The sequence below is a fragment of the Urocitellus parryii genome, chromosome 2, assembly GCF_045843805.1.
Source record: "Urocitellus parryii isolate mUroPar1 chromosome 2, mUroPar1.hap1, whole genome shotgun sequence".
In the NCBI taxonomy this organism is placed as follows: domain Eukaryota; kingdom Metazoa; phylum Chordata; class Mammalia; order Rodentia; family Sciuridae; genus Urocitellus; species Urocitellus parryii.
Genome location: NC_135532.1, coordinates 110567688 through 110639776, shown reverse-complemented (window position 1 = coordinate 110639776; position 72089 = coordinate 110567688). Strand labels below are relative to the sequence as shown.

Below are 72089 nucleotides of genomic sequence, written 5' to 3'. Positions count from 1 at the left end.
TCCAGGAAAACTGTTCTCTGGAGGATTCCTGTAAAATACTGTACTTAGTTCTACTTAAAGGGAAGGTAACCCAAGCAAAAATAACAGACCATTAGAATGAGCAGGGTGAAATCCAAAATCGTAGCAGAGGAAACCCGTTCAGACTGTAAACTGTGCTGTGTTAGTAAGTTTGGAGGGAAAATAAGGTGGAGTTTAAAAAAAAAATTCAAAAAGGGGAGGAGTTTAGACTATGTGTGGCCTGATTCATACCTAATTAGGGGCAGGCCTCTGTAAGAACACAAAACTATGAATGCAAAGAATTCATGTCCATAGATCTATGATAAGAAAAGAAGGAAGGGGTATAGTGTGATTCAAATAAGTGTCTCCACAGGCCCATGTGTCAAGGCTTGGTGAGATAAGGAGGTGGTGGAACCTTCAGGAGGTAGATGTAGTGGGAGGAAGTTAAGTCATTGGAATGTGACCCCCAGGGGGCTATTGGGACCCAGCCCCTCCTCTTCCTCTCTCTTTGCTTCCTCAACCATGTGCTGCCCCCACAATGAGCTGCCTCACAACAGGCTCAAAAGGAACAGGACCAACCAACCATGGAATGAAATAAAATTTCCTCCTTCTGCATTTATTTAATCTCCATTATTTTCTTATAGAAATAGATGACTGACTAACACAGGGATCCATATCCCTTTGCCCCTTGAATAACATTTCAGCTACCAACATTTAATTACAAATATTTTTCTAAGCAAATTTTCTCCATTCTCAGATACATTTTTTTTTAAATTCTAACTTATGAATCATGTTTAAGCACAATGTCCTTGTGCATGTTCAAATGTCCTCGAGTTTCTTCTTACTTCATTTTTTGTAACTTCCCTGTGACCTATGCCCTTCCCCTCCTATGTTCCTAACACTCTCTACAAACTCCTGACTACTGTTGTTTCTGGCTCTTTCTGACTCAAACACCCTCAGGAGGCTGCACCTACATTCAGCACAACATCTCTTGCTGAGTTCTATGGAAGTACAACAGTTGCCCTAAGATCAAAAGAAGTCCTGTCTTTCCTAACTCTGCAGCCCATCTTGTTCATTTGAGGTTCTCTCTTCTGCCAAAGCACTTTTCTCTAGTCTTTGTTGGTGCCGCACTTTGCTTACCTTTCTCTTACTTCTTTGTCTTCTCCTTTTCATTCTTTTTTTCTGAGGTTTTTGGTTCTAATCAATATTACACAGTGGAAGTTTTCAAGGCTCAGCTTTAATTTTCTTTTCCTTCTAATTCTATTGTCTTGCACTAAGAAATCTCATTTAGGTCCATGGTTTCAATTGATATCTTACTAGGAAATGGCTCACAGATTTATATCTCCAGACCAGAACTGCCTTTTGGACACCTGTGGTTGGTACTCAGAGTCCTCAGACTGTTCTGTGTTGTTGGCATCTTCATCTTCAGACCGCACCAGAGGGCACCACCATCCATTCAGTTTTCAAAGTGAGGACTCCTTGTATCAACACGATGCTTTCCTCTCTCACACCCAAGTCTAATCCATCACCAAATCCTGTCAGGTAGGCCTGTGAACCATCTCCGCCACTCATCCACGGCTCTTCATATAAACTGATGTATAATTAACTAGAATTAAAGCAGCCTCACAGCCTACTGAGGAACTTCCTATAACCTCTCTTTCTTCCAGTTTTTCTTGGGGGATCTCCAGAGAAAGTCAATCAAGAGTATAGTGATTGACAAAGATATAGATAATAAATAGATTTTTTTTTTTAATTTTGAGACAGGGTCTTCCTTTGTGAGCTTAGGGCTTCACAAAGTAATAGAGGGTGGCCTCAAATTTGCAGTCCTCCTGCCTCAGTCTCCTGAGTTGCTGGGATTACGGGCATGCACTACCACACCCAGCTGATAAACAGATATTTACCCATTTATACTTATGTAAGAGATTCACTTTTAAAAAGTGGTTCACATGATAATGGAGACTAAGAAGTCCAATGTCTGTGATTGACAAGTTGGAAACCCAAAGGAGTGGATGTTATGGCTTCAGGCCTGAGAAAATGGGGTAACGGACGGTCTACGTTCCAGTGGGAGCACTGGGATGGACATGGCAGCACCGAGATGGCCAGGCAGAGCAGGGATTTCTCCCTGGGCCTTCTGTCAAGCCTTCACTGGAAGAGGTAACATCACAGTAGGGAGGAGATCTGCTTTACAGGCTGTGGATTTAAACATTAGCCTCGTGGAAAACACACCTTCCACACACCCAGAATCACATTTAAGTATCTGGGTATGCCTTGCTTTGTCAAGGAGGAAATTAACCATCATAACAGACTACCATCCAATCACCACAGTTATCAAAAGAGTACTCTTAAACTGAAGGTGTGATCATTTACTGTCTGCTTAATACTTCCAGTGATTACCTGTTAAGCTTAGAATACAGACCCAGAGCCTTTGGAGGGCGCATTAGATCCTGAAGGACTGGTCTCTGCTTACTCCACCATCTCCCAGATCTGCTCCCCTGGATCCTCTTACTGGCCATGGTTCACTCGGTTTCCTTTCCACCCTCTGTTTGGAATGCCACTGGCTCTCACTCACTCATGGAATCTCATGAAAAAAGAGAGGAAAAAAAAGTCCCTTCCTGGAGTACTCCAGCATCACCCACCTCCCCCACATCACAGTCTCTGTGTTTATTTTTCTGTACTAGGGTTGGAACCCAGGGTCTCACACAGGCTGGGCAAGCATTTCACCACTGAGCTACATGCCCATCCTCCTAGCCCCCTTCTCTTACTCTCTATTAGACTAAGGTATTAATATATGCTAATGAGGAAATGTTTTAGTGGAAAGGGAACTTCCGAAGTAGCATTGTTTTGAAGTGAGCAGGTATTTCAGCATCCTTCATTTCATACATTCCTTCTTTTACCTGTGTTGAGACTTGATTTTCTTTAGCTACCTCAGGTAGCTCATATAATAGGTGAACACTCTCCAAGAGTTAATGTCAGTTCTAAAAGCTTCTCCCAGAAGAGAGCATACTACCCAATTGAACTCATTAAAGGTCATAGTGGTCTGCGTACTGCATAGAAAATAAATAGAACACAGAATTGGCATGAGGGAACTTGTTTCTTCTATTAGGGAAGCCTACTTAACTATGGGGAAATAGACAATGGCTTCTTCATGGTAATATTTCAGTGACAAATCTGCACATAAAGTGTAAAGTTTCCTAGGTAATTGATGACAGCCCTCAAAAAAGTATTGGGAAAAATGTTATCACTTCATTGATGCTAATGGAACTGAATCAATAAAATAATTTAAATAGACCTTCTAGGAAAACAACTACTTTTGTCTTATTAGTCATTGTAAATAGCTGTTATGTAATAACACTTTTTGAAGTAGCAAAAAAATTTTTTTTGGTGATTACTTATTCACCAGACTATCTACCATAAATAATAATATAGTAAAAGCTTCTGTTTGGGTCCTTGTGTCAGATTTAGTGCTGGGGACTTGAAATGTATTAGCTTTTATCTCTGTAAAGTGACATTTTACTAGATGACAATAGTATTCTGAGTATTCTAAGACTCAGAATGGTTAAGCAACCTGCTCAAGTTTACTTAGTGACTAGTGAGTGGCAAAGCTGTTTGGCTAGTGACTCTCAATTGAGGACCATCTTGGCAAAGTCTGGAAGTATTTCCATTTTCACTATGTAGATAATACACTAGCATGTTGTAACTAGTTTTACCTTAAGCTGAACTTAAGGGGAAACATGCAATATGAGAGCTGAAGGAAGAAAGCAGAGGGTTGTCTTATTTGACTCTAGAAGGTAACCTGCCATTGATGTCAAGGTAACAAATATATTTTAGTGAGTAGGTAAATTCACTGGTGTGAAATCAGTGAATAATGAGGATCAAATGACTAATATCCTCACTAATCATAATTTTTTATGCTCAAGGAAACACTAGTTTAACATATTATGAAATATTTCATTTGATTTTTAAAATATTTTTCATAGTCTTGATGATTTATCCAAAGATACTAGTTGACTATAGTATCAATAGCATTATTGGTCATAATTTCAGTAATTATCTAAATGTAGACTTGACTAGAATCTTGTATCCTTAATCTGAATCTATTTTTAAAGCTAGATTCTTGGTTCTCAGTTGAAGATACAACTTATTACCCACAGAGTTATATAAAAATACAGATGTCTAATTCTTACTCCTTACCTAATACATTCACTTACTTCATATTCTAGATACATTTTTTGGTATATTGTGCATATAACTTCTCAGAATTGTTCTATATAAAAAGTAGACTCATCTAGTTTTATAAATCAAGTATAATGTTCACTGAATTTTTAAAAATGGGCTAATGAGTTACTCCTAGAGAAAGTTTATCTAATATTATTTTTGGAGGGCTGGGATAATAGTTCAGGGATAGAGCACTTGCCTAGCATGCATGAGCTCCTGAGTTTGATCCCCAACACAAACAAAATAAATTGTTTTTAGAATTATTTTTTTTTGCATGCCATGGAAACAATAATTTTTTGTTATTATTATGAAGCCTCATTCTTCTATATCATTATTATGAACTATCATTATTGTTCTTTGAGATTTGAAATTTCTCAGTAATAGATTAACAACAGCTATTAAGTGTCTACTATCTACCATAGTCTTTATTTTACTCTTCTACTTGTCTCACAAATCTGCTAAAGGCTATTGAAGTTTTCTACTTCAACAAAGGTAGATTTTTACATGGATGGACATGGAAAGCTCAGTTAACCAGATGTGACAGTCACTTTTATGAAACTGTGACTTTCCCAATGAAGCCTATACCTACAGAATTCTCTGCAGGAAATGGCCCTGGTATCTGAATGTAGAGTCGAAGCCTTATTGGTGGTAACAAAGCTCACTTGCTGACAGGTCAAGAAAACTACAGATGCACAGGAGATTTGAAAAAGAAAAAAAAATCATCCAACATTCATGAAATTGAAATTGATGAAATTGATTAAAGAGTTTTGTTGTTGTTGTTGTTGTTTAGATTTGGTTTTCTGACTTCAGGATAGTAAGTAATAAAGTTCTTTAAAGTTAAAATCCAGTCTGAGATTTCTCCCTATGATCTCTATGAAGTTAATTTTATGATTGCTCAATACCATTGGGTTCTGCGTTTTACTCTTGCTGCATTTATGCAAATAATCAGGCCAAATCTAATGAATCCCTCCTTAGCTTGTGACCATGAATAATTTCTCCTCCTCTTTTTCCTCCTCCTCCTTCTTCTTCTTTTTCCTCTCCCTCTCCCTCTCCTTCTCCTTCCCTTTTTTCATTTATTATAATCACAATGGTGGAATAAATTACAGACAACTTTAAATTGGAGAAGAGAAACTACTGTATGTCTTATCTATGGAAGATCACAGTTTCTGTGAATTAACTGACCCTACAAATCTATGCACTTTATTTTGTCTTTGATTATTCCATTTTTTCAACTCTGTAGAAATAAACGTTAACTTATCTAATAGGATTGCAAATAATTTTTCTGCAAATACATAAGCTTGACTGGTAGAATACATTTCACCAGTATATTTTGACCTGTGCATGTTGACCATTTTTTTATACATTGGTTAACACATTATTTTAGTATTTCTTACCTGGCTAAACATTTGGGGCATCTTGAATTTTCTTTAAACCAGTTTTGTAATTTTATTAATTAATAAGTTAATTTTAATATTTATTTCCTTACAAAATTATTTTTTAATATTTCCTACTAAGACAAAAGATTGATTCATTTTTTTTTTTTGGAAATAATAAACAGTCTGTTTCTGAAAGCAAAATAGCGAAAAAAGGATGTATTTGAGTTAAGGATACCAGCCCCATGATATTCTCACAATTCTGAAATTAATACTTTTACTATTCATATGACTGTGACATGTTTCCATAATTTTGAGAGCTCACCACCATGCATACAAAGAAGGTTTACAAGATTCAATTGATAGCAAGAATGCAGATATTCTTAAAAATCTGTAATATAAAAAAAAGGGGGGCAAAGGGGTTGGACATTAGCTCAGAATCCCTGGGTTCAATTCCCAATACAGAAAAAAAATCCATCAATAAGACTTCAGAATTTAATTAAAGAGAATATTTTGTGAGTCATTGAGGAAAAATATAATGATAAACATACTTAATCTGCCAGGTACAGTGGTGCACACCTGTAATCTCAGGGGCTTGAGAAGCTGAGAAGGAGAATCCCAAGTTTAAAGCCAGCCTCAACAACTTATGGAGGCCCTCAGCAATTTAGTGAGACCCTGTCTCAAAATAAAAATAGTTAATAAAGAGGAGCTTGAGATGTGGCTGATTGGTTCAAGCACCCCTGGGTTCAATTCCTGGTATCATAAACAAAACATGCTTAATCAATAGAAAATGCATATTAGAATAAAAAGTCCATATTTCAAATGAAGCCATGAACATATACTCTCAGCTATACATGATTATGATAGCACCGATATATTTTTTAGCATAAATGTAAACTAAATCCTCCTGGTCTATTCCATCTATTCTGTGAATAGAAAACAAAGCATGACAGTCCTGGAAATTACCAATAATTACAACAACTGGTGTGTGATTGACTAGAAGTGATTAAGAGCCCAATTTGAGTTCATGTCCATACAGTGGAGACCCTTCAAAGCAGAAGTGCAGCTGAGCTCAAGGTCAACTTTGAAGGTATTTTCCCTGGGTCTTTCCCTGGTTATTGAAACATTGTGCTTCCCCATGGACATTTTTGCTATTCACCTGTCCTTTATGTCATTCATTAATGATCAAAAGCCAAGAATCGCAGCAGCAGAAACTTGCATGCATGATTAGCTGCAGCTGGTGAGAAAGACAAGGTGGAACTTGCAATATTTTAACCACTGATACTGAACTGTGCTATATACCTATGCTACCCATTTGCATTGGGACAAATATTCCAGATAAATAGTTTTATTAACCACTGTCTTCTGCCTCTATATTGAGAGTCTTCATTAAGCAGAATCACTGCCACATATTCCCATGGGCTGGGGCAGTTTTAGGGGACCAAGAGGATGGGTGATTTGTTTCTGCCAGGAGATGACAAACTGAGCTAAAACAGAAAAAAAGAAGTACTTGGCATGATTGCAGAGGGGAAATGGCCTGTTACAAGCCAGGCTTCTAATTGAAGAAATAAGGTTTTCTTCTAGAGATGATCATCCAGAAAAGCTCCACTGGCCCAAGTTCAATTATATAGATGAAATTATTAAACTGGAGAAAAACAAAAGTCTAATTAATACAGGGTAAGATACATATCACGAATATTTCTTTGAGTCCTTTGCTAAAGTTCCAAGGGGAAAAAGAATCACTGCTAACAAGACACGTTGAGTCTTTTCAACTTTCCCAGGACTGAAAGACATTGCTTGGAAAATACTTCCAACACCATCAGAAGTGACTAATGAGCCAGAGGAATTTTTAATTAGGCCCCCTTGTCTCTTAGTTAAATTTAGCACAATTTACATATAAAGATGGATGAGGAGCTAGTGAGCTAGAGAGTAAGAGGACTCAAGGTGTTGATGGCTGAGAACATGCTTTAGTACAATGATAAAAAGTTTATAACCTGCCTTAAGGGGCCGTTTTCTAGAGATGAAGATATGGACAAGTGGGAAGGCAGAAAACTTAAAGCATCTTGCTGAGTCTCTGGGATCAGGTGGATAAACTGCAAAATTCTAATTGGAAAAATAAAAGAGAGCACTGCTAGGCCTAGACCACCGTCTGAGGTTTATAGAGTGGTGCTCATCCCATGTAACTTTTGACAGGATTTCTGCTAAAACAAGGCAGTACAGCATGAACTCTGAGAATAACATCAAAAGACCTGGCTTTTTCTAAATACCTCATCGTTCAATTCTCCAAGTAATGGACACAAAATAAGGAAGCTTGAAGAATGTCATGCAAAATAATACAAAGTCATTCCCCACACCCCCCCAGAGCCCAGAATGTATTGTGCCTCAAGTGTCAGGGCTTGGATTTGAGGTGTCCTCAACAGCTCACGTGTGAGACAATGCAGGAATGCTCAGAGTTAAGATGATTACATTATGAGAACTGTCACCTAATCAATGGATTAACCCATCTGGTGGATTAGTAATTAAAATGGATTAATGGGTGGTAACTATAGGAAGGGGGGGCATGGCTGAAGGAAGAAGCTCACTAGGGGCATGCCCTTGGGAAGTATATTATCCTGGCTCCTTGCACTCAATCTCTTTCTGTTACGAACTGAGCAGTTTCTCTCCTCTATGCCCTTCCACCATGATGTTCTGCTTTATCTTGGAACTAGAACAACGGACGATGTCAAACAGAGACTGAACCTCTAAACCCATGAGACAAAGTAAACTCTTCCTCTTCCACATTGTTTTTTGCCAATTCTTTTGGTCACAGCAACAAAAACCTGACTCATACACACAAAGTGTTGGCATTTTAGGAATTGTTTTCAAAATTGAGAGTCCTGCTTTATCAGGATCAGGACATTCTGAAATAAGATTATTTTCTCTCATAATGACTATTTCATCAAAACAGGACAAAATTCACAAAATAACTGGTAGTGCTTCAAACTGAATCAATTTGGTTGTAAGAAAAGGCACTATCGTGTTCTTATTATTTTTTTTTTCGTTCTTTATTTGGTTCTTGATGCACCAAAGATTCATTGAAAGAATTTCACTAATTTGAGAATCACCAGTTTGGACACATAGAAGGAGTTTGTAGTGTTACATGTCTTATTTTTTTCAAAATGAAGACTATGTCGAATCCCTGAGCAGACAGGGGAGAGAAGGGAACACAGACACAGACACACCTGCATATCATCTACCAGCAAGATAAGTAAGGGTAATGCAAACTAATTTTTAAATGCAGCAAACTTCCTGGTGGTTTCCTTTCCACATTTAATATCTACCTGTGAATTTTTAATCAAATAAGCCTGTAACATCTTGATAAGATCTGATGTACTGGTGGAATTTACATTTTCATTGGGGAAGAAGGAAAGGTTACTCTGGATTCCTTGGGTAGCACGTGATGGAAGCCTGAACCTCAGGGCTTGAGGACCTGAGGGCAGCTTGTGGGGAAGCCACTGGAAGCAGGTCCTGAGGAGTAGAAATGAGCCAAGGTTGAGGGGATTACTGGGAGAGATCCAAGATAAACTCATGACTTCTGACTGATTTGGCTTTTCTTCTAAAGATGATGCTTCCACATTTAAAAAGTAACTACCCTTTTTGTGATGAGACCTTAAACAGATAAGTAAAATATAATGATAAAAATTAACTGGATCTGGTTAAAAGGGAAATAAAAGACCCAGTGTGCTGAGGAGCTACTCCCCGGCAGTCATGCCTATCTCTCTTAAAAACCAATAGTGTGGAGAGAAAAATAACCAAAAACTAAAGACTGCAATAGGCTGAAACTCAGAAAGTGCATGGAGTTATTTGCATTCTAAAAACTTTCAGTTTTGTAAGTGTTCACGCTTAGCCCATACTGTCCTTCAAAGCTAACAGAAACATTCTAAGGTGGCAGAAGGAGTGGATGCAGTTAGATAAAGACAATGTAGGGGGGCCATATACACTCCCCTGCCAGAAAATCCAAGGAGACTGTATTTTATTTCTTCACAAACAGATACAGGACATTGAGCAGGGAAAGACGGGTTAAAATTACTTTTGAGGAAGAAGTTCTGAAAAGAGACAAACCCATAGTTTAAAAAAAAATGCCTACACTAGATACTTGGTGGAGGTTTTGACAAAACATCCTCAACAGGACCCTGAACAGTAATCAGCTCTAGTGGAATCTCGGAAAATTAATTGGAAATAATTAATTGGAATTTAGAGTAGATAAGCTGCTTGATTCTACCCACCTATGTATAGATGTGTTCCATAAGGAATGTTAGAGAGAAGATGGAGAGGAAATAAACAAAGAAGTAAAACTAATTTTTTGTTGCCAAATAAGCAAAAGTTGAGATAGTCCAGGTACTAAAATTATTTTTTAAAAAATAATTTAAAAATCTTGATTAGATGTTTTACCCCAGACTATCAAGTACAAATCTGCTTGTTGCTATGAGCCAAAAGACAGATTGTGAAAGGAAAAAGTCTCTCTTTACTTCTCCAACCCAATACTGTCACCTGCATTAATTAGTGTTCAACTGAAGTGTTTTCTTCCTTGCTTTATGCTCACTTTTAACAAATTTCCACACAACCTTCCCAGGTAGAGTGATTTTTTAAAAATATTTTTAAAGCAAGAATTGGATCACACTATACTATACTTACGTGTGACTTTTCTTTCTAATATAATTTGTGAATTCCTCTGTATCTCTCAATAGGGCTGTAAGGAAAATGTTCATTCTGCCTGAAATATTCCTTTTCTGTTATCTTTGCAAGACTATCTTTCTGTCTTTTCAGATCCCAGCCTATCCTGCCATCTATCATTGTTTGTCATATCCCCATTTTATTTTATTCTTGGTAAATAATCATTGTCTGAAATAATCTTGTTTTGTTTACTTATTTATTTCTCATCCTCATTACAAGGCAAGAGTTATCAAAAGATGTGTTTTCCCTTCTGACTCGCTTTAATGTCTGCACTTAAAACAGGACCTGAGCATTGTAGGTGCATATTCAATGTTTGTTGAATGAATAATGAATAAGCTCTTTCCTTTTTTATAATTGCATAGCATTTCACAGCATGAATGTACCTTAATTTATTCAACCTGTCTCCTATTAATTGACAATATCATTTGCTGATTTATTTTTTGCCACTTATATAATGCTATATAAATGTACTTATACATATTTCCTTATATATTTGTAGGTTTTTTTTATTTGATAAGTTTCCCAGACACTGAAATTACCTGGTTAAAGGGTGAGTGTGTGTGTGTGTGTGTGTGTGTGTGTGTGTGTGTGTGCATGTTTCATTTTAATAGATACTTGCACACTTGCTTCAAAGTGGTCATACATTTCCTACTTTCACCAGGACATGTGTATTCTCAATTTCTAACAGCCTCCTAGACCATAAATCCATTAGACACACATACATGCATACACACACATTTTGCCAATCTCATTGATTGAAAAAGCTAATCTTCATTATCCTCTGAATTTCCATTTTTCCTAATTATTAGTGTAATTAAGCATCATTTCATACATTAATGTCCATTAGTAGATCGTCTTCTATGACTTGCTGGTTTATGCCTTGTCAACATTTTTGGGGGGTAGGGGGTACCAGGGATTGAACTCAGAGGCACTTAACCACTGAATCACATCCTTAACCCTACTTTGTATTTTATTAGGGGCAGGGTCTCACGGAGTTTCTTAGTGCCTCGCTAAACCGCTGAGGCTGGCTTTGAACTCTCAATCCTCCTGCCCTCGCCTCTTGAGCTGTTGGGATTACAGGTGTGCACCACCATGCCTGGCCCACTGTCAACATTTATTGAGTGTTTATATACTTTCTATTGGTCTATTTACTGTTGCTGAATACATGATAAATATTTTCTCTCAGTCATGAGCTTTGTGATATGTTTTTCCATGTAAAAAGTTTAAACTTCTTTGTAATCAATTCTCTGAGTCATTTTCTGCCATGTTTCCTACACTGCTTCTCAAAGTCTTCTCCACTACATGGTTTTACAAACATTCTCAAGTTTTACTAGTACTGTGTGTATTTTACATTTATATCTTTAATCTACGTGGAATTTATGTTGATGACTGTTGTAACAAAAATCATCCAACTACTTTTATATATATGGCTAGGTGACTATGTGAAATGCACTTAACAGAAGAAAATAAAATGAAATGCCATCTTTAAGATACATCAAGATCCCACTTGCACATTTTGGATCTGCTTTCACTCCCACTAATCTGTTCTTCTGCTCTCATTTCATTCCGTTTCTTCAGTGCTATGGATGGAAAGTTTGTGTCTCCCCAGATCCATACACTGAAACTCTAGTCCTCAAATTAACACTATTTGGAGGTGGAAATTTGAGGAGGTAATTAGGTCATATGTGTGGAGCCCTTATAAATGGGGTCAATGCCCTTATTAGAAGAAGCAATCATGTGAGGGTAGAGCAAGAAGGTATCTCCTACAAACTGGGAAGACTGGCCTCGTAAGGCCCAAATTGACCAATAACTTGATCTTAGACTTTCACACCCCAGAATCCTGAGAAATAAGTTTCTGGTGTTTAAGCCACCAAGTGAGTCCATGGTACTTTAGTTGTATCAATGTAAACTAAAACATTGGGTATGCAATTTTGATTATTATAACTTGGCAATAAATTTTAAATCTTAGTGAGTTCTCCCTTAAGGGTTGTCTACTTAAAAATTTTTGCAATTTTCTATTGAAATTTTAAAATAGATTTAACTTGTATTAATAGACATTCCAATAGACTTTTCCAATTGATTTTCTATAGCTGGATTGGCATTTTCATGATACAGAATTGGTGCCTGCAGTTGATTTTCCATTGACTATTCCTCCTCCTCTTGTCCTGAGCTTTGATGTCAATATCAGTGTTCACATATTCCCTAAGCATCTTAGGAGTTTAAGAGATGGTGAATCCTCCTATGTCTCTGGGGTAGGGGTATGTGACACATAGTAATCAGTATTTTCCCATTGCCTGGCTCATGTTTACAGAGATTCCTGTGACTCAGGCTAGGCTTTAAGACAGAAGTGCTTGTGGGTTCTTGAGAAATAATTTTCCCATGTCCACAAAGTGACTTCCACATGTAGTTTATTCTTTCTTTCTTTCCCAAGTCAGGAAGTCTAGAACCTGACATTTTGGTGGTGCCTAGAGATCCCCAAAGGATGCAGAATAGGGATTTAATTGACAAGTTGAAGGCAGAACAGACAAGCAAAAAAGACCTATTCAATACTGAATTGAACTTTCAATGTGCAGTTTGTAAGCCACTAAATCCCTTGCACTTTTGCTTCATGAACTTCAGTATGAACAGAGTCACCTGGAAGGCTTGCTGAAGCACAGACCCCTGGCCGCTCCTCCAGAGACACTGATTCAGTGTTTCTGAAGTAAGCCTCAGATTTGCATCTGTCACAAGACCCCAGGTAATCTGGGCCTGGGCGCTCACAGACGGCTACATCTTGAAAAGCAGTGCCTGTATGGTTTCAGGAGGCTTGACTTTCATTTCATCATTCATCTTTCAGCTGAACCCAGCCTGACTGATACACTCTTCAGAAGTGTGTGGGTTTTTTAAGGTCATATTCCTTGTACATCAATGAAATTTGTTTACTAGACTAATTTATGAAAATTTGTACTTTATGCTTTCCTTTCATTGTTAATTTATTTCATAGGTGATGTAAAAATTTTGTTAATTACCTTAAGCACTGTTTTTTTTGTGTGTGTGAGTGCAAAGTATACATTTATGTGTGCATATTATATATGTACATGTGTGCATGTATACATATGTGTGTACATATATATTCATACATGTTCATAAAAGGTTTTCAATACCGTTCAAGTAATTTACCAAAATGATAATGGAGATGACTTTCATTGCAATTTCTTTGATTTTTCAAGCTATAAAATCTCTCATATTCAGGATGCTGGACGAACAGTCAATACACACTCAACTTTCAGTGCAAAAAGCTTAATAGGACTTTTACAGAGGAGTTAACAGATTTGAAGGAACATGGTTGAGATCTCACAAGTGAGAGATATCAAAATGAACACTTTTCATCCATGCAAAGACTCCTAAAGTGTATATCCATGAATGCTAAAAACAGAAAGTGGAAAATATACATTAGCAAAGCAAATAATGATCCCTTAAAGGGAAAATGTAGAGAACAAAACAAAATAAAGAAAAATAATTTCATAAAATGAATAAATAAATGATGCTAAGGTTAAAAAACAATATTCCTGTAATATCTGTCATAGCATTCCACACATTCACAACACGGTAATGGGAGAGGTGAGAAAGTCGAGCCCTGCCCAAGGTTCTCTTCCTATGACTGGGAGTAAGTTGATGTGGTTCCATCCAAATAACAGCAGAATAGAAGGAGAAATATATGTGGTAAGATTTGAAGGATATACAACAGGCAGAAACAGGATTTACAACTTCACCCTATAAATAGCTAAACATTTATAGAAATCTTGAGGGATCAAATTAAAAGCAGATAAAGAAAACACAGGATCAGAGGAGAAAAAATATGAGTGATATAAAATGCAATAATGAGGCAAGGAAAAATTCAGGCATTTTAGAATTCACAAAACAAGAAACTAATTAAATTTACCAAGTCAAAGGTATATAAAATGCAGTTAAAATCTTTAATCTAGAGATGATAAAGATAAGCTTAAATGCAATGCTATAGAAAGGTAGAAAATTCAGGTTGGGGATTTAGCTCAGCAGCAGAACACTTGCTTAGCATGCACAAGGCCCTGAGTTTAATCCTCTGTCCTGAAAAAAGAAAAAGAAAAAGAAAAAAAAAACAAGGAAAAATAGAAAGTTATGTGATGATAAGTAAGTAATGGCAAATGCTAACAAACTTAAAGAAAGCAGTTATATCATTTTTACAACCAGATGAAAGAATCCAAGGGGAGGAGAGCTCTACTGGATACTGATAATATAGTAAGCCAATGAAAAGACACAGCGGTCATGAAACTTTGTCTCACAGTTTTGGGGTATTTTAAAAAGTAGAAGCTGATGTAAATAACAAGTCTTTTTCATTTTACCTGTTGAGAAGTGCACAGTTACAATGGGAGACATTGTCACATACCTCTCAGAAGTCAAGCGATTAACTGCCAGGTGCAGTGGTGCACACCTGTAATCCCAGAGGTCAGGAGGCTGTGGCAGGAGGATTGTGAGTTCAAAGCCAGCCTCAGCCAAAAAAAAAAAAAAAGTGAAATGCTAAGCAACTCAGTGAGACCCTGTCTCTAAATAAAATACAAAATAGGGATAGGGATATGGCTCAGTGGCCGAGTGTCCCTGAATTCAATCCTTGATACAAAACAAATAAAAGAAAGAAAAGAAGCAATTACGTGACTAAAAATTAGGATATAAAGCAAGGGCAGCAAGCTTTCTCTGCAGAGTCACAGAAATATTTTGGCCTTGAGGGCTACATAATCTCTCTCTGTTCCAATACAACTTTATTCACTACTCTGGGTGATAAACCAGATTGGGCCCATGTCTGCCATTTGCCAACCTCTGATAGAGATGATTTGAGTAGCACAAGAAAGTTTATCTGTAAATATATAAACAACTACTGAAGAAAGTGACCCATAGGAAACAAGGAGAAAGCAACTACTTTCACCTTAGACTACCACTTGTGGGACTAGCATTTTCCTTTCCTGGGGTGAAATGTAAGTTATTTCATTTTATTTTGTATCAGTCTTGGAAATTGAAAAATGCCTCATTCACTTTGAATCTCCACGCACACCTATTTCAGTAGCTAGAATATCCAGACCCTGCTGGAGCCTGAGCTTGAGATGACACGGGAGTTCCTGCCCAGCCCTCCCTGGTGTCTCCAGTCTTAATGGGAAGTGGTCAATGGGAAAATCAGGCTGTGTTCACTTCTGCTCTATTTTCCTTGCTACTGAGCAGGGAAAATAAGGGACAAGGAAAGGAGAGAAAGAAAAGAAAAGGAAAGGAAAAGGGAAAGGAAAATGGAAAAGGAAAGGAAAGGAAAGAAAAGAAAACAAAAGAAAAGAAAAGAAAAGAAAATAACTTTCTACATTCATTGCTTTGGGCCAGAAAATCCCTGAGATAAAACAGAAGGGATTAACATTTTTTAACTACATCTGATTTTTGATGGCTTACCATGGATATATTTTAATAAAAATGCAGAATATTCAATCCATAAAAAAAATAAAATAAAATTATTCTGTTAGAATGTAAAATAAATAAATACAAACAGTTCGAAGGCACTTTCTCTCAGTGCAGGATACTGGCTGTTCCTCTCCTCTCCCAACACTTGAAGAATCTGTCTAGACAATGAAGAGTTTATTCTAACAGGAGTCACTGCTACTGTATCGATTCCACGGCCATGGCCCAGTCTGTTGCCACAAGGACATGTCCTCCCCCTAAAGGGTAAAAGGACTTTTACCATTGCCCAAAATAGTACGTGACCAGTCTGCAGAGTCCAGATCGGTTGAATAATTTTCCTTTATTTTAGATATATTAAACCAATTGGGAGATGTGAATTGCTTAGAAAGGTTAGCTTTGAGCCTTCGTCATGTGCTACAACCGTCACAGAGCGAATGTCAGTCTTAGACCACTCTCCACCCATGTAGCCTGGTCAATGGAAAGTGTACATCTTTGACCCTCTGTTGGTAGAACTGCCCTTACAATTCATGACAGCCTTATACTCTGATGTTGCAAGAGCTTCATATAATCTACGTTCTTTAAGTCTCTCAGGAGTGTGTCTGATACTCTAGGAAACTCCTATGGAGCTGCCCTGTGGTATCAGTGACATCTCCTCCCAGGATGCTTAGAATCCTCATCCCTTTCACCAAGGGGTAGGTGGTACTCAATGCTCAGTATCTATCAGCCATTCCCAGTTCTTTCTAGAAAAATCCTCTCTCTCTTCCCATTTATTAATTTGTCTCTGATTCAGGTCTGAGCTTATGGTTTCATGGGCTGGGGTGGCTGGCAGGCAAGGGTAGCAAAGCTGATTTTCAGGACTTCTTTTGGAAGACATACATGAGTTGGTGGAGTTCCTCAGGGTGCAATGCCACTGAATTTTTCTGTGACCTCAGCCAAACTTGAGGTAGAATGAGTTCCAATGTAATATCCGGTTTTAGTCAGCTTTTTCACTGCTGTGACTGAAAAACCCGGCCAGAACAATTGTAGAGGAAAAAAGTTTATTTGGGAGCTCCTGGATTCAGAGGTCTCAGTCCAGAGAAGGCTGGCTTCATTTCTCAGGAATCCAAGTGAAGCAGAACATGATGGCAGAAGAGTGTGGCAGAGGGAAACAACTCACATGGTCATCAGAAAGCACAGAGAGACACTCCACTGGTCAGATACAAATATACACCCCGAGTCACTCCCCAATTCCCACCTCCTCTAGCCACATCACAGTCAGTTACCACTCACTTAATCACTATCAGGGGATTAATTCACTGATTGGGTTAAGACTCTCACCACCCAATCATTTCTCCTCTAAACCTTCTGACATTGTCTTACACGTGAGCTTTTGAGCAGCTCCACATCTAAACTTTAACACATCTTGATACATGAAAATTTTTCATAATTGATGGAAATTGCCTAAACAGGACTATTTAATTTTTTGGCAAAAGGAAAATTAGGATTCCAAAGCAGAAGTCACTCAGGCTAGATTTTTAGACAATAAACTTTGGAAATAAAGGCAAATATTTCCTCAGATACTAAGAAAGCTTCTTGAAGTAACCCTTGGGTTGACTTGGGAGACCAAGGTGACAATTAATTCTAATTGGACATGAACAATTAGAGCACCATCTAGCTCATCATGAGAATATGATTGAAGTGCATGCGGAGGAACACAGGTCTTCTGTAAAGCACGGATGGGAAACAAATAGAAACAAAAATAAATGTCAAGCTGTCTTTGGACGGAAAGTAAAGAGGACGGCTGAGGCAATGAGCTGTCGAGTTACACCTGCACACCTTTGGTTTCCATGGTAACGTGAGATTTAAGCCAAAAAAAAAAAAAGACCAAGAAAATGTGACACTGGCACAAAAGAAGTTCAGAACATGTCTCGCCAATGGAGAGTAGGAGGAAATAGTGATTGTCTTAGACACCTGATGGGATAAAATGCCAATGATAATTGCTAAATTTGGTCAGTGTTTTTTCCCTGCTTAAAGCCATTCGGCAATTGAAAATCAAGCAAAACAGAACATACATTTACAGTTGTATAAAATGGAATTAAATTGGTTTAAGTAAAGGGCCAGATTGCTGTTAAATGAAATGGGATATCGAAAGTTAAATAATTCCAGCCTAATCCACTTGGTTGTAATAAAACATTTAAGCATACACATTATGGATATAAGGTCACCCACTGTTTTGAGTCTCCCAAAAAGAAGCTCACAGCTAAGTTATAAATTAATTTAAAAGGTTTTATAAAATTGTAAATGTTTTGCTGAGCCTTTAGAAATGCTTCCAAGGGAAATTACTAAGAATGCAATAAAAATATTTTTAACAGGCTTAAGCTGGCAATTTAAACTTTTCTAACATGAAAGATGATTAGTTTTCAAAATCGGCACAGCATCAGAATTTCTATAATATCTGAATCTGCTTAAAGAAATGAAATAAATTTCTCAAGAATATTGTTGCTTTTCTTCTCCCTATTTTTCCCTTAGTAGAAAAAGAAGAATGATTTCAGGAAAGCAAAACCAAGGTCTACTTCTTCGAGATATATTGCAAGCTAAATTCTGAATTATTATTAAAAGATGTTTAGGTCTATTTTTTTTTCTTGGCTTTAAATCTGTCTCATTTACAAATTCAAAATACATAGTCAGTCAACTCTATTTAGATTTTGATTGCCGATTTTTTATAACCTTCCAAATGCAAGATTGATTAGTATGTTGTTGGAAACAAAGAGTCCATCCTGCTACAGAACAGAAATATCAGTATATTTTAAAATTATGCATCTATATGATAAATAATCTAATTAATAATAAATTGAAGTAATTCAGATTTATTCTCCTTTATCCTCTCTCCAAAGTAGAAGTGCAAGGAGACTGAAATCAGTTCTGCTGAGGGGAAGGCCATTTAGAGAGAGTACATAGAATGCCGGAGACACAGAAGGAATTTTGAAAGAAGGGGTATTATTCACCAGGGGGAGTACATTGTGTGCCTTCTTACTAACTGCATCCCCTCAACTGGGAAAGGAGGAATTGAGTTATGAAACTGAAAAGCTGTGCCTTTTGTGGAGTTGATAATGTGGACATGGACTTTGGCCTCCCAGACATAACCCCTGTGCTGAATGAGCATCTGGGAGGAAGATTCCACTGGAATGTATAAATGCTGGCTCGCACGGATCGTTTCCATGGGTATCATGTTCGTAGCCGTACAGCTTGTTTACTTATTACTGTAATTATTACCACACCACATCCATTGACACCCGTGGTCAATTAATGCTTTTAACCTTGTCAGGAAAGGGTAAATAACATTGCACTGATAATAGTTTTTAAATCAATGACTAGAGTGGAAGGGTGGAAGGAAACCGGGAGAGTAATAAAAAAATATTCTAAGATGGTTTCTACAAAGCAAAAAGAGAGTATTTGAAAATTGAATGAAATGCAGAATATCCACTGAAAACTGAGATCTGAATAGTTCATCATATTTAAAGTTTATTCTTCTAAATTTATCACATTTTCTATTTAAAAAAACAACAACAGTGTGTTTAATTTAAACTTTATGTGAAGTCTCAGGGTGCCGCTCAGGGGCAAAGTACTCATGAGCAAGGTGCTGTGTTGATCCCCAAAATAAGAGGAAAACATTCCTGTGACTAGAACGATTTCTCTTCATGAATGCCCCCAGCTCCAATAGCAGCCTGGGTGCTTGTGCTCTGCTGTTCTGCTCATACTCACCCCTCTGGAACTTTCCTTCCTGGACATTACCTTGGTCAATCTGTATTATTTGATATTTTCTTGCTAAAATCTTCCTTTCTCTTTTTTTAAAATCCACCAACATCAAAGCATTTTTACTCTTGTTGAACACTCTCATCAACAGCTGCTTGTTTCTCTTAGGTAACATCACCAATCCCCCTGGCCTAGAAATCCTTGGCAGGACATACTCTCTTCCCGTGATCTCCTATCCTATTTCCTGCAGTGTCTGATGGAAAACAGATCTTTAAGTTTATAATAGAATAGAGGTCAACATGAAAGGCTCTAGGATCCTGGCCTTTGATTTTTGCTTCTGGTCTTTGTTATGACAATAAATAGTTAGCTGAACTATTATTTTCAATGTCATTGGAACGACAGTCCTTTCTTTTTAATCGTAGATTAGAATTTCAAAGGATTTTCAAATACATAAGAGTACGTATCAGGAAAAAAACTAACAGTAACACAAAGTAATCAAAGTGAACTGTAACATTCCTAAATTCCTCAAATCTTCAAAACCAACAGTCATTCTGTCCATGGTCCTGCCTCCTCCTTGTCTGGTTTGGTCCAGAATATGTCTTCAATCTAGGGAAACCCCTCCCCCTGGGCTCTGGGTTCTAGACACCGATGCTTCTTCCCAGGATATGATCTGAGGATTTTCTCCTTTTCTTTTCCATAAGGTCAAAGTACACTAGATCGCAGGTTTTAAACACACACCAGTTTCACCCACTTCAAAACAATGACCGATCTCGTCCTCTCTCCCGAGCACCCCACAGCTCCTGCCTGTCCACTCTTCTAAAGGTAGACCTTCCCAGTGCATGACCTACCCCTTCACTCCATGTCCCTGCCTTCCTCTCCCTCCCTAACCCACTCCAGCCTCCTTCTACCTCATGATGCTACCAAAATAGCTCTTGCAACATCACCAAATCCAAAGGCCACTTTTCAATATTCCTCAGCAGCAAAGAGAAGGGCCCATCTTCCTTCTTAAAACACTCCTCATGGATTTCAGGTCCTACACGAAGGAACAACCAATTACTACTCTCCTGGAGTGTCTGAGGACCTGCCCTCTAGGGTGGGATATCTGTTCTCTTCTCTTCCATTGTCCTCTCCTGAATTGGAAGAGTCCTAGGTTCTTCGACCCAAGCAGCTTTAGGATTTTGAGGTGAAGAACTGAAAGGATGGGGAGGAAAACAATAAGGCACAAAATAAAGTAAGGGAACTATTATGGAGGAAAGGAGTAGAACAGTGTTGCTTGGACAGAAGGGAAGATGAAGAAAGAAGTAAATGCGATCCTTGTGGACAACATAGTTTTATCCTTGATATTAAAGCTCTTTTTCTTTTGCTCTGAGTGAAGTACAAACCCACAGAAGTGTTTTAAGAAAGAGCCATTGGTGCCAGAAGAATCTGATGGAGATGAAGCAGGGTGGGAAAAATATTTTATTGAATGTGTAATAAACTGGATATCTGCACATCCTCAAAGTTGCTGTCACACCTGCAAGTAAAGAACAGACATATCTTAAAATATTCTCAGTGGCTTGACTTTCTCTTTAGGTAAACTCATTCATTCCCATATTGACAAGTGCCAACCACAATGTCTATTACATATATATATATATATATATATATATATATATATATATATATATCTTTTACCCAGACACCATACTTGCAGGATGTATTCAGATATTCGCTTCCAATTCAATATTTCCACTTATATGCATATATATTATTACCAAGGCCAAAACAAATCTTATGATTTTATTGTACATCTTCCTTCTCCCCATCAAGCATATTATCTTCCAGAGTGACCTGTCATCCTGAAGGTTGCTTCTGTTTGTTGGGTTTCTCCACAAGACTAGACTTATCCAAGGTCAACCATTAGGAGGAAACAGTTTATACCACTTTGACAGCTAGAATGTTTGTCATTACAAATAAGCAAACATCTAGCCAAAGAAGCTTAATAAGAAGAAATGTTATTGTGGATAACAAGAAGTAAAATGTAACAGTTTTAGGGACTCATCACTCAAAGTTATGATAATGTGATCAGTATATAGGTGGCTTCTGAACTTCAGCATTTGATAGTGCATTCCTTCAAAGCTCAAGATGGGCGGGAGGGGGGGCGGGTATATCTCAGTGTTAGAGCACTTGCCTAGTATGTATCAAGACCCTGGGCTTAATGTTTGTTTTCTTTTTTAAAAAACAAAGGAAAGAATGAAAGAAAACTAGCTTAAGGTGGTTGATGCTGTTCCAAACATGGTGTGTCATCACCATGATATTGTTCTAAAGTTACAGACAATAAAGGAATGAGAAGGATGACAACATAGAGCACTCTATTCAAAAGAAATATTATATAACAATATTGTTAAGTGTATTTTCACAGATTCTGAAACAAGATTTCTTGAGTTCAAATCCAAGCCAGCTAGATATCAGGTGTGTCAGCTTGAAAAAATGATTTAAACTTTCTATGCTTCTATTTTCTTTTTGATAAGCATATAATAATAGTATTTTTCTATCCAGTCTTTCATGTCAATTAAATGGTTTAATACATTTATAAATCTTAGGGCAATATTTGGTAAGAGGTTAATGTGTGTTTGCTATTGTATGATTAGTAAGTCACAAGCAATGCATAATTATAAAAAGGGAACTTTATAGTGAAATTTAAAATAAACTTTATATGCTTATAATTGTCTTCAAAATAGTTATAAAGCAAATTATAAAATATTTTCAAATTACACAACTCTCTACCTGCAAACTACATGATTGTTTACAACTTAGAACTTATATAGCAAGAGTAATGAACTAATTTATCATGTTTCCTAGGTGCAAGATTAATGTTATTATTGTACTAGTAATTGACAGAAAAGGTGTAGATTTCATGTATTGTAACATAACAAACCCACAAATACCTAGAAATAAGTTAAATAGATATTTAATTCTCTTATGAAGAAATTTTCAAGACATTATTGAAAGGCTTAAAAGAAGACCTGAAAGTTAAAAAGTATATACTATATTCATGGACAGAGGATTCAATATCACAAAGATCTTCTGAAAATAATAATGTGAACCTCCTCTTTGATAAAGAAAACATTACATCAGAAATATTACTTCCTATAATAATCAAAGATTCCTTTAATCAGAGAATATGTTTGATGGGGAGAAGGAAGATGTGCCAAAAAATAATGAGTTCTGCTTGAGATTTAGTAATAATGTTTATATATTTAAATGAAAATACTAAATAGTGTGTGGGTATCTGAGTTTATCATGCAAAGATTCATATTTGATTTAAGCGAACCAAAATACCAGAACTAAAGTGAATATTTCATATAACCTTTAATATCTATTCTCCACTCTTTTTCACATATGAAACTTGCTTTGTATTTTTTGACATTGAATTTAAAGAGGTAAAGCCTCTTTTGTCAAATTGTTTTATTGTAATTCAACCTATATACAACCATTTAAATGTACTTATGTTTATTAGACTGTTAGTAGATATTTATAGGAATGTTGTTAGTAGACATTGTTTGGTACACTTATTTTAAATCACTTTTCTATGTAAAGTTACATAAAACTTACCTAAATTTAAAACTTATTCTGTTTTTGTACCCAAATTATTTGTACATAAATACTATAAAAAACTATAGTGACTTTTATACTATTTGATATGCAACTCAATGTGTTGTCTCCTTTAATCATTATTTAGAAATAAAATTGCTATATTTCCCAAAGTCAAAATAAATTACAGAGATTATTTCTTCCACATTAGCAATTGCCTAAAAAGTATTCTATATTCTGTACAAGTGCTATAAAAATTTCTAAAAGAGGTTAAGAAATTTGACAAATGTAGTTATATTGGAAAAGGAAACAATCGCCAAGAAAAACCGGAAAATTAATAGTTAACAATTTTCCCAACCCACTACCACTGTTCATCAGAGAAATATTTCCATAATAATATTTATGATATAATAATAATGATATTAGTTCATGGAGATAACAATAAATATGAGGAAAAAAAACCCAAAATCAGTCAAACACATTCATACGTATGAAAACTGCAAATGTGATTTAAAAAAAATGTATTTATATCAAGTCAGAGGAAGAAGTATACACTTGGCAAAATGGTGTTAGGAGAGATGGATGAATGACAAAGATATGCACATGTAATTATATATCTAATTCACTCTGCCCACAAATGTGGAACAGCCAATAATGGAGAAGAGAAATCCAAACTTTTAAAAAGCATATTTTACAAATATACATTTTCAGAACATACTCGGGACCACATGGGCCTTATAGAAGATGTTCCAGACTCAAACTATAGCACAAGATTATGTAGTTAGTAATATTTTGGAATATGAGTAGGATTTTTGAATTGTGGTAGAGTATGCATAATAAAAAATTTACCACTAAGAAAAAAAAAGAAAGAAATAGGTAAAAAACAATGAGTAATTTGTCTGCATGGAAACTAATTCACAGTCAACAAATATACAATAATTTTAAAACAATACCATAGAATGGGAAATGTATTTTAACTACACAGAGACAAAGAAGGATCAGCACAAATCCGAAAGTAAATAATTCACTACAAAATTGGTCAAAGTGCATAACAATCAATGAATTAAAGGGAAAAGATGAGCATTCCAGAAAACGCAAGTCAAACAACAATGAAATCTAACAAATACCTATCAGAGTGTCAGGAGTTAAAAAGGTCTAACAAGGTGAAGTTCTCACAGGAATTTGCAGATGCAGAGAATTTCACTCCCTGCTGATGAGGTGTAAAATGATGTGATCATTTTGGAGAATCCTTCAAGTTGACCAGTGGTTTCTCTTTTACCTATTTGCTCTACAGAAACTCTCAGGTATGATCCCAGGAACACTCACTGCTGTCTTTTTTGAAGTTTTGTTTTCCTTTTCATTTTTATTCTGAAATAATTATAGATTCAAAGCAAGTTGCAAAGATAGTACAGAGAAATTCCCTTTAGCATCCACACAGTTTCACCAAATGGCCACATTTTACAAACTATGGGACAAGGTCAAAACCGAAAATTTGCAGTGGTGTCTTGCATGTTACTTTTATGCTATTTTATCACATGTGTAAACTTATGTGACCATCACTGTAGTGAAGACAGAGGGATGCCCGCCCTCACAAGGACCTCCCTGTGCCACCTCAAACTCATACCCACTGCTTTCCCTGCCTGATGTCTCTCACATCTGGCAATCTGTATCCTATTTTCCATGTTATATAGATAATATTACGTGAATAAAGTCATATAGTGAGTGACATTTTTACATTGTTTATTTTCCATGCAGCACAAAAATCCTTGAGGTCCATTGAAGGTGTCTCAATGCTGAAAGTTTCCCCCTTCCTGCTGCACTGTGTTCTGTAGCATGCAGGACTACAGTTTGCCCAACCCTTTGCCTATTGAGGACCAGTGGTTATTTCCACGGTTTTAGCTATTACAAATAGAGCTGTGAGGTACAGATTTTATGTGGATATAAATTTGGGTTTATAGTAAGTATATATTTAGTTCATGTTATTTTTGTAAACTACTAAACTATTTTCCAGAAGATTTGTAAGATTCATGAAGAAATTTTTCTACATAGTACTAAAGCAAAACTCATATGTTATCACAAAACTCACTGTAGGGTTGTTTAATAGCAAAAGTTTAAGCAATCTCAATATCCATCACGAAAAGAATAGATATGTGTGTGTGCATATTTACACACACACACACACACACACACACACACACACACACACATAGTTCATACAAAGGAATATTACAAATGTCTGAATAAATGAAGTAGAGGTGCATGGTTAACATTATAAACCATAATTTTGAATATAAAAACCAAGTATCAACTTGTTGTTTATCATATGTTTCTCTATAGGTGAACAATATAACAACACTGCTAAGACCTCTTGTACTAATTGTAGAAAATATATTTATTTTTATGTGGTGCTGAGGTTCAAACTCAGTGCCTCACATGTGCAAGGCAAGCGCTCTACCACTGAGCTATAGGCCCAGATGAGAATGATAAACATTTGATTCAAAATAATGATTTTCAGTGGAGATGGAAGGAATGCAGATTGGAAATTCAGTTGGGGAATTTAACTATATATGCAATATTTTATTTTTTAAAATACTTTAAACACAATGTAAAAGTATCAGTATTTGGTAGCATCGAGAGGAGGATATTTGAGTTTTTAGCCATTATTCTCTGTCATTTCCTATATATTTTATTTGCCATATTTCATAATCAAAAATAAAGAAACACCCTAAGTGCTTAAAATATACTTTATTTATTTGGATTTAATTCATCAATACAAATGGATTACTATTTACCAAGACCAGAAACAAATAGATGGATTAAATCAATGTAATTTGTGCATATGAGTTTTTTTTTTTTTTTTAGAGAGAGAGAGAGAATTTTTTTAATATTTATTTTTTAGTTTTCGGTGGACACAACATCTTTATTTTATTTGTATGTGGTGCTGAGAATCAAACCCAGCGCCCCGCGCATGCCAGGCGAGCGCACTAATGCTTGAGCCACATCCCCAGCCTGCACAGGAGTTTTTAAGACTTTAAAATTATGCATGTTTTTAAGTATTTAAATATTCTTCTTAGGAAACCATTTGTACAAGCCTAGCTATTAACCCTCTTTACAAAAATAATAAAAATCAGAGTAACAAACTGAAATAATGATGGGACATAAGAGAAAGTACATAAAAAACTTCAATAATTTTTTTTAAAAGGGAGAGTTTGCTGAGGTGTTTACCCACAAGCCAGAGTGAGAGACAGCTGGAATTCCTGTGCTGGGGCTGTTAGCTAGCAAGAAGGTGCAGACAGACCTGCAGGATGCCAAAGGGTCTTCCAGCTTAAGGAAAGCCAGTACATACTCAGAGCAGTACAGGTGAGAAACATGCTGATCCCAAGCAGGGAAAGATCAGGCTTTTGTAGAGAATTGGCATAATACCTCTGAGGTGAACCAAGAGATACATAAGTTCCGAGATAACTACACATCTCAGTCCACCCACTCAAAAGTAACTCCTCTCAACTGCAGAGCCACACCTGCACACCAGTGCACTCTAAGGTGAGACTTTCTCTTACCTGTTTTCAAATATGAAGGAACACTCAAGGATCACCTGGCCCCTAAAGGAAAGTCTACGATATAAAACAACAAAGATAAACAGGCACTTTGCCCTCAAGCAAAGACAGACTCAGAGTAAATGGTAGGCTAGCAAGAATCTTCAGCAAAATTCGAGACAATTTTATGCTCATAAAGGAGGAACAGCGTGCCAGGAGCAGGAAATGTTCTGAGAGCCTAAAAATAAGGTATTGAAAATCTGTCTGTGAACTGGTTAGCAAATAAAATCAAAGAATTTTCCCCAAAGAAATAGAAAGAAGCAGCTTGCATACATGATTGTGACTCAAAGTCTTTCCAGAAAGGCAAGGCGAGGAAGCAGACAGTGTTCTTGGTGGAGAGGGGCTGGTGGCCTAGGAAGTACCGTCATGTCCTAAACCAGGCTTGTGCCATGCTGTGACCATAGCTGTGTCTCATCTGCTTGGTCTTGCTTGATTCCCACTCGTTGGTGGAACCTGGTTCTACAGCTTCTGACAATTATTTGGTGACAGAGTTGGCACATCTGCCCGCCCAGTAGGTACACCAGTAAATTATTGCGCAGAAGTGAATTATGATGTCTTAGAAATATTTTAATGGTCAAAACTTGCCACATATTACTATTCTACTTTCCAAAAAGCTCCATTTTAAAAAATCTAGCATGCAAATGGGAAAAGGCTACTTTCTCTTTCATAGCAAGAAGTCGGTATTTTTTGTTAATTTCTCTTGTTAATTTCTGCCCAACACATGATTCTCCCAAAGTAGGAAAGGGATATGAATAACAGGTAATCGACAACTACAAAACACAACCTCACTCCACCAAATACTGTATAGTTCAATACATGCTTCTTATCAAATGAGTGAATATTAAAAATAACAAAAAAAAATGAAAACTTGGTTATAGACAAATAAATATGATTTTATTTAAATTTTCTTAAATTTAAGAGTTATTCAAAACTTTTGTTGACTATATGGTAAGCTTTGAGTTTTTTAGTGTCTTCAATTGAAATGTAGAAAACACTTAGAACTGATTATATATATGTTAGTATGGATGCACATATATGCATGTGAATGTGCATCATATAATGAAATCACATAAACTAGTAGAAAGTGCATAGGCCAGGGCTATAGTATACTTTGTGACATTAGTTCTTGGGGTTTTCCTCATCTTTAAAATGCAAAGTTTCAAATGACATAAAATATTAACTTTGGACTTCAATAGTCTATGATTCCTAGTGAGTGAGTGAATGAGTATGTGTTATATGTTTATAAGGTATGGATGGAGGAACTATCCAAGTCCAAAACTCCCTTTGAATTCATAATAGACTTTATTTGGTTTTTATCTACTCAGATTTTTTTTTTTTTTTGCTAGTGCATCCTCTGTCCTTGAGTACTGATTTTTCTTTGCTCCACACAACTGATTCTTGTGAGATTCAATAATACCACATACCAGTGTGCAGGAGACTCGAGCCTAGCTATAATGCACTATCATTCCTAGCTATTGGGCTTGGTCCAGGAGGAAGACATGTTACCTGAGCAGGTTATCCAAACCTTTTCTACCATTATTTGTATTAAAGTCAGGAGGAGGATCACACCTCCCTCTGAAACTGTTAAATGCACTATGACCTCATCTGCACTCTGGACTCCTGTGATATGGGGGAAACTTTCAGAACCAAACAGAGAATGTGGCCATAATCCAAAGGCTAAAGGAAAGAAGAGGGGTCCTGATTACATTGTCAGAGTCTAGCCTTTCCCTCTCAGTTAGGTGCACCAGTATTTCCTCTTTTGGGCTTAAGCTAGATTGAAATGGATTTCATTTGCTTATAGAGAATGGCACTTTCTAGCCCTATATCTCATGGTGCAAGCTGATTGTAAATTATAATTTAGTTTAATAGCCTCTAATTGACATGGTAGTTGAGTTCTTAATCAGTGTATGGGTCTTGACACTTCCCTTGGAACAGCAGTTCTAGCTGACAGGATCAAGTAGGAGTTGAACACTTGCAATTAAACCCATAAAAAATAGTTCACTGGCATTATCTCTGAACACGTGAAATTACATATTAATCAACTACTATTTTACTTGCACTTAGTAGGTGTTCAATGAAGATTTGTAACCCTGGTAAGAAATTTTTTTTTTTAATATTTATTTTTTAGTTCTCGGTGGACACAACATCTTTGTTGGTATGTGGTGCGAAGGATCGAACCTGGGCCGCATGCATGCCAGGTGAGCGCGCTACCGCTTGAGCCACATCCCCAGCCCCAAGAAATTTTTAAGATAATATAAAAAAGAAGATAGTCTCTTCTCCAATAGCTATTTAAATAGAATTTTCTCACTAGTTTTTATCTTAGTTTGAAACTTTACTATTTGAGTTTGACAATAGGGAAAACTGATGTTTTCTCTGGACCTTTAAAACCAAAGATGCTATCTAAATTCTTCATCATTTCAGAATTTGTCAGTGTATGTGTCTGGCTTGAGGACAGAATGTGTAACTCCCTGTCCACAATAATTTTGTTTTCCTATTTCATTAATATTCACTTTTTAGAAATTGTTTAGACTCTTGTAGCATAGTGTTATAAAGTTTGAGTAATATACAAAATATATTCAATCCTATTATAATGTCATATCTACATTTATATAATCATATATACATACACAAATATGTAGTTCATGGATACCTTGGACATAAAGAGATGAGGAGATACCAAAATAAAATTGAAATTGAGGATTTTGAAATATCATATTTTAAAACATAGAGAACACATTCTATGAACTTGTTCTTCACAAACTGATTATCCTATCCCTACCCCAATGAATATCTGACACCTCAAAGAAGATATCCTGTGACAAAAATTCAATCGCAATCAGATATTACTCATTTTTCTCATGAATCTAATGTTGCCCGACTCTTCCTCTGATTTGGACTATCACAGTCCCAGTGGGTTAGTAAAAATGTGAATTCTATAGGAGAATTTTAGAGAGTCTGCTCAGGGCCATTCTGTACGAAGGGAAGTACAGAATCTCTTCTGTATCTCTCCCAATTCCCAGGGGCATTTCATTCCACCCCCATGGATTCCCCTGCCTCTCTTCAGCCAGCTAATCCTGAGCTGGGGCTTAGTGCTAAAGCCTTGTGTCACTTCCAACTTCCAGTACCCATATTTATGTTCCTTGATTACAACAAGCTGCTTCTTTTAGGTTCCACTAGGGCCAAAGAAATTTCCTTGGACAGAATTATAAGGTCCACACATCTCTTTTTACATCTCCTCTGTTCACTCAGCGTTGCCATATTTTGTATGGCCATGTAATGCTCTTGCCTCTGTTAGTCACTAATAGTATAGAAACAGCTTACAGTCACCCTTCCACTGGATATTGTCATTTTAGAAGGAATGTCTTCCCATGATTCAAAGAAATGGAAATCTAACCCCAGGGCTTGAAGCCCCACCACAGGGAGACTTCATGCTTGTTAGAGGAATATTTGGGGAACATGGAAAAAAAAAAAGAGTAATGTAAGTTTATCTGAGCTTATCCAACTGTAATCAGACGTGGGTTTTCCATCAATGACAATCCATTGCCAAACTGAAAATCTTGATTGAGCATTTCATTAATCTCCCAGCCTCCTAACATTCCCATCATGGTTATTGTCATTTTATAAGCTGGGATTTGGATTTGTTTTGGACTTTTCTCCCCCTTTTGGAGGGGCTGGGGGGTTGTCTAAGTGCATAGGAGAAAAGTTCCTGGCTCCAGCCGGCAAGCCCAGCTTGCGGAACTGCTTCTGAGACTGGGGGGAGAAAGTGCTGGTAGGTATTTCAGGCCATAGCTCTCCCAAAGATCTCCCCACATGGCTTGCTTAGCTTTTACTTTCATTTTGTATTAAACAAAAAGTCATTTGAGGGCTATTTAATGCTCTGGTTTGTGTTTTCCAATACCAGATAAAAGTTAAACAGATGAACCATTTGGGGGGTAAGGATTGGGAAATCCACGGCTGCTAAAATGCTTTAAAGTTCCAAAATGGTTTTGTTTTTTTAAACCCATTTTCCATGTTCCAGCAGCTGTGGGTTTTCCCAGGGCTCCCCCTGTGGCTCAAAAGGGAGCTGCTTAATGCTTAACAGATGAGCCAATTGAGTTTTTAAATGCAAAATTAAACTTAAAGTGTACAAAGAGCACAAGGGAATCCACAGCCAAGAATAGACTGGAAGAGAATGAGCAGAGAGCTGGGCTTGGAGACACAGCCTCCTCTACTGCAATGAGGAGCTCTGGGCACAGGGTCTGGGCACATAGATCTTTTGATCATTCCTGCAGTTAAACTCCTCATTGCCAAAAGTTTTTCCCTAACTAGTGGTTTTAGACTTATTTATGTGTCTATTTTTCTTTAAGAATAAGGGGGAAGGGGAAGCGGATGGGCTCTTAGAAAATCAGAACACATGTGTAGGGACCACCATTAGTATGTTCTCTCTCGGTAATGGAGAGAGTCACATTTCCCCCCTGGGTCCCTAGGTGCCTGACTTCCTGTGCCCAAGACACTCTTGGCTGATCTAGGTTCTCAGAACATCTGCTTTAAAGATGAGGAGTTAGGTTGAATGTCAGCTTTGATTGGGACACTCTTTAAAGCACTGGATAAACTGCTTATTCATACATCTCAATATCTAAACAAGAGGAATCATTGGATTTGGGTGCTTAAAAATAAGACCTAGAAAAAAGTTTTGTCCAACTTTGTTGAAAGTTCTGAATCAAAATAAGCTAAGCTAATAAACCAAGCTAATATTTCTCAAAAAAGTTTCCCTTTTAATTGCATAAATGTGTTTATTTAAGAGGTGCCCCCATACCATCAAGCCTAAAATATAATAAATGCACTTTCTTTTCTTTTTTTTTTTTGAAAATAAAATAAATGGTCAGATTCTAAATCATGAAAATCTGTTTGGGAGTAGATCTTTTGATTTAAACAAGTTTCACATGGCAATTTGTATGTCAGCTTTTCAGGTGGGGGTACAACCCAAAAAGTATCATCAGACTCACACAAACTCCCAAATTTCTGTACACTACATACTGGTAACATCAAATGTTTAGCGTTTTGGGAGTATACAATCCTTGCCTATCACACTTGAGGAACATTAGAATACATGACATGGTGTTACAAAAGTATGATTTCATTGGAAAACTTCTGTCTTCCAGATGTGGCATTTATTTCCGGCTTTTAAGTTGGAAAACACTAAAAATTCTTTAATAGCTTACTTTGGGAGAAATCATTTCAAGGGCTAGTAACCAAAAAATGCCATTAATAGGCCAGCAAAAATATTTCGTTAGAGTACCAAGAATAGGTTGCTAGAAAGCTTTAGGTTCACGTTTAACATGTTATTAAGTCCAGCAATAACTAGTGAAAGCCTAAGTTTAAGTGAGGTTAAAAAGGTACACACTTATATACATACATGCATGTACCTTTCTAAAGTTACCTATTCGATGACAAATCCCATTTTTCAGGCATTTTTACCTTTTTTCAAATTCTCCAAATCAATCCTATTTTAATGTTGGAAAACTAACATGACCCAGTTGCAGCCCTCTTACCCCCATCCCCCACAAGATAAACAAACAACCTTCCCATATAAATCAATAAACTAACACAGATACTATTATTTGGAATTCTCTACCTACATTCTGATACTTGCCAACACTTAATTGTTTAATGGAACAATTATTTTACCTTAATTATTTAAATTATTGATTTATAAATAGCAACTTGTAAAAACTGGTTTGGGGATGGATGCATATTCCTAGTCTGACTGTGTGACTGTGTATTCGAGACTTGTACCTCTTAGATAGTTGAATCCACTTGAGTCATTGACTAGATCCTGTATTGTCAGTTTGCCTGAAGGAAAGATGCTGATGAGGTTGGGCTCCTGTGGAAGCAATCATATGGTTAATTGCTTTAGTGTGAACCTAGCCATTGTGATTAAAGCCCGAGACTGTTTAGGTAGAGCAGAGCTCCAGAGCTTCCAGGCACTCCTGGGCAGATCTAGTACTCTCCAGGCCTTGAGAAAACACACTGAGGCATGAGCAGATCTCCCTGAGGAGTTGCAGTGTCTGGGGGATCATTCAATCATTAGATCATATTCAAAGAAACTGGATTAATTTGAATATGAAATCATTGGATCACATATTCATATATATGCAACCTCTTTGAAAGGGCGATCATCAGAATGCAGATTTAAATAAACAAGAACATATTCAAAGCCCGACATGTTATGTGCTTGAGTTTAATGTTAATCGGTGCTCAGTCCCAAAGGATTGTATACCTGTCATCTAATGCTGCCTGGGTACTGCTACTGGTATGCTTTTCAAGGACATAAATTAAAAAGACAATCTGCTCCACTTTTGAATAAAATGCTATGACTTTTCTTAATTCCAAATTCTATTATTACTCATACAATTTGCTCAGCAATATATTGACCACTTTTAAAAATATACTCATAGGTCAATGTACAAGTGTATGGGAATATATACACATATGAAATTGAACACACAAAACTTCCAAAACTTTAATCTTTTTAAAAATAAAATTACATAGAAAAAAAAGTAAAAATGTTCTTCTCCAGTGAAATGTTGGCTTTAGAGCTCATTCAATTGTTACAAGGAGATTCTAAATCATTAATCAAGTAGAGCACTATCCTTAAAAAAAAAAAAAAAATTACCCAACATACTTTTGGGACTTTCACAAGTAGAGGCTACCATGCATTGATGCATAAAGAAACAGCTATCCATGTTCCAGTAATTCAAATCCAACATCATTTTGACGAGATTTTCAATATACTCATGGGAGCAACACAGGAGTAATTGATGACGAGCTCAAATTACTTGCATGTTATTTATCTTAACATCTATTCCATAATCTATTATTACATTATAGGCAATAATATCATTCTGTCAGTCATACAAAGAGTGGAATTTTATTAATTTAATTATATTTATTGCTCCTCAATAAGCCCTTAAAAATTGACCCCTGTATATATAAAGCATTTTAGAAACCTTACTTCCTTAGAAACCGATGCAATTATAAGATTTCCCATTCTAAGAAATGTTAACAGAAAGGGGTTCCTATTATGGCATTTTTTGCATTGTCCACCAAGAGTTTGCCTTCATTTTCAAAGAGGATCTCAGAATAAACAGCAGAGGCATCACATACGAAGCTGGAAGCCTAGAAGCCACGTTGGGCACATACATTTTCTTCGGGAAAATACTAACACAAAGCATACGACCTCGAGTGCTTCATTTCAGAAATGGAATCTATGAATCTCTCTTCAGACCTGGTTGACTTAGTAATTCTTAGCACTGTCAAAATTTGCTCATAAAAAAGGTTACATATTAAAATGCAATGCAAAGCAATAGAAAAACAACCTCCATTCCCTAACGCCAAAATCAAATATGCAAATATTAAAATGAGGGGGCTCTGCTTCTTTCCCCCTCATACAACTGATTAAATTGTCACTGCTGGAGATTACATGGGGTTTTATTCCCTTTACAGCCATATTCAATTGGACAGACAGAAAAATATATTGCCACAGACGAGACCCACCACCTGGGTACACTGTGCTTCCAGTTGCCTGCAGAGGTCTTGTCCAAAACTTTGCAGCTACCCCTTTAAAAAAGGAAAAGTATTAGATGTGATCATTCATGACAAAGTAGATGGTCTCTAAAGTCCTTTCCAACTTGGATATTCCGGTAAGACAAAAGCCCCTCCTCCACTACTAGATATTAGTCTACGATTGACTTCCTATGTAACACTCCTTTTTATATGTATCTCAAAAAACATTTCATTCCTGGTGCATGAGACTTTCATTTAAAAATAAAGAGATCTATCATCTGTCTAACTTCCTCCTAGCTCAGAGGCTCTTTTCTTTCTGTGTTTGCACTTTATTTGTAGCTGATTGGTGAATTTATCTCCTGGTTTATCAGTTTTTTTTTTACAGAAAACACACACCCCACCCTCCTTTGCTCGGTTGGATAGATTTGATTTTTGCAAAAATTGGATATAGAAACGGATGAATTACCTTCGCCTCTCTCACGCCGTGCCGCGGTTCTGAAATGGTTTTCACTGTCTGCCTCCTGTCACAGAAGTTAGTGCTCAGTGACGATGTCGCTCGCCTGTGTCACTCTGCACTGCAGCCTGAGCAGAGAGCTGCCTCCAGCTGCAGGCGAGGGGCCTCAGCGTTAAGGACGCACGGAACCAGATGGTTCCTGAGACCTTTTCTATTTCAAAGAGATGGAGCTATGAGCAGAGGGATGTGTAACAGCTAGGGAAGGTGGAGAATGGTGGGTTTTGAATTGGAGCAATCGGGAAAAATAACAACAACAACAACAACAAATAGTAAACAGCAGCTGCTTCATTTCAATGACGAGTGAATAGGAAGGAGTCTCCCAGTGCCTTAAGATTTGAAGGGGACATGCACGTGTTACTCTGCTATAGAGAGAGAAGGCATTGATCCCCCCAAAGTATGTTTAGTGACTCCGGTGTGTGGCTGGGGCTCTTTTTGTTGTTCTCAGCAAAATGATGCTTGTGATTGTTTGACTAGATGAGCTGTCTACCATATCTGTTGACATAACCGCAGTGTGAACATTTACCTTCTCTGATTGGGTAGAGGAGGAAACAATCCAATTTCTCATTTCTATTATCCAGATGGGGAAGTTAAAAGGAAAGGACAGCACGTGGTCTATCCATGCCAAAATCCCCAAGTTCTTTGCCTTTGGAAACAGACACATATATTATACTTAAATAAAGCACCCCTTTTCAACCTGAGAATTTTAGAAATCACTGCTTTCAGACGTGTGTGCCCTTTTCTCTATTCAAATATCCTTTTGCTGTCAGAATTGAAAGCACAGTTGTGTGTGTTCTACTGGCTTGAACAAACGTATGCTCCAACCCTTTATTGTCTGTTTGGGTTTGCTTTTGTCTGTCTTTCCCATGTTTCTTTGTTTTCCTTTTGTCTTCTTCTCAAGACTTCCCAGGGTTTTTGTTTTACCATATTGTTCTTTTTTTTTTTTTTGTATTGTTCTACGGCTCTAAGACAACTTAATCTAATTTGCTTGGTCTTATTTCATTTCTCCCATAGTTTTCATAATGTTGCTTTTATTTTTTTTTCATCCTTTGCTGGGGCACTTTGTTTATTTATGAAAACACAATTCCAAAAGTCGAAATAGTACTACATGGACACATTTTTTCAGCTGGGTGCCCTTATCTTTTATTATTTGGACTTTTTGACTTGTTGACTCCTTTTCCCAGTCCTGACCATTTTTAATTATTGTTTTGTCTATTGTATTACTTTTTTCCATTTCTAAAGGCCTTCTTTTGCATTCTTCCCCTGACATCCTGATTTGGGGGCATCTGATCATCATTACAATGTGACCACCATTTATTCAACCTTTAGAATAAGTACTGGGTTCAATGTTTCCTGTATATTTTATTAAACTCTTGTTGTAGCTGTGAAAGGTAGACATTCTCATTCTTGTTTGACACAGGGGAGGGCAGAGGCCCAATGATTAAGGTACTGCCTTAAGGCTACACAATAACTGTGATAGTAAGGATTTGTTCCCAGAGCCATCTGGTACCAAATCATCTCCTCTTTCAACCAGACCACATGAAGGCCAGAAATAAAAAATTTAGGATTTTTAGGTTTTGAAATTTGTTTTGAACTGAGGGTGTAGTTCAGTGGTAGAGTGCTTGCCTAGCATGTTTTGGGTCCTGGGTTTGATCCACAGCGTTGGAAACAGAGAGAGAGAGAGAGGGGGGGGGGGGTTGTTATACATAGGGGAAAAATATGCTCTCTTGCTGAACTTCATAAATACACATTCATTATTACCATGCACTTGTACTTGAAATGACTAAATAGGAATGAATTTTAAATCTTCCTTTTGATCATAGATACAAGAGTTAGTTTTATTTGTGATTTAAGAAGACATTGTAAAGTCAATTTTATTTTCAATAAAATTTGAGGCTGAAAGTCAGCCAATCATTCTTCGAATACAGGCCAATCTGTGAATAAGGTTACAAATGTAAACAAACTGTAAGGCAATTTCCAACCAGTATAAAAACAAGAAATGGCCACTCCAGAATTCTGAAGAGACTGTGCTTTCTGCAAACCTCAAAGCATTATGTCAGCCTTCCCAGGAATGACATCAGTGAGGAGATATGTTTTTACAGTTGTCAAAGTTGGGATCAGACATCTAATCCCAGTCTGCTTGCAGCTGCTTTTCCTTATCCATCCCTCCCTGTATGAATTTGCCTTCTGGGAGAGTAAGAAAATTATGTGTCCCCTATGTTCTTGTTCAGATCTAGAAGCTCTCATACTTCTTGCCATGATAATGACAAGCAGGTGTCATTCTCTAAACAGGTTGCTTTGCAAATTCTGTCTACTCAGGGTTCATTCATTATCACCTTTGCCATCTATTCTTGTGGTGACATTACACACACATGTACACCCATTTAGTTTTAAGAAGCACTTCTGTTTGATAGACTATTAGAAGGTTCTAAAATGGCTGCAGCTATTTCCATAAAAATGTGGTATTTCTAGACTTAGGACAAGAGCTTAACCAAATTCTCTTGGATGGATTGCAGCCCTGAAAGCTGTACTTGTAGTAGGCTGCAATTGATGCTCATGTATAGTCTTCCCCTAAGGAACTGCAGAAGGTCAAAATTTGCCTCTAGCAGGCCTAAGGAGCAGGAGTGCTTTGGCCACTAGTATAGGGTAATAGCAATGCCACGGTGGAGAGGAGACTGAGGCGTAAGGAAAACTTGACTTCGAATCTCACTTCTATCATTTGCCACATTTGGGACTTGAACAAGTTTATCTCATTCTTCTAAACTTGTTTCTTCTTCTGTAAAATGGAGGAAATAGTGCCTAGTTCAAAGGTCTACTGGGAAAATGTAATCAGGTAATCAGTGATTCAATCATTCAGGTCAGAATTTTTTATTTAGAAAGGCAAGTAGTAAAGACAATTGTCATCTTCACCATCATCACTATCATCATCTGTACAGTAACTAAAAATTGATATCTCTTTTTTTCTTTTGACACAATATCCTGAGCTATGGGAGAACTTTATGCAGCATATGAAGAGCATCTGAAGTCCCAGTTTTTTTTGTTTTTTGTTGTTTTTTTTTTTTTTTTTTTGGTGTTGTTGCTGTTGTTCAAAGATTATAACTTCATTATGTACCACTTACCACTCCTGTAACAACTCCAAGGTCAAGATCAAATGTGCACTAAGCAAAGCATAGACTAGCCAGCCTTTCAGCATATACAGCACTTGGAATTTATGTCTATTGAGAAGTATTTAATAGTACAAACCATAAAACAGCTCTCTCTTTACTACATTAATCTTTTCTAGTATTGTGTTTTCTTAACAGAAATTACCAGGGCTAAACCTCATGCTTGGAACATAGAAGGTGTTCAATAAACTACTTCTAAAATTAACTGAACTAAAATGTTGTAATTTATCTGCTTAATAAAGACCATAAATTCATTAAGGATATATTTCTTTCATGTGTCCATCTGTACACACATGCTTTCCTTTATTCAATAAGCACTTATTATTGTCTACACTACGCTGGGCACTGTGCCATAATGAGCTACATCAGGGCAGAGGTCATTCTTTCCCTTACATCTGTATCCTCAGTACTTAGCTTATTACATGGCATACAAAGCTGCTTAAGAAATATTTACTGAATAAATCAATTAAATTCTGTTTTTGGTTGGACGGCCTTTCAGGATATATAGGAGCAGCCTAGAGAATGGCATGATGAAAATAAAAACAACCCAACAATCAAAGATACAATTGTAGTAAGATTCACCTTTCCCAATTGCTTCCTAGGCTAAAAGTGAGCAGATCTGGACAATTTACCTCTAAGTTTCACTGCTGTGAACCAATGCATTTCAATTGGGCATGTCAGAATTCCCTAACTACAGTTTTCCAATTCAACAATTTTCCCTTGGCATAATTTTTAAAAGGCTAGTAGGTGAAAAATAGTGATAGCAATGACCAATGTTAATAAATACACAATCTTATAATTATATGATGATTGGCAACTAGGATTATTGGGAGGAGGAAAGGATCAAGGTATATGGGTTTTATCCCAAGTTCTGCACTAATCGAGAAATAGTGTCTGTTAAGGGGGATCTGTAGAAGGTGATTGTTTAAAGACTAGAAATCAGATTATTGCTCTAATTTTTTTTACAAAGAAAAAACTAAGGCCTGGAAGAGGTTTAAAGACCAGTCTAAGGTCACTTGGAGTCCTGGTCTCTGATGTCTCTAAGAAAATAAATGATCTCACCACATCACAATATCACAAGACCTGTTACGTGTAAACGCTCACATGAATAATTCCACAGATAACTATATTTTAAATCAACTGTAAGACTTCCCAATACTAACAAAAACCAGAAAATGTGTAATAAAATATTCAAAGTGCTATTGGCGGTGTTTTCTGTTAAAAAAAAAAAAAAGATTTCAAAATAATAGAAACTTCAGTTGTTCAAGCATAATGTACTTCTATTCAATTAAGCCCCTAAATCCAGATTAAGACCAGAGCTGGTTCCAATGAGCATGTCTTTTTTTTTTTTTTTCTTTCACAGCCATTCATATTGAATTTTAAATTCATGTTAGCAACTGCCTTTACAATCCAGGGAAAAAAAGAAGGAGGGTTAGGGATAGCTCTGAAAAAGTTTCTGAATGAAGGATTGCAATTTACACTTGAAAAATGAACTTTTGGAGGGTTCTATATCTCACACACCACTCAGACTTGTTTACAAGTAATAATTTGGAAACATTTTTAAAACACACAATTGGAAAATTGTGAGTGACCCTTTCCAAGCAACCATTCAAACCATGACAAAAGAAAGGGATGATCAGTCCTAGAGGAGATTTGTTCATCTGTAATTGAAAGGCATAGGTTTTTGGAGGCCACGGATTTATAATCTTGCTTTATGAAAGAAACAAGGGGCAATTATGCAAATTTCACAGGAAGTTACTACTTTGGGATAAGCTATAATTAAACATTCATTCCTAAAGATATTGTCTTCATGCTGCTGTGTGGCTAGGTGGCATAAATATTCTTTGGAAATGAATTTATCTGTTTAATCTTTACACACAGAACAGTGAAGGGTGACCCTAGAGAACTGGGATCAAGGCTTTTGGCATGAATGAATATAAGAATGTGCAATTATTTCTTTCAGATCTAGAAAAACATTCTTGCTGTTAACAAATATAAATGTAACATTTACTAGGAAATAAGAGACTGCAGACGGAAATAAACAAACCTAGGATGTGGTTCATCTAAGTAAACACTGAGGTTGTAAACCTTCAAACTCACATATCAAGAGCCCTGCAAATTAATGCGGCACACAATAGGCCCTTTGGAAACTAACTTAATCCACCCCCCTGAATCTACATGAGGGCCTTGCATAACAATGCCGGAGCTGGGTTTCCATTAAGAGTTTCCTCTGCAGGCTGTCAGCTGTTTGAAGAAATAACAATTTCCTAGGCATGAAAGCTTTTTTAGAAGGTTCCCACTGATGTGTAATAAAAGTGACTTTCCTTTTTTTTCTTTTCCTTCTGCTTCTTTCTCCCCCTCCCCTCCCAGATGTATCCTTGTAGGGAGAAAAGGGGTGGACTAAGGCCACAGGCCCCCTACTAGTTTACCTTTCTGGGATTATCAGTGCAGGTGTTAATATAATTGAGGGTGTGGCCTCAGATACAACCCCCTAATAGCTTTCCCTATATAGAGATTACCTGTGTAGAGAATGCCCAAGTACCTGAAGAATGGGCAAGAGTGCACCTTATTAACATATCACCATTCAGGGACAGCTGCATATTTGGAAGAAGAAGGAGAAGAAGGAAAAAAAACCCTTTAAAGAGCCCATTCATCTATGTTAATGGGCCCATTGCACAGTACATTGTGTGAGAAATTAAGTCTCTGGCTGTGAACTTCCTGTGCTGCTGAAGCTGCCTTGACTCTTTTTTATTGCTTCAGTGTTATTATCTCCTCGGAAATAAAAACAATCACGTTCTCACATTCGAGAAGCCAAAACATCCCGAGATAACAAACTGGGGATGCCCAGTTCAAAGTTTCTTTTGTCTCCCTTATTAAGTGCAAAAGTATGTTTTGAAATTAAAGCAGCCCTCAAATTTACATTGAAGAAGCACATAAAATTAGCTGAGCTTACCTTGAATGACAAAGTTTTTTTTACCTCCTCTCTATTCTTATAAAATGCACAATTTAAATGGCTTTCCTAGTTATCGTTCCTTTTTTTAGAATTAATTTTTGAAAGCAAAATATGTTAATTTATTCAAATTAGGCATGATTTTTAAAAAATGTGCAACTGGCAAAATAACTGATTTTCTTGTGGAAGATAAGTATAATAGACCCTTAAAAGAAAAAAAAATGGGATTTATATTCAGCAAACAATTTCAACTTCAGTACAAGCTTGGGTAGCATTTTTTAAATGAAAACTGGAAAGGTAATTTAAGATTAAAGAAATTCCCCCTCCTGGCTTGGTTACAAGTTCAGGATATTTGCTCCTGTCTCTTTCTTGGCTGGTGTTACAAAACCACCACGCAAACCTATACACATTTGGCATAAAAATGAATCCTCTTCAGATTATTAGGACACATTTCCATTATTTTGTGCACATTATATCATCACTAGGATCATTAACATCCTCATCATAAAAGAAAGAGCTAAATGATCAATACTAACTGATTGCAACTCAATTACCGGAGAAATGCTTGGCAATATTTTTAAAAATCTAGTTTCTTTCAGACCTGAAGCATTTGCAAGTTAACCTAATATGTTTTTACTATTTCGCAGGTTTAATGAGACCAAGAGACACAAAGAGAATGCTATACTTCCATCTGCTACTTTCCTTTGCACATTTATACATTCTGTCTCCACTGGAAAAACCAGCGTAAAGAGAATAATGATTACAAGTGATGTTCCTAGAATTTTAGCAACTATAAATCCTTCAGAATATGGCAAATCAGTCAGCAGTAGAATAAGGCTGTGGATACTCAGGATGGGTATATGAATGTTAGAGAGGTTGCAAAGGAAATTCTTGGAGGATTAAAAACTTTAGATTATTCATTGGGATTTGTTTGTAAATAAGAGTTCATAATAATAGAAAATTCATAAAAATAGGAAATTGTCAATCAGATCCTTCTGTGAATGACGTCATGGCAAAGGTATTCCTTTAATTTGTACAATAAAATCAGTATTTATTATTTCAAATGATACATAATATCAAAGTTTGTTTTTCAAGGACAGATGGTCAAATTATTACTTAAGAAGACTTTTGCTTCATGTATTTGTTTGTTTACATAGTTATTAATGTGAAGCATTGGGGGGAGTGATGAATCTCTTTGCATTAGATGCAGTTCTTTGGTTCCCATGCAATGACTAGAAATAGCATACTTTATAGACTTTGGGGAGATTGCCAACTTTGTATACTGACTTCTTAAGAAGACAATTATTAGGCTATAGTAGGAATAAAACCTGACTGTGTTCTTTCCTTGACTACCTTCCATCTCATATTGCTTTGTAAAGATGACTAAAGAAAATAGGGTTTTTTAGATTGATAGAGGCTCTCATCTCTCTGAGATTGTTACACATCTCCTCTTTATATGGGCTTCCCTTTACAAAATAAAGTTGTTGTTGTTGTTTTTTCCCCAGACAAAATATTGTCTAGTTTTGGGGGCTGACGTTTTATGATCACAATCTATTGCTGGGAATATTAAAATACAAAAAGCTTGGAAACTACTTTTGCCTACAGCAGTTGATATTTCAGAAATCACAGAGAGCACTCTTCTTTTTTTTTTTTTTTTTTTTAACCACTGAACTAGTTTCCTTAAAATAATTCAGATTAATGGGCCATTCACAGTCATGTTAACACATAACCACTGCGTGCACCAGGTAATCAGCGTGACATTGTTGCCAACACAAAAGTGACATCAGAGCTTGTCTTCATGGGCATCAGAAATGCCAGCCGCATCACCTCTGACTGCCTGGCCCCACATCTATTAACCTTATTGATTTGGAGTCCCGCTGGGGCTCCCTGGAAAACCACTCCCTGCTGAAGGACCAAAGTGGATCAATCCTGAACCATGAACAGGAATTCAATAAAACAACACAGTAAGGACCTTTAACCATTAAGTATTCCTTAAAATAAATCAAATTAAGGACCTTGCCATAAGGAAGCTTTCTCAAGATTTTGAGATGTCCATGGATCCCAAGTTCCCAAAAGTAAACTATTGTTTCATAGGGGCCTCAGGCCCTTACCAGAGACACATTCTGTCTATGGTCGGGGAATTAACTGAATATAATACGGAAAGTTGGGTTTGTGTAATCAAGACAGCTCTCTCGTGTATAAATAACTGTTTATAAAGTCAAACTTAAAAATGTTACCATTATTTTCCTTACACAATTGAACTTTATGCAGATTTGTAGGAGAAAATATCCTAGTAGGAAGAAAATTGTTTTTCACATGAGCTACTAAAACAAATTTATTTTACTCATTAGTTGTTTTTTGTTACATGCTACTGAGTTTTCTAAAGTTTTTTTGCACAGTTACAACTCTTTTCAAATTCATTGGTTAAAAATGAAGGTAACAGGACAAGTTCAGAGCTCCATACTTCTCTACAAAGGCAGAAATGATCTACATATATAACAGGACTGCTACAAACCCATTCATATTTAAATGAAACTGAATTCCTTAGGAATTCAATTTCCATCTTTTCAGATCTTATATTCCTTGACTTTTGTGGATGCTAAGGGTGCTGATTTGCTTTTCAGGAAAATCTCATACCCCAAAAACTGAAAAATGATTTTATCACTCACCAAATCTGAGGATTGTACCAATACATGCGATTAAGTGTTAAAATTCATAAACTCACAATAAACAATACACATGAATATATGTAATATCCTAACATACATTTGCTGTCTATATTATATAGATATATATTATACATGAATGTGTTGATATGTGTATATAATATATATATATATTTCTTTATAACTGAATGTTTTTATTTCTTCTAATTATTTTTTAAATGATTAAATGTTTTTAAATTATTTATCTAATATCAATGAAAAAAATACATATATGTATATATACCAAAAAGTTTAAAGGAAACTACTTTGCAAATAAAAACGCGGACAACACTCTCTGATTTAGAACATTTTTTTCCCTAAAATTTGTGTATATTTTAGAGAATTCAGTGTTAATATTTTTTTTTATTTACTGGAAAATAAATACTATATTGCCTCTTTCATTGAAAAATGACTTTCAGTTATGCCAAAATTAGTGCCACACAACTAGACTAATGGAAATTCATGATTGCATGCTCTAATTGGTATTTATCTTTGATCAATAATGCATAATAAGCTTCATGAAACATCGAACAGAGAATATATTATATATTATCCCTATTTAGCTCCTCTAGGCAAGAATATTGTGAAAGGGAAAAAAAATCAAAATTACTGTTTTTCTCTATTGACAGCTCTCTAAGGAATACACTGGAATGAGTTCTGTGTGCCCATCTAATTGATAATTATTTAATTAGCAATTTATAATGACAATGGGATTTTACCCCCCACTAGTCCATCTCTCCTTTAAGACAGAAGTAGACAACCTTATGCATTTTGCACTAACTTTTGGGAGTTAACTCTGACCAAAGTGTGCCCTTCCCTGAGATCTCCAAAGTTCAGCGGTTGAAAGCACTGTGTGCCACCACCCCCTTCAAATCACAGCACTTCCTTTCCCCATTCCAGAGGATGACTGGCACTTTAACAATGTGTGTGGGTGTACAGCCTTGTTGTGTCACTGTGGACAGTTCTAACAGCAGCTTCATTAGTTCTTTTTACAACAAAAGACAGGGTTTTTCCCCCTGCCTTTTTCTTTCTTCCTGTTAGTTGGCATGCGGGTTGAATTTTCCTGGGACCCCCTGCTTGACTTTTTTTTTTAATTCCAGAACTTCTTTAGAATGGTGCAGCTATTCGAACACTACGAATTGTAACTGATAGACTGTTTGCAGAGGAACTCATGAAAGTTCTCTTTGTTCTCCTTTCTTTAACCAGGTTTACCAGCCCCTCCCTCCCTCTAGCCAAAAAGGAAAAGGAAATCCACTTTTAATTATGCATTGATGGAAATCGCTGTGTAGGAAGGGTGCATTCTCTGTAGAATGCCCATTTTATACTTTATTACAAACAAAGAGGTGCTCACATCACAACAGCAATTCTCAATCCTCAGCAAAAGCTCCAGCTAAATTTTATCTCTCCATAACACATTTGTTCAGTTTATTTTTGTTAACTGATGAAAGAATTCTTGTTAAGAAATAAAACCGGGTAGTAGATTTAATATGTGTAGATTTAATATGTGTATGTGCAATCTTTGATTAACTATACAGGGCAAGCTTTATGTGGATAAAAACAATAAGATTGAATCTAAAAGCATTTTAAATAGCTCTTTATCAGATTGAAGGTTTGACAATTCATTGTTCTTGAATCTTCTGTGCAAAAAAAAAATAGGTGTAAAATCAAAAAGATTTGAAACACAGGAAGGTGGAGTTGCAGGATTTGGTTGGCAACTTTTTAGGGAAAAAGATATATTTTAATATCAAATGATTTTTAGTAAGTAAACTTCAATATTCTTTCTAGGAATAAAAAGAAAGGAACACATTGAAGGATCAAGAATTAGGCACATTGTTGAGATAATTTCAACTGCGATAATCTTTTTATTTTTTTACTGTTAAGACATAGACTCTTGTGATTAAAAATTACTGTCTTTTTTTTTTTTTTGAGGGTTTGTTCATATGAGGGGAAAAAAGGGTAATAGTAAAGGCTTGCATGCTGAAGTAAAGGGATTTGGTCCAGAGAAACAACATCTGGCTATAATAACCCCACCCAGCCCCACCAGCACTAGACCCTCACCACCATTGTGTGAGTCAGACAGGACAACCCTTTTCCTATAGGCGAAAAAAACAAAACAAAAGAAGAACCAAAACAAAAGAAAACCCTGAGGCTTAAGAGAGAAAGTAGCTGTTCTAATTAGGGCCCATAAAGAAAGCAAAGCTAGACTGAACACTTTGGTGATAGGGTGTCCCATGTAGAAATTAGACCTTTTATGAATGTGAGGATAGCTTTTACAGTGAAGATCTGGCAAAGAGTGAGCATCAAAGCCACAGTCAACATCATGAAGCACGGACCCAGGAGAAAAGTGAGAGCCTGCAGGAAACTCTAAGAGACTCTTCATCCAGTAGTAAAGTCCTACTAAGACTGGGATGTCTGGGGAGGTGGCTTTGGAAACTGTCCCCTCTGCTGCCTCAGTCGGGCTGCAGCGAAATAACGAGGGGAGGGGTGGGGGGGGGCGAGGAACTTGTGCAGATTGATACAGCAGGAGTGGGAGCCCCTTATTGTAAGACAGGAGGGGTATATATACATTCCACACAGCTTATCTTAATTAACATAAACTAGATACAGCAGTCAACCAATAAGGAATCTCCACACTTAATGGCTTGCTGGCCTTACTTCACAAACCACTCCCTCTGCAAAATACCAGGCACCATCTTGACTTGTTTACAGACTCTAACACTCTGCAGAACATGTTTCTGTGGGAGAGAAAGAGTAATACCTTTCCCAGTATATCACAAGAGTCTTGGTGAAACCCTACAGCAGATGATGGCTTAATAAGAGAAAAACATAGCAAATGCATTTATCAAGTTTTATGTGTAATGGGAATCTTCAGATAGGAAGACCCACAGATCCAGGGATGGATTATTATTATTATTAATTTATTTATTTAGTTGTAGATGGACACAATACCTTGATTTTGTTTATTTATTTGTATGTGGTGCCAAGGATCAAATCCAGTTTCTCACATATGCTAGGCAAGCACTCTACCACTGAGCCACAACCCCAGCCCCCAAGGAAGGGTTATTTTCTTGCTTAGGTTTGATGAAGTATGGTCCATTATGTAGAACTGACTGGACAAAAAGGAGATGAACTGGTGAGGGCATAGGCAGGCCCCAGCAAGGCCTGTCTGTTCAAGTTCTCTTTGTCCACAGGTTACAAGACAGAGCAACTGCAGAAGGAAAGTCTGATGGCCTACTTTCAGGTGAAGTAGATCAAAGAATTCCTTTATGGCCAGCAGCCATAGGCAAAGCAAGGGAAAGACAGAGTGACCTTCTTGTTTCTGTGGTTTTTCTCCATTGACAAGGTGCCATATGGTGTGGGGTGTTGTGTTCTGAACACTGACACTCTGCATTCTCCCAGTCGAGCAATGGTGGACTTGGGGCTCTGGTGGATCAGGAGGGACAGTAGTCAGAAGATTAGTTAGACACAGACCAGAAGGGAACAATGACAATTCATGTCCCATTGAGGACCTTTGTATCTGTCCCTTGCCATATCTGACCACTATGGTCTTCTAAGGGTATTGACTCCTTTACTTCTAACTTCTAAGTCTTATGCAAATTCCTTTCTTGGGCAACTCTATCTTAGAATAAGATAGGGCAATGAGTTCTGAAAAATGTAGTCCCGGTTCCTATCCAGCAGTGGTAACACCAAGTTTGCAACAAACATATTGATTTAAGAACACATAATCAGAAAGTGGCAGAGCCAAATCTAGAGTAGGTTTGCAACTCCCAGTATTATGCTGCTTTCATTCTGTGAGCCACACTGACCTGCTACTACCAACGAGGGGCTTCATGGTAAAGATGATAAGGCATTAATTGAATGTCACAATCCATTGTTAGTGACAGAATTCAACTCCAAGTGGCATAGCCAGAAAGGGAATTTATTGTCAGCTGGAAATTACTTGTTAAAGAAAATGTGTTGTTCCATTGAAATATTCAGATTTTGGGAATGACGAAATCCTGGGATTCAAATGGTGTCATTAGGACTTCCTCTGCTTGGTTCTATGTCCCTCTAGAGTGACTTCATTCTTTTCTGTGGAGAATGGTAAAGCAGAAAGATTAAAAAAAAACAACAACAACAAAACTATGTCTCAAAGGCATAAATTCTTCTGTGGAAGATACAGTTTTAACCCATATTCTATCAGCTTTAATTGCAACAACAACAACAAAAAAAGAATGCTTCTCCTTCCCAACATTTTCAGCAAAAATATTGGAGTTGGACTCCATTGACTTGACTCAGGTCAGATTCCCCATTGTGGGAACAATAATTGATGTCAAAACCCCAAAATAAATGTCACATGACCTCATTTATGTATGGAATGTGAGAAAGTTGAATGTAGAGAAGTACAGGGTAGAATGGCAGTTACCAGAGGCTGAGGGTGAGGTAGGGGTGAGGAATGGGGAGTCATTGACCAAAGAGCACAGATGTTCAGGTGGAGAAGGAACTTTTAGAGATCTCTTGGAGAGCGCTATAGCAAATATAATGCATTTATATATTGGAAAGTTGCTAAGAAAATAGATTGTGTTTTCACTCAAAAAAAAACATGTGAAGTGGTTAGCTTGATGCAGTCATTCCTTAATGTGTATAGTTATTAAAATAACATATTGTACCATATCAATTTGTAATCAGAAGCATTTGTCAATTAAAAATAAAAATAATAATAAATTGAGGCCAAGGGATGGTTGTCCATGACTTGGGCCTATGCCCTTGCCAAGTATCAGACAGAGGAAAGAGCCACTAAAATCTGAGTGGAAAAAGGATGGCTTTCCTGAGCTTAAGAACATGGAATGAATAATAAATGTCCATCTTCAATAGACTCCATAAAGACATAAGGAAATGAAGGGAGGGTGGACTAATCCGTCCATGTCATTCATGGAGCACAATGGCAATGGAAGAGTTAAGTGGGCACATTCAAGATGGTCAATGATCAAAAAGTTTTATGCTGGGCATTAGGAGAATATCAAAATATATTTTGCAGTCACTATCTCCCCTCACAATAGTTACATTTTCATTGAGGAAAAAAAATTATGCACACAATTATTAGCAAGCGATTGAAGGCAGAATCTGATTAATGGCACTTTAAGTGATTGGGGTCAAAAAGAATACTAGTCAGTTCGGAGTAGACCACATAGGAGGGCCTTGTAAGGGAGCTGGTATTCTGGCCAGTCTTGGAAGAGTCCTGAAAAGAAGGAAAGACATTCCATTCTAAAGAAATAACAAACTTAGAGACAGGACAAAGCGCATCAGGGGATAACTTGGTGGTTGTTAGGTCACTTTCTTCTTCTCTAATGGACTGTTTCTCTTGTGTTCTGCATGGTTGTTTGTCCCTCTTAGAAGATGAGTAATCATTGCTTGGAGCCAAATACAGATTCAGTGCTCTGATTTCCTAGTGTGTGGTGTGAGTGAAGTCTGTGTGACCCAGCTGGTCAGTGAGAGAATCTTGGGATGTCAGGGAAGGCTATGCCTTTCCTCATGTAAGGGAACAGATGTGGCTGGAAGAGCTTCATCTTTCTCCCTGGAATATAGACAGTGTCTGGAGGTATAAGGTAGGTAGACCTCTAACTCTGAGACACCAAATGCCCTAAGAAAGTCCATATGCTAAAAATGATAGAACCAAAAAAGTGAAGAAATCTAAAAACTATTTACTTCCAGAATAATTGGGGAGGGTTCTAGGCAGATTTTTCACTGCTGAAACCAAAAGATCCAACCAGCCTAATTGTGGAGGAGGAAAAGTTTATTTGAAGGCTCACAGTTTCAGAGGCCTCAGTCCATAGAAGTCCAGCACCATTCCGCTTGGCTCCAGGTGAGGCTGGACATCAGAGGAGATGATTGTGGTGGAGGAAAGCTGTGATCAGAAAGCAGAGAGAGACTCCACTTGCCAAATACAATTATAAACCCAAAAAGCCACATCCAAATTTTCTCCAGCCACATCCCACCTGCCTTCAGCCCCCACCCAGTTGATCCCATCAGGGGATCAATTCACTGATTGAATTAATGGTCTCAAGGCTCAGTCATTTCCCTTCTCAACTTCTCACACATGAGCTTTGGGAGACACTTCACATCCAAACAATAACAGGGAGTAAAAGAAGGCTCTCTTTGTTGCAACCACTGTGTTTTCTTACTTCCCACCAAATTCATTTTTAACTGGTACAGATAGGGTAGACCTCAACCTGGTGAAGGCTAGGACAATCGTGGGAAATTCAGTTTCAGTAATCACTATAAGCCACTCATGCCTCTAAAATTTTGAATATTGAATGCCCTCAGTATAAAATGTCTTTTCTTTTTACCCCTTTATCAAAAATGTTCTCTCTTTATGCCCATAATACTTGTTATTTCACTTATGACATTTTTTTTCTGATTATCATTGTCAAATACATGATGTTTTGGGCTTCCACAAAACATAGCTTGAGCTCATATCTAACACTCAATAATGCTGTTTTCCACATCTTGATCTTCAAAACTAATTTTTAAGTCTCATACTATGATTAGATGTGTGAATAAGCATATCCTTCCTTAATATGAAGACTTTTAGGGACAAGGATATATTACTCATTTTTTCAGTTTTTATAAAATTTCTTCCATAGATGATGCATTCAATCCAGTTTTATTTAAAGGAAACTTTGAGTTATATACTAGGAAAAAAATGGCACCCAGCTTTTTCTATTTGTAGGTATGACTCATCTCTCCATAAATCTGGACTTGGTCCTGTGGCTTGCTTTGCCAGTTGTATATAGCAGATGGGATAAGCAGAAACTTGAAAAGTTTCTATTTGTTGAGTTCTGAGATTTCATGCAGAGAGACCATCTTGGGTCTACTGGATGATTAGAGACCTCAGGAGCAGCTGTCCAAGCAGAGCAGATCTCCTGGCCACCAGATGACCCACCCACTGACCTCAGTTTCAGACAACAGCCAAGGTCAGCACAAGAATTGTCTAACTGAGCTCTGTCCAAACACTAATGACACAAAAATGTGAAATAAATAAAGTGATTATTGTAGGCTATTAAATTTTGGGGTGGATTATTACCTAACAACTAATAGATGCAGCACAAATTTTTCTCTTGTGTTTTAGAACTTTTCATCATAGAAGGTCAGCTTAAAACACGCTGATGACTAGAGGGACTGCATCTTTGGGTTCTGAAGGAATTAACTTCATGATTTCTTGGAGGACTTGCAAAATTACTCATGAGGCCTGTGAAAGTAAAATATAACTCATTTGATTTTAAGGCCTTTGTCAACTGGCACGATATTTCAAGCTGTTAGAAAAGCTTGAATATCCCTAATAAAACTCATGGGATGTATGATGTCTGCCAATTGTTCTAGTTTTTCTATCATTTATGAAACTTTTATGTGACACCATTTTAATATTTTAGCCCAGAATGTTAATCAAATTTTCTGTTTAGTCTTCCTTGACTCACATGGACTTGGTTCTTCTCTAGTAATAAGAGGATCAGGAGCATCTTACCTTATCAAAACTATACCCATTTTATACATCAGTTAGGTACAAATTTCAAAGCCTTAACCAAGAGTCTTTAGTTTGAACACATAACGAACTGCTTGCCTGAGGGCATCTCTAGCCCTTCTTTTTATATCTATTTCCTCTTGCCCATTTCCACTTGTGGAACACAGAGGGACCAAGGAGCAGAGGAAGGGGGAAGAGTTTGGTTGGCTGACTCATTCCCTCTCCCTCCAAGGGTTACTTTGTGTTTGTGTTTTCTTTTTGTTTTGGGTACTGGGGATGGATCCCAGGGTGTTTTACCAATGAGCCATGTTCCCAGACCTTTCCATGTTTTATTTTGAGACAGGATCTCACTAAGTTGCTTAGGGCCTCGCTAAGTTGTTCAGACTGGCTTTGAACTTAAGCTCTTCCTGCCTCAGTCTTCCAAGTCCTGGGATTACAATGCATTAAATTGCCCAGCTCCAACCCTCTAGTTTTGTTTTAATTTCTATGCAGGAAGGTGGATATAGGATGGATAACAGGTTCAGAATGTTCTAGAATATGGGCATATTTGCCAGGAGCAGAGGCAAGCAGCTATCTTGAGGGATTTCATTGTGACATGAGAAGTCACAGCTCTCAGACCTATTACAGAGAGGGAATGGACCACCCCCACCATTCCACCCCTGTTTTGATAGGACTTTTCTTCTTAGAACTGAAGAAAAATTTTGAAGATATTCTTTTTGCCTCTCCCCTCAATTTATTCTTTAAATTCTGTTTTAATATACTCTTTTCCTCATCTCATAATGTAACGAAACAACAAATAAATCTATGTGCATGTATTCTTTATATGAATAACTTTCAACTTTATGATCATACCAATAACAATCAATTATTGTATGCAATAATTCCATAGCATTCTTACAGCAAAAATGGAATTAATTTTCATGTTCTGTAGGTACTAATGAATGAAGTTAGGATAAGCAGGACTTCTCTCAAATCCCCTGTGCTATAGACTGAAATTTAGTGTCTTTCTTCAAATTCATGTGTTGAAATTAAGATTCCAGAGTCACGGTTTTAAGAGGTGAGGCTTCTGGGAGGTGTTTAGGGCCTAAGGGTGGGGCGTGAAGGAAACATAAGAGAAAAGGTTTATATCTCAGTGGGGGTACAATGAGAAGATACCTGTAGGCAAACAAGGAAGAATGCCCCATCAGACAGCAGACCTGCTGATACCTTGTCTTGGACTTTTCAGGATTCAGAACTGTAAGAAATAAATGTTTGTTATATAAGTTACACAGTCTACAGGATTCTGTTATAGCAGCAGGAATGGAGTAAGAACACAATATGAAAAACAAAAATTAGGATCTAGAAAGTCTTAATATTACTTTTATTTCCTCTTTCAATTTTTTTTAAAGTGAGAGAGAAGAGAGAGAGAATTTTTTATATATTTATTTTTCAGTTTTCGGTGGACACAATATCTTTATTTTATTTTTATGTGGTGCTGAGGATCAAACCCAGTGACCCACGCATGCCAGGCAAGCGTGCTACCGCTTGAGCCATATCCCCAGTCCCTCAATTTTTTTTTAATCTGAGTTTTTTCTACAGGTTGAGCATCACTGATCTGAAAATCCAAAATCTGAAATGCTCCATAATCCAAAACCTTTTGAGTGCTGACATCATATACCATACGTGGGAAATTCTACCTCTGACTTCATAGGATAGGTAGCCATTAAAATGCCAGCAGACCAAAAATAAATAAAATAAAATTACCTTCAGACTCTGTGTACACAGCATATAAGAAACAAATGAATTTTGTGTTCAGACTTATATCCCATCATAACATTCCATTATGTATATGAAAATATTCCAAAAAAAAAAAAATCCCAAATCCAAAGTACTTCTGGTCCCAAACATTTCAGATAAGGAATGTTAACCAATATTGTGTATTACTATTACCACAAGATGAAGCAATGAGAAATTGATCCCCGAATCATCATTTATCCTCATCATAAACACTTAAAGAAGTGCTGGGGAGGTTAAACATTGAAAAGGGAGATGGACAGTCAGGATTTCTAAATCATTTTGCAAAGGTGAAGATGTATGATGACCTCTGACGGAGTATTAAGCATCATGGGAGTTTGTCATGGTGTCACAGAGACACACAGGCAGTTCAGACTTGCTGTAAGGATTCCTGCAGCATCAGTATTTATTTCTTAATTCATTTTTAGAGCCACGGTAAAGTAAGCACAACACAGAATTTACCATCTCAATGGTTATTCAGGGTTCAGTTCTGGATCACAGTGTGTTCACCATGATTGATCCACAGAACATTTCTCATGTCAAAACACTGGAACTCTGTACCTGTTAAGCTGTAAGTTTCCTATGGCTCCTCTTCCTAGTCCTTGCAACCACCAGGATACTCTGTCTTTATGAAAGAGACACGTCTAGGCTCCAGTAAGTGGAACCACACAGGATTTGCTCTTTTCTTTTCTTTTCTTTTGTACTGGGGATTGATCTCAGGGGCTCTCGACCACTGAGCCACATCCCCAGTCCTTTTCGTATTTTATTTAGAGACAGGGTCTCACTGAGTTGCTTAGTGCCTCACTTTTACGGAGGCTGGCTTTGAACTCTCAATCCTCCTGTCTCAGCCTCCCTAGCTGCTGGGATTACAGACGTGCACCACTGCACCAGGCTTCATTTTTTTTGTTTTTTTTCTGACTGGCTTGTTTCACTTAGTGCTATGCCCTGGAAGCCCATCCCTGTGGCAGCCTGTGTCAGAGTTTTCTTTCTTCTTGATGTCGAATAATATTCCACTGTATGTATGTATGTACATTCTAGGCATCAACAGTGTTTAATGGATTCTTCCTCTGTACTCAGCAGTCCCAGCCAGCTGCTACATCTCCCACCACATCTCCCAGCAGTCCACCGAAGCAGGAGAAAAGGAAAAGAGAAAGCCTGACCCTTATCATTATGTTCATGCCTGCCAAACTGATTGCTATTCCCCATCTTTCCTCCTTTGACCAAACCCTAGTCATGTGGTCAATCAAATGCAGTCTCAAAGAGGTTGGGAAATATAGTCTTTATTTTGGGTGGTCCTGTGGCCCTGAGTTTCTCTGAATAAAGAACAAGAAGATAAGAGGTATGGGGAGTGGGTGGGAATTAGCATTTTCTTCTGAAATTTCTAGAGTAGTATGCAGACAATCTGAAAGGCATCTTAGAGTGGAAGGGGAAGCTTCTCAGTCTGTGAGTGCAAAGTGTACCTTCCTTGCAATAGTAAACCTAGGCCCCATCCAATGGGGATTTTGCTACAATTGAGTCTTTATATGTGATGTAGGAGTTGCAGAAATAGAAACCAAAATGTTTGGGAGGAAAAAATCAGGCACATAACTGAATTATGGAAAATTGAATCATGGAAATCATTGAGATTTTCATTTTATTATTTTTAAAAATTACATTGCTTGAATTGTATTCCACTCCCATATGACATATATATATATATATATATATATATATATATATATATATATATCAAAGTTTTTATTGGTAGACAGATGATTTTTAAAATGTTGTTGGATTTTGTTTGGTCATCGGCTTGTTTAAAATGTTCCCATCCACGTCACATACACAGGAACACGAACTTCATTCTAGTAACAAAGAGGGAAAAGTCTGGATTATTTGTCAAAGATGTGAAATGATGAAATTAGTAATTTAGAAATTATCAGTTTTGAGTGCAGTATGGAAATAGATTGATTGAGACAGAATAGGCCAAGGAATATGGATAGGGCTCTTTTGCTCAATTTGAGATAGAAATCATGGAGAGGCAAGCCATACCATCTAGAAGAGGCTTTATTGGGGTTTGCATGCAAACACAAGGTGATCAGAGCACAGGGCAGGGTTAGGAGCAAAGCTTTCCTAGAGAAAAATCCTTGGGTTCCCGCAGGTGTGGTCAGCATGCACACCAGGATTTCTGAGGGTTTTACCGTTCTTTGATCTGGGCACTGGAGTTTGCACTTGACAGAGTGTTCCGTGCTTGTTGGGCTCATCTTCCCCCAGCTCATGAAACATGGTGAAGGTGCTCGCTACCCTCGCCCTGCAGAGGTCAGGTATATGTCAAATTCGGGCCTACTGCACTTGCAGAGGGTACTGGAAGCTTGGGAAGCTTGCAGCAAAAGTTCTTTGAAAGCAACACGCATTCGGTAGGAGACCTTGGTGGGGTTCTCCCTGCTCTGTCTCAAAAACACTTTGTAAACTGTAAATCCCAGGTTACTTATGACTAAGTGAGCTGTGCAAGTTGTCAAAGGCTTTAATTGGATAAACCAGTTTACTTCTGTTAATCTCTCCAGATGTTGACTGTCAACACAGAAGTAAACTGCAGCCAGATTTTTTTTTTCCAGTCTGTTTCCCATTTGCTGCAGACTATGAACACATACTCTTTGAAAAGATGTGGCAAGTGTCCAGCCCTATAGGTTCTGTCTGATCTGGGAAGAACTGGACAGCAGTAGGAATCCCTTTCTCTTTATCTTCCAGTCTCTCGTTCTTCTATTGGCATCATCTTGGCATCTGTAGTTAAAACCATTTCACACAAAGCTGTAATGGTTTGCTCCTGTTGCTTTCTGTTAAAGATTAACCATTTTCAATCCATCTCGGCACTGATACTTCTTTATTTGTTTGTTTGATTTTGATACTGGGAATGGAACACAGAGTCCCTTTACTACTGAACCACATTCCCAGTCCTTTTAATTTTTTTTTATTTTGAGACAGGATCTTACTAAGTTGTTGAGGGTCTCACTAAGTTGATGAGGCTGGCTGCAAACACCCATTCCTCCTGCCTCAGCCTCCCTAGTGGCCGGGATTACAGGCATGCACAACCAAGTCCAACTTTTACCTTCTTCTTTTGAATGTTTTTTGCATTACAGCTATTTGAACATTTACACTATTAAAACAAGTTATAACATTGTCACATTGTTGTTTCAGAACTAGGTGTTGCAATTTATTCCTTTGTGTTCTTAGAGATCAGTGAGAAATTTTTGGAATGCAAAATTAATTATAGAAAGGAGGATAAATGTATGTATTTATAGCATAAGCATTTTTCTTTTGTGTTTTAAGCATGTCAAAACATCAATATTTTATGATGTTTAAAATATGATGCAAATTATTTTAAATATGTTTTTAAAGCTATTGGAAACAACTCTTTTTTGAAAGAAAGCAATCCATGTCAGAGGCCAAAATATAAAGGTGCTCTGGTAATATTTATGGAGACCAGATATGGTCTGGGAAGAACAAGGTTTGAATTAAGTTAACCACTGATAGAAAAAAAAATTAAAGAATTCTCTTGGGATTGAAAGAAAGTTTTGATAGGATTGTTTTGCAGATTAATAGCATAGCGCTGTATTGCTTCTTAAACTTTCTTTCTTGTTTTTACTTTTCCATATAAGGAGATTAGGAAATGTAGATATATGGGAAACTTGGAAAAGTGAGTTAGTTTTGTCCTTTGACCAATTGTTAAGCAGGAAATTGTTGGGCTTTCCTGTTCAAATACACTCTGAGTTCACAAGTCCCTGCCTAAACTCCCCAAAGTGGTCCTTGAGCTGAGCACACCCTCCAGGCCATTTAGTTCTCTGTTTACTCTTCTCCTCATCTTACTCTGAATTAATTATTGAACATCCTTGACTATCAATAGAGTCCTGTTGGCAGGTCCTACAGATTGTAGATAATCGTAACTTCTTTATGAGAGAATCTGGATAATTTGAAAGCTGTTTTGTTTTTTTTTAACTTGGCTAAACTCAAGTCATCAGACAAATCCAATTAGGCCTGCAGGATAAGTGCTTCGATTTAGGGCTCAAAACAGTGATCTGTTTGGTGAACAATTCTATGCATTGGGAGCTGCAACCAGATCACAAATTCACTCTTTCTGATCTTCACTGATTTGACTAGGAACTAGCTATTTGATCAGAACTAAGGACTACCCTGTGTATGGTGATGATCATTTCCATGCTTATTTTGAAACATTTACTAAAACATATACACTTTCATCTGGAAGCAGTGTCTGGCTGGTTTTTTGTCCATGTGATATCACTGTTACACTTTTTATTACATTTTTCAGTACTGGGGATTCAATGTGAGCTGTGGGCTTATTAGGTAAACACCACTCCTGGGCTATGTCCCCAGCCAAGTCACTCTTTGGATGAGGTACACATAGTCTCCTCCTCCAGATGGTTCTGGGTTAGAGGTCCACAGCAGAGGCAGTCCAGCCACATCAGGGAGAGGAAGCAAGGGAGAGATCTGCTGGGCAGGCATGTCAGGCAGACTCCCCACCCCCACCCTGCAGACTTCGGAAAAGAAGGTCACAGAGCTTTCTGCCAAGGTCGCCTGCTCAGGTGCTATACATTGAGATAGCAAGGGACAGCTTTTGAGAACCATTGCTGCCTGTGACCAGGCAGGACCTTCTGAAGAACCTTTGGAAAACTCTCAGCTGTGTGGTCACCATTGACCACCAGCAGTGGGGGCCCTTGTTGGTCCTCCCTCAGCCCTTCCAGTAGCTGTGTACAACTCTCCTCTCTTGTGCTAATCACCTCCTGCTTGGAATATAATGTGGCCTCTAATTTCTTGATCAGTCTCTGACTGATAGAAATAATAAGATTTATTTTTTAAATTTTAAACTGCACACCAATGTCAATCTTCTGGACCTTTTCTTTGGCCTCCTGTTTTTGAAATCCACATTAATGCCTGCAGTGTCAACTCATTCATCTTAATTAATATTTAATATATCAATGTTTTATTTATTATCATTTATTTTATCTACTTTCCTTTTGAAGACTAGTTCATTGGTTTCTAAAGTACTGCTTATACTAGTAATGCTGGAATAAAAATCCTTTTGTCTTGAATAGGTGAAGATATCTTTTTAGGTCTACATGAGGCGTAGCATTGATGACTCCAACAGTAAGAGTATTTCCTATGTCCTGTACCCTCTGTAATCCTAGTGCCATCCAACTTTACTTTTTTTGTTAACATTCTGAGCTCTCATGGTATGCCATTCTTTTAATATAAATTTTAAAAATTCCTAATAAGTAAGAATGTAAATTCAGCTGTTTTAATGTCATGTAAAATCATCATTACCGATTCCATGGATATTTCTGTTTGGAGTACTATTTCATGATAAAATCTGAAGTAGGCACTAAAATGAGCCAGCTGATGGGTTTTGCTACAGCATATGTATCAGGAATTGTTTGATGAGGGATGGTTTCTTCTGAATAGACTCTGAGTGTCTTGAAAACTGGTTTTACCAATTTATTCCTACTTCCTTTGACCCTCAACTTCCAACTAAGGATGGCAGAATACAGACTCTCCACTTCTTCCTTCTTTCTACAGTCAAACATTTCAAAGAATGAAGATAATTATAAACTCCTCTGTAACAGATAAAGAATCAAGTTCCAATGAAACTATTGAAATTTGAAATTTAGATTAATACGTGAACACAAAGTAGGAAACAGTCTTCCAAGGATATGGTGCCAATTTAGGAATTCTCTTAAAGTAAAAGGTCCCTATCTGTATTCCTGTATTTGGTACAGGAGATTTGGGGAGGGGTCGACTGAGGAGTGCTTCTGAATCCACAGCACAGGAAATGGAGGCGATGGAGGAGACATTGTAGAAAATGTCACCTCTCTAAGCAGAAAGGGTCCAATTCTCCGGGGTGGGTAAGATGGAGGCAATTTGCTCTGAAGGTGCAGATCTCAGGGAGCTAAAAAATAAATGAGTGAATGCAAAATGATCACAGGAAAATAAGTGACATTGGAAATTTTTCATGTAATCCTCAAATACTCTACTTGCTCTTCGGAGCAACTCAGGGGACTGTGAAGACACATTGCCCAAGAGCATTTGATATAAAAGTTCCAAAATGCCACATGCAGAGTGCAATTGCCCAGTTGTCCTGTTCAATTACTGCCTCACTCTCCTCTGTTTTTTCAATTTTTAAAAAAAGGATTCAAATAGAATTGGCCACATTCACAGATGCATAATAATTAGAAGAAAACATTCATAGAGCCAGAGAAAAATGAATAAAAAGTAATAGGAGAAGAAAAGGAGTAAAAAGACAAAAGAAACCAAAACATAAAGGCTGAGAACAAAAATTTCTACAGCAAAACAATGATGCTGGAATACAAAGGAGGACACGCTCATGATGCACAAATTCTTTCCACTTGAGAAATGTATCCGAGGAACACACTTAGGAAGATTCACATGGATTCATCAATTATTGTGGTCCTTGGTGCATAGCATGCTCTTGGTAAATTTCACACACAGGTACATACACACACACTAAGCAAGTACTTGTTGTCAGTGGATGCACCAGGTGCTAGGTATAAAAGCATGACAAGTCGCTGCCCTCACAAAATCAGTGTAGTAGTGGGGCCTGTCACAAATCATGGAAACATGTATCAACTGTGGCAAGTGTAGGGGACATGAGTGCCTTTAATAGAGGTTTTTACCCTGGACAGAGATTAAGAATGGCTCTCTTAGGAAGCTTCCAGTAAGCTGAATGATGAATGATGGGCAGAAGCTAACCAGAAGAGAGAAAGCAGGTTTTAAGCTGAGAAGTAGCACATACAAAAGTCCTGAGGTGGCAAGAAGCATACTGAATACATGCATCTGATAGAGGAGCACTGTGATGGTGGCAGAGAGGGAAGTGGGAATATAGTGTGAAATCAGTCTGGAGGAATAAGAAGAGTGCTCATTTGTTCTCGTGTTCTATCCTGTTCACATTTGCTCTCTCGAATAAGCAATGCTTCCTTTAAAACCTTAAAGTATTTTAAATATGGCCAGAAATCTCTTTGGAAAAAAATTATTTCAAGAGTGTGGAACAAAATAGACTGAAATATTTGTTAAATGATTAAGATTAATTATAATTAGGTTGCTAAGAGTAATTTTAAAGTAATGAAAATATGAAAAGTAGGTACTTTAGGGATTTGGATGAATGAACTTTAGTACATTCAGACAATTAAATATTTTTAAACAATTAAAAATAGTAATACTATGAAAGTTTATCTACTGGCATGAAAAATTGCCCTACGTTTACTAAATAAAGAAAGCACATAAAACTAAAATACCTTTGTCTTAGATTCGAATGGTTCTCATGAGAACATATAACCACTTTTATAATATATTGGCCAAATGCTGGCCTTAATAGAAGGGAAAAAAATTTGGCAGTTGTCAAGCTATTTTGCAAATTTTTAAAAAGGCCACCATAAAACTAATTAATAGTCTGTATGGCTCCGATGGACTATCAGATCCACTTAGTAAGTTTTATTTTCATTGCTACATAGAAAAATATAGAAGCCTAGGAAAAATTAGGGATCATCAATACAAGAAATCACTTGACTGAATAAATAATTGCACAATTTCATTGGGAAATAGCTGCTTTCCTCCATAAAACTGTCTTAAGCTCCCTCAGAAAAAAAAGGGGGAAAGGAAGATGCAATAATATGAGCAGAATAAATAAATAATGGAAGAATTTCAAAAGAGAATGAGGCTTTGTTTGAACTATCCGATCTTCTTGAGACTGCAAATTGTGCAGGAATAAGGAGTAATCTCTCTCTTGCATTTTATTCCAATGGGAGGAAAATATAGCATGAGCATTTCTCATGGATTTCAATATAGATCATATGCCTGTTGGCAGGAAAACATATGAAAAGTTCATAAAGAATTCTTGAACTTAATATGTTCAGCTCTATTTCTATCTTATATAAAAAAATTTGAAATAAAATTTATATTTATTTTGTATAATAATCCAGGATGTTATAATTCATAGTTTGTAAATGCAATTAACACAAATAAACATCTGAATTACTCTGCCATGTATGTCACTTTGCTTAAATGTTTGGAATACAGGAAAGTTCTTCACCTGTTTTTCAATAGAGGGCTGTTTTCCATTATATGTTTTTTCTGTGTCTTCCTGCTTCACAAATTTCAGAGACTCAAACAAACTATATTACTCCTATGGAAGACTCTTTTTAAGTAAAGTTGGATGTAAATTCAGACTTTGAGTTTAGAATTTGATTCGGGTAATATCAGAAGTGAGGAGATATTCTGCATTATAGATTGCTTGCAAGCTTGGTTTTTGGAGTGAACAGACCTGGGTGTGAATCACGATTTCACCAATATTCTTCAAGCCTATTCTATAACATGTCACCATCCTGTTTGAAAACTTTCTACTCTTTATTCCAGTGCATTCATGCACTTTAAAGCCTGTGAGACTGTTTCAAATGACCTGGTTCCTGACCTCTGTGTGGCCTTCCCCTGCTCATGTCCCTCTTATGCTGGGGTACCCTGGGCACTGGTGCATGTCCTTCCTTGATCCTAGGTGCTTTGCTTCCTCATTGATGACTGTCAATCTACCCATATACAATCACTCATTGCTTCTAAATATTGATTTAATTTGCCAGTTACATATAAAGATACCAAAGGTGTATATTGACACTGCACACAGACTTAAAAATGATACATTCAAGGATACAATATTTCCATAAGCATGCTGTGATCCAGAACCAGTGTGTATTCAATGAGACTCTCAACAGTCTCATTCTTCACAATGCCCTGTCTTGAGTCATGGAGTCATTGATTTGAAATAATGGAAAAGTCCATGGTACCTGTCTAGTATATATCAACTTAATTCAATTCATCAGCACCGAATGTATGTAGTTGTAAGTACAGTACACAGAAAAGAATTTTTTGTTAAAATAGAATTAAAAATTTTTTAAATTGTTCTGTTTACATATACATGATGACACAGTGTATTTGGACACATTATACAAACATGGAGTATAACTTATTTTAATTAGGATCCCATTCTTGTGTCTGTACATGATGTGAAATTTCACTGGTGTTGTAATAATATGTGAACACAGGAAAGTTATATCCAACTCATTAATTTTAATTTAAAGGGGGTTTTGGATATAATTGTGCACTATTATATTGTGTAGCTCATTAATCAGTTAGTGGTTAAAGTGGACACAGTTGTTACCTGAAACCATGAAGGGAAGGCCAACAAGATTCCCAGATAAATCAGTTTTGATATTTTTGAATCCCAAAACCAATACCAATGATGTCCTATCTACAGCCCTGTAACTCTCTCTGTCTTAATCTGAAAGGCTGTTATAACAAAATATCTCTGGCTGGATAATTGATAAGTTGTGTGAATTTCCTCTTCATGGTTCTAGAGGCTGGGAGTCCAAGTTCAAGGCCCTGGCAGACTTGGTGCCCGGTGAGGGCTCTCTCCCTGTTTTATTGATAGTACTTCTTGCTGCATCCTTAGGTAATGGAAGCCATGGGTGTCTTGCCCTCACACAGCAGAAGGCACAAGGTTCTCCCCTCAGGATCTTTAATCCCAGATGAATGGGGACCCTCATGATTTGACCACTTCACCAAAAGACCTCACTTCTTAGATCTACCACAGTGAGGATGAGTTTTCCAATCCTAAATTGACACATGCAGGCCATAACATTATATGTAAAAAAAGAAATCATTGTTTCTTTAAAACTTTGTAGATCTATTTGTGATTTTAGGCATGTGAAATAATTTCTAGATGCTACAGCTGGCAACTCAATTTCATTAAAGCAAAAAATTCATCACATGCAATTTAGTGTTGATTGATTTTGTAGTTTAGGTCATATTAGATTTGTAAACTAGTTTTTGATTTTATTGTTTGATAAGAACCACAATTTATAAGAATTTATACATTGTCATTATAAGAATTTATAAGAATTTATACAATGTGTAAGAATTTATGTATTGTTATTATAAAGAAAGTCGTACATTGCTCAGAAATGTAGTTCTGGTGCATTAGACCCTGAACAACAGTGATGGTGTGTGGAGTGAGTGGGAAACAAAACCACTACGCAGAGACCCCTACACAGATGACTGTGCTGTGCATCCCAGTTCCATTACCATCAGTTGAGGGATCTGGGGACACTGGAACTTATCTATGGGATAAGCTCTTTATATTGAGAATATAGGATTCACAAGACCATCTACTGGGACTATGAAAACCCACATAACGTCCATATTTTCCAATAATTATTTATGCATTTTTACTTTATTTTATGCACACATTTAATAAAAGTCACACCACGTTAGCATTGTATAGATAGATAACTTTGGAGTACAGGCTCAATGTTTCTGATGAAAAGAATGTGTGACATGCAAATTTTCATGACATACTGTCTTGCAATTCTTTTATCTTTAAATTGAGAGATTCAAGTCTTTAGACCCTAATTGGTAAGTTCCTAGAAATTCTCTGAATGCAGTTAGGATAGAGAGAAAGCCGGGGTTGGGAACATTTGAGGAAATCGAGTTCCCTCAAACCCCTCTGCCCAACTAACCCCCTTTTTCTTGCCCCTGTTTCTTATACTTTAATTTCCTAAATTATTTTTCTTTATGAGAATGGTTCAGATGTTGAAACAGGAAGTTTGAAGAATACTTTACTGAATGATATCTAAGGTCTAAATGATGTCCACAAAACCTACAGTGATCTGGTCACCTGGTTTCTGAGCTACCCTCTATTCTGAAGGTAAAAAACTAACAAATATTAAGCACATACACAGTAAGGTTTCAAGTTGAGGACTTTGTTTACAGACTCCAGGCTTATGGTGTATGATGATTAGTGATATGAGACAGGTGTGTGAGAAGGTAAGCAAAAATACATCTGCACCATGAGTGGTGGGTACCGCGTGCCATAGTGGGTGAGCATGAAGATCTAGCTTAGGTGAGACTCTAGTGGAAGGTGTACAGTATTTTAATGGGTCTCTAAGATCATCCCATGTGAGGTTCCACCCCCACAAATGCTGTATTTTCATTAAAAAGCACCCTCAATTACCATGAAAATTAGTTGTATTTTGAAGTTCCTGATTCCAAAATTGGCTGATGCAACAGATTGCTTTGCATTTCACTTAAAAGAAAAAAGTACAACCAGATTTGGGACAGTATTTTTTAGGTATTCAGCAACCTAGCCCCTAAATATCTATATGACTTTGGTGAGAATCAGAGGTGAACTCAGTTGCTTCAAAAAATAAAGAGATCCATGTCGTCACGAGCTATTTCATTTCTTTAACAGTTTATCTTCAGGAAGCAAATATAAGACATAACATTTCTTACAGTCTGTTTTCTCTATCCCCTTCATTAGAATCAACCCCAGAAGTCTGTGAAATCTAAAAGAAAAACAAAAGAGGGAAAAAAACTAATTATATCTGGTTGAGATCTTCTGCCATATTTTTGGTATGAATTATAAAGAAACAAATAAGAAAGAAGATACATTAAGAATATGACTATTTTGGAGGCAATTATGAATTACCAAAGTCTGTTAATCCATTCAAGGTTATGAAGTCTTTGTGCACTCGTGTAAACTTTTTTTTTTTAAGGCAATGCCTTTTCAGAATGATTGTGCTTGGAAATTAACTGCAGAGAGGGTACAGGTGCACCTGCAAGTAGACATGGCAATGAACCCCCCTTGTCCTCAGATGAAGGCTGGGGTGCACTGAGAGAAAGCACATTCTATCTCCTGAGGGCACGCTGGTTCCTGACTTTCTTAAGGTAGACCTTTTTGCAAGTAGCGTTGGCTCATTTATTACATTCCAAAGATAATTTTGTCCTCCCTTGTTATGTCTAATTTGTGTGCCCACCCTGGCTAGAAATCTGAAAAAAAAATCCAATCATTAATGAACAACTTCATCTATAAAAAAAATGTGCCCTTCTTCATATATGAATATTTACATATGGATGTTTTTGTACTCTAAATCAACCTGAATAAAAAAGTTACTGTAAAATTTAGGTTTTCTAAAAAAAGATAATAAGAGGAAAAATGCTTCCTTGATTTACCCTAAATTGCGCTATTGTAGGCAGAGCCTTTGGTGTGTGTGTGGTGAGCAGGGAAAGCTCAGAACGCAGAAGTCCCTCCCATGAAAACTTTAGGTATTAAAAAAATATCCAAAGAAATATAGAATGAAAAGCCAAGATGTGCACTGCAAAGTTTGGCGAGAGAATCTTGCCTGTAATTTTACATGTTATTGATGGCAACATTTAAACAATAATTTGAACTCTGTCTTGGCATCTCTTTACTTTTTCCTCTTATGGGGGTTTGGGAACACAGAAAATCCCTGGTATTTAACTTTCAGAGGTTCTATTATGGGTACATTTGTTCCATCTTAAATTATAATGTCTGATTATTCGACAGTTGGACCCAGAAATTGTATCTCTCCCAATGGTGGCAATCCCAACCAGAGAGATGATCATGTATTTTAAATATTTAAATTTTACCATTTAATGGCACCATTTAATAAAAAGAGACAAGAGACAACAAGAGGAACAGAAAAGGAGCTAGAGGAATAACCAGTGCCTCCCATGACAAAAGCCCAGGACCCAGCATCTTGATGCCTTTCTTCTGGGGGGGAGGTGGTTTCTATGATGTATTCACTCTATGAGCCTCTAATGGCCCTTCTCGCTCTCTCGTGTAAGGAAAGCAGCAATGTCTCTATTTCAGAACCCTCTGGCCTCTCCATGTGCAGCCAGTGAGCTTCCCTGCAGGGCTGAAGTGACAGGAGACAGAGGGGGAATCAGGAGGTTGTGTCTGAGTCTCCCAAGTAGCCACAGTGAGTAGATCAGCGTGGCCTTGTAATTACCTGAATCCCACAATTTCATCTGAGAAAACTGCTACACTGCACCAGCACTGTGTCCTCCCTGGTAAACTGGGGATGGGTGCAGAGTAGGCCTTCGTTATTCATTGAATGAGTCATTAAGTGAGAAGCACGGCTCTAGCCCATCCCAGGCTGACCCTAAGGGATGACTTGGGAGAAAGGGGACGAAGTTACTCTGGTGGTTTAAGCCAGCAGTCCAATGGGCAGAAGTCCTGAGGGGCTGAGTTTCAGCTCTTCATAAGGCCTGGTCTTGAGACCCAAAGGAAAAGAACCTGCAAACGTGAACACCAGGCATTGGTGTGGTCTGCCATGAAATGCATTCAACGTGTTTTCAAAGGACAAGCGGTACATTCCTTTTCAAGCAAACATTTACCACACATAGATTTGTGCTTTGTTTTCTAAACAAAAGATTGTAAGAGTAAGAAAATAAAGGATGCTATAGAAAAAAAAAAGCCTTTGGAATGGGAATGTAAAGAACTAATGCTAAGCAGTGACTCCTCAAAAATATTGCAATAGTACCTATGGTTCCACAATATCTTCACCACAGAATCAGTGAAAGTAGACTACCTAACAGGGTTGCTATAAAGAAAAGTGGCCAATTCTAGATCAAAAAATTTGTTTTCCAAAAACAGAGCACTGGTGGAGATTTTTTTTTTTTTTTTTTTACAAATAGAGGTGAAAATAAAAAAGGGTGTTATAGTCCCAGATTAAGGTGAACAAATTCTCAGACCAGCAATGGGTCACAGATGCCATATGATAATCAGGACTCAAACTAGGCTTACTCAACTGGTGGTCCAGAAGCAGGCGTCAGGAACTGGCCCTGTGGGTAAAAGAGCAGAAATACTCATCTTACCCTGGGACTGTAGCTCATCCCAGTGCTAGTGGACAAGACCCCAGGACAGTCCTCCTGGTTTTTTAAGAAGGCTACACATTTCTCCTGCCAATCCCATCAGCTGTCCTGGGTTTCCTTTAAGGGGAGTTCCGGCCTAGGCATGCAAAAGAAACACCACACTGCCTGCTTAGTGAGAGGCTGACTCTGCAAACCCTCAGCATCACTGTGCATGCTGAGCTACCTCTAGAAAACCTGGCTGAGCGTGTAGCTCAGTGGAACAACTCTGGCCTAATATGTGGGAGGCCGTAGGTTTAATGCCAAGTGCTGTAAAACAAAAACAAAACACCTAATCCTAGGTTGTGGACCCAGAGAGTTGAATAAAAGCCAGTGCAAAACCTGTAGTAGCAGGCACAGATTATGGATGTGTGTGTGTGTGTGAGTGTGTGTGTGTGTGTGTGTGTGTGTGTGTACATGTATACATGTGTACACACACACACACACACACACACGGTCTAATTCTAAGAAAGGCTAAACAAACTACTAGAAGAGAAATTTATTCATCCCAGGTAAGTTCAGATCCAGTGAAATTATTTGTCTATAACTTTAAAATAAAGTAGATTTTAAATAGCTATTGAATTTCAAAAGAAATGAAAGAAAATGCTGCTTCCCTTAGAAAGAATGACAATTTATGAAAGAAAAAATGCTCAAAAGACTATAAAGACAAAGATAAGGAAAAAAAAGTTTAAAATCTGGAAAGTGAAAATATGATTACAATAATAATAATGTAATTTATAGGAAGACTTAAGACTGGATGCTTAGAAAGAAGATTAATAAGCTGGAATATGTTACTACAGTGTATTAGACATATACAGATGTATATGGAGAGCAGCTAAGGAACATTGAAGATTAAACTGAAATACTCCAGGGCTCACCTAAAAGCGAAAGACAGACTGGAAAGAATGGGAAAGAGTCCACAGTTAGAGAGTTGATTATTGACAACTTTCCAGAGTTAAAATTCTATTATAAATACAAGTAGAGGAAAGAAAAGTGAATCCACACCTAGGAAACACTGTAATCACACCTCAGGTCACTGACTACATAAACAGATCATCTAAAATATGGCCAGACAAAATAATATATTTTCCTTACACAGGAATGTTATATAAACTCAACACCAATTTTTTTGCCAGAATTATTTGGCATTGATTCATGCCAGAAGTTGCACAATTCTATCTTCAGTGATAGAGGAAAAATATGTATCAGCACAGAATTTTATTTTCAGACAAATTCCCCTTTAATTGCAAGGGGCAAATGATTCTTATAAACACACGAAGAGAAATAAAAAAATAAAAATTAAAAAGCTTATCCACAGGCTATTATTCAAATGATTACTAAAGGGTGTACTTCTGGTACAATAAAAGTAAATAAAAACAAAAAAATCTAAATATGTAAAATCATGGTATATGCTAACATTGATAAAATTTCTTTTAAAATATTAAACATTACCTATTGATAAAATTGCTTTAAAACTTTAACATTACCCTTTTAAAGTAACATTACACATGTTACTTTTATTAAACTGATTTTGTTCAGTTCTGAACAGCAATATTAAGAAGAAGACAGAAGTTGTTCTGTTGGAATGTAGGCATAACAAAAGTTGTACTGTGGGTGGAAGGATATAAAGTATCAAATATAGATGTTTGTGTCTTAAAAGTCTAAAAGCCCTGGGTTTGTGGCTCAGTGGTAGACAGCTTGCCTAGCATGTGAGAGGCACTGGGTTCAATTCTCAGTACCACATATAAGTAAACAAAATAAAAATCCATCAACAACTAAAAAAAAAAAATTAAGAAAAAAAGTCTAAAAGTAATTTCTAAAAGGAATTTAAAAGTCTATCATTTCCAAACCAGTATAGAAAAACGGAATATATTATATATTTAACCAAATTTAAGACATACATATGGTATATTTAAAAAAAAGGAAAGGATAATAACAAACGTTTAAAACATGAGTAAAACCGTTCTATAAAGAGATTTCCAATTTGTTAAAGAAAAAAATCAAATCTACCACTTTGTGCTTATGAAGAAGCCCTCATAAAACAAATCATATTGAAAGGTTGAATACAAAGTGATGGAAAAAGCTATACTTTGCAAATTATCAACCATAAAATACTGTGTCCACATAAATATTAGTCAAATATATTTGAAGAAAATGAGTATTAAGAGAAATAAAAATAAAATATTTGTAAAAATACACAAATTTGTATTTATTTAATAATACTGTTGCAACATATATAAAGCAATAACTAATCAATACAAAGAAAAATATGCTAATCTACACTCATGGTGTTTGTTTTTACATATTTTATCAAAAACTGACAGATCCAGCAAATTAATAGGGATATGGAGGCTCAGAAAAGGGGTTGCTCAAATGGACTATTGTAACTATCCCCCTATGGTCTCCCGACTACCACTCTTGGCCCCCTTTGGCAATACTATACTCTTGGAATTTACTGGTTCTCTATGATGTTTTTTGCTGTTCACAAGGTAAAACATTCTTTATTGTTATTTAGTTTTTGTCTTTCAGTATATTCTTAGCAATTACAATTCTTCCTTTCAGTTATAAAATTTGCTGTTCATATTCAACAGTTACACATAAACTCAAAAAATGCATTAGATTTATAGATGAATTTGTGAAGAGTTGACATTTTCTACATTGATTTCTTTCCATCCAAGAACAGCATATATGTTCACCTACTCAGGTCCACTGAACTTCCCTCACCAAACTTGTGTAATTGCCTTCATAAAATGATTGTTCTGTCTTGCAGGGAAGTATTAGATATAAAAACTCCTAGTAGTTAAATATATTGCAGGGCAGTTTGCTCTAATTTGATTAATTAGTTGCTTTGATTAATAATGCTATGAAGTCAACTTATCTTCAGTTGCCAATCTTTCATTCATCACCATTCATTCAACCACTCAAGAAATATTTATCTGGGACATAATTCACACTATGAGCCAGGGATGCAAAAACAAGTAAATTATAGTCTCTACTCTCAAAAGCCTTAAAAATCTGAGATAAAGTAAGGAAAACATAGAAACGCATACTTATATCCAAAAGGTAAGAAAACATAAGAAAAAGATACCCAAGGAAGAAAGGAAAGAAAAAAAGAAGAGGAGGAAATTAGAGACTGCATGTTAGGGACCCCCAAATGTAATTCCCAGATCTCATCCTCAATCCACATTAATGCAATGTAATGAATAATTGACAAAAGGCTACATAATACATTTTACTGTAAAAATAAACAATTCTATTAGCAAGTGTATACTTAAACATATTTCCATAAACCAAGGAAGAAGAAATTCTGAGCCTCATTTTAAAACAAAAGACACTATTCTATCTTACTTCCAAATGCCCCTTCCCACCCCCAGCTATTTTAATTGCTTACTTTTAGTTTGATATAGTTTGATATTTTATAGTTAATTCACAGGTTTATACTTTCATATTTAAATATCTGGCAGGCATCTGATTTTCTAGAAGGATTATAATCCACCCTGAAATGAAGCTATTTGTTGACATTTTAAAATGACTTATTACTAAGAAGCTGCCAAGGACTTTTAAAAATCAAATTCCACAAAGAGCAGCTTGAAGTAGGTGAACAAAAATAATTTACATTACTCGAAAAGACATTTTTCATTTAATACCTAGGGCAAACTAATTGAAAATCCAAAATTATACTGCTTTCCTGGAGAGTACCAAAAGGGATTGTAACATGAAAAAAAATATCTTAAATCTGAATATCCATACATTTCTAACTCACACTTGGACTGTCATCTCTTCCTCTCAGGTGACATTTAGGTCTGTGTTAATGGATTAGGGTCCATTGATCTCAGCTGGAAGATATGAGTCACTCTTGCTGATCACTGTGTGCTTTTGCCAAAATCGACTTCTTTTTCCAGCAAAGTATGATTCTATTGAAGTCTGGCCCAAAAAATCATCTGCATAAACAATGATATGTGATTTTAAACTTGAAGCATATTTTCTAACCAGCTGAACTAACTATTTTATTTAACTTTTACTTAAGAGCAGTGAGGCATGCTGACACTCTTTTTTCCATGAAAAACACAAATTTTGTTTAAAATGGAATATGGTAATGGTTTATGTGGTTTGATTCTAACTGTTCGTCACAGGGACAGCAAGCTATGCCCCAAACTCAACACTACATTGAAAAGATTATCTTAACAGGATCTTTCTTTTTCTTTTTTTACACCTATTATAGTTTACTGCCTTTTATAAGCTGTTTACTACTTTAAAGAAGTCCTATTATAATTGCAATATGCACCCACCTACAATGCAAGTTAATTCTTTGAACCAACTATTGTGTATATGTGTTTCATAAAAAGAATCAGTACAACCTGCCCTCCTCCCAGGTCATCTTTTTAATTCTATGACTTTCACAAAGAGTTTTCCTAATCCAAGATATCTAAATGATCTTAAAATCTTATCACTGCACAATAAATTAAAATACTATTTCCTTTTTTGATATGTAGTTGCTATAGTCAGAGGAACTGATCAAAAATTTTTAACTCAGACAAAATTGTGTTAGATGGCTATTTTCTATTAGCATGTACTTTATTATTTTTTTTTTAAATTCAAGTTCCTATACTTGTATTTTAACCAACTCTGATAGGCAGTGTAAAATGTCATGGGTTCACTTTAAAACCTGCCATTGAGTTTCTATGGAGAATAGGCATAGTTTCATTAAGAGAAAGAAGTCATTAATCAAATTCTCTAGTAGCATTCTGAAACTAATGCTTCTTAATTTTGCAAGGTTGGCTTTAAAATCAAGGAACTTCTAAATTCTTTATGAACTTTCTAGCTTATTAGCATGATTTAGCTTTAGTGTCTAAGGAAAAATGTAATATTTTTTATGATTTAGGTTGCTATATCAAAAACTAATAACAAATAAAACAAGTAATATTTTTGAACGTCATAGTTACCACATCAAGACAACTGAATGAGGACTCTTATTAATCCTTTTCTTAAAGATGAGGAAACAGATCTGGGGAAGTAGTTTGCCTAACATATGCAGTCATTTAATGGTGATGTTTTTTCATATCATAGCCATCTCAAACTTTCGTCTCTTCAATCTCTATTTTTTTCCCTACAATTCTACCTCTCATGTTACAATTTAAGCTATATTGTTGTTTATAGATAATAAAATTCTTAATTAAAAAATACTTTTGCTTGTGGGATAACTGGACAAAAAATTAAAACTATGAGCAAAGGTTATGCCTAAATTTATTTAAGTATCTAGCTTTATATAAGTATCAAGCTAGAGGCTTTGATATCTTATAAAATCACAAAGATTCATTATCTGCAAAAGAATGCATCCTAGGAAAATTATAACGCATTCTGATGTGATCAATTTCATGGTCTACTTATTTGCTTAGAGAAGACCTAATAAATTATAAGTAAATATAAATCACATACCCACACTTCTTTTTTTGTATTTATTTGAAGAAACTTTAAAAATGTCTATCTTTTGTAAGGACTATACAAAAATACTTTCTCAAATGCAACTGTTAA

The 72089-nt window shown here is 36.7% G+C and overlaps 1 long non-coding RNA gene across 2 annotated transcripts; it reads right to left on the bottom strand.

The window, feature by feature from the left end:
* Window positions 1-20921: 20921 nt before the first annotated feature.
* LOC113195194 (uncharacterized) lies at window positions 20922-34744 on the bottom strand. Of its 2 annotated transcripts, none has more exons than XR_003302368.1 (4): window positions 34659-34744; window positions 34184-34246; window positions 32423-32510; window positions 20922-20994 (listed from the first exon to the last, which is right to left on the bottom strand). It is a non-coding gene; the product is annotated as an uncharacterized LOC113195194 (long non-coding RNA). The 2 variants fall into 2 exon arrangements; XR_003302370.1 differs by having other exon boundaries at window positions 34187-34246.
* Between the last annotated feature and the right edge of the window lie 37345 nt (window positions 34745-72089).